Source organism: Coregonus lavaretus (assembly GCF_964263955.1).
Source record: "Coregonus lavaretus genome assembly, chromosome: 3".
Lineage (NCBI taxonomy): Eukaryota > Metazoa > Chordata > Actinopteri > Salmoniformes > Salmonidae > Coregonus > Coregonus lavaretus.
The window spans coordinates 16,797,370-16,869,458 of NC_139990.1; the positions used below are offsets into that span (position 1 = coordinate 16,797,370).

Sequence of the window (72,089 nt, forward strand, 5' to 3'; positions counted from 1 at the left end):
AGGCCAGGGACAAAGTTGTGGAGAAGTACAGATCAGGGTTGGGTTATAAAAAAATATCAGAAACATTGAACATCCCACGGAGCACCATTAAATCCATTATTAAAAAATGGAAAGAATATGGCACAACAAACCTGCCAAGAGAGGGCCGCCCACCAAAACTCACGGACCAGGCAAGGAGCTGCAAAGCTCCACAGCGGAGATTGGAGTATCTGTCCATAGGACCACTTTAAGCCGTATACTCCACAGAGCTGGGCTTTACAGAAGAGTGGCCAGAAAAAAGCCACTGCTTAAAGAAAAAAATAAGCAAACACGTTTGGTCTTCACCAAGAGGCATGTGGGAGACTCCCCAAACATATGGAAGAAGGTACTCTGGTCAGATGAGACAAAAATTGAGCTTTTTGGCCATCAAGGAAAACGCTATGTCTGGCGCAAACCCAACACCTCTCATCACCTCGAGAACACCATCCCCACAGTAAAGCATGGTGGTGGCAGCATCATGCTGTGGGGATGTTTTTCATCGGCATCGGCAGGGACTGGGAAACTGGTCAGAATTGAAGGAATGACGGATGGAGCTAAATACAGGGAAATTCTTGAAGGAAACCTGTTTCAGTCTTCCATAGAATTGAGACTGGGACGGAGGTTCACCTTCCAGCAGGACAATGACCCTAAGCATACTGCTAAAGCAACACTCGAGTGGTTTAAGGGGAAACATTTAAATGTCTTGGAATGACCTAGTCAAAGCCCAGACCTCAATCCAATTGAGAATCTTTGACTTAAAGATTGTACACCAGCGGAACCCATCCAACTTGAAGGAGCTGGAGGAGTTTTGCCTTGAAGAATGGGCAAAAATCCCAGTGGCTAGATGTGCCAAGCTTATAGAGACATACTCCAAGAGACTTGCAGCTGTAAATGCTGCAAAAGGTGGCTCTACAAAGTATTGACTTTGTGGGGGGGGGTGAATAGTTATGCACGCACAAGTTCTGTTTTTCTGTCTTATTTCTTGTTTGTTTCACCCCAAAAAATATTTTGCATCTTCAAAGTGGTAGGCATGTTGTGTAAATCAAATGGTACAAACCCCCCCAAAATCTATTTTATTTCCAGGTTGTAAGGCAACAAAATAGGAAAAATGCCAAGGGGGATGAATACTTTCGCAAGTCACTGTAAGTATATTCATCCATATCTTTTCTCAGTTCCAAGATTCAAAACATACATAAATGATATTGTCCAATTGTCGTTTCACTCCTTCACGTGATACTTCACTCTAGGACAGACAAAGAAGCACCTCTTTTAAGAGGGGAAAATCATTGTAGAAGAACAGTCAGTCAGTATAACAGTTCTCTTTCACAGTCCATGCCCATTTATTTGTTAGCCAGGGGTAATCCCTAGTCTCAGACAATGTGCGGACTAAAAGGGAGGACTGGTTGCGAAGGACTACAGATCAGACAGACAGTGAATGCTTTAATCATGGACATAGCTACTGGGAAAACAATAACAATGCTCAGTTATATACTTACTGTTATGTACAGTGTTTACATGATCTTCTCTACTTATAAATGCAATAGAAAGAAAGTCCAATGTTTTCAATTATGAAAGAAGGATCATGGAAGCCCCTTGAGTGTCCTGATATCATCAAATGTCTGCCGTGGTGGAGACCTGTGAGAGCCTGGGGTCGGAGTCGAGCTCGTAGCGGTATCCCTCCAACACCTCCGTGCACGCTTCCCGCATGTCATTGATCCTCTTCTTGATGCCCTGCCGGTTGAGGTAGAGGACCAAGAGGAAGACGAGTCCCACGAAGCCCAAGACGATCCCCAGGAACACGTAGGAAGTCTGGAGGGCCAGGTCCGCCCCCTCATTCACCCTGTGGCACCCTAGCGCCACCCTGTCCCCGCCCACGCCAGCCTGTCCAGCCACCCCAGCCGCCAGCCTCAGCAGAGAGATGTTCCTCATGTCTGGGGGGAAGGCACACACCAGGCCCTCTGCGTCCCCCACATGTCCGTGGGAGGAGTTGAGCCAGGCAGCGAAGGGCTCCATGCCACAGATACAGGTCCAGGGGTTCTCCCCTAGAAGGAGACTCGCCCCGGTAGGCAGCGAGTCCAGCTCAGCCAGGCCCTCCTCCTGGATGGTCCACAGAGCGTTGAGGGTCAGATCCAGCTGCTCCAGAGAGTCCAGCCCAGATAAGGTGCTGTTGTGGAGGGCCGCCAGGGAGTTGTTGGCCAGGATGAGCCTCCGCAGGCCACCCAGGTAGGAGAAGGCGTGAGAGGGCAGGTAGATCAGCCTGTTCCCTGACAGGTCCAGGGTCCGGAGCTCCCCCAGTGTGGACCAGCAAAGAGACGTAGCCAGGTCCATGACAGAGGAGTGGTTGTAGAGTGCTCGGCTGAGGTTGAGCTCCCTGAGGGTGTGGCCAGGGACAGTGAAGGCCTCTGGGTTGATGACAGCCAGCTGGTTGGAGCTCAGGTCCAGAGAACGGAGGGAACGCAGCCCGGAGAACGTCTGAGACTCTACCTCTGTTATCCTGCAAGGAGGGAGGGAAAGTGGGAGCAGAGGATGTATAGTCACTCATGGTCTATAATTACAGGAATAACACAATAGTAATCACATGGTTGATTCAAGATTACCCAACACAACAGGACACTACTCATCAAATGTTTCATGCTAAGAGGCATTCAAAAGTGTGAGAAAAAATATATAGACAAACTCTATGACGTGTTTGCTATAATAATACATTGATATTTCAAATCATGAGGAAAATATAAACTTGGGTCTACTAAAAGTAGTCTAAACTACAAAAAAAAAAATTTCGTTTGGCAATGTTTCTCTTACCTGTTGTTACTCAGTGACAGTGTCGTTAAATTGTCCAGCCCTTTGAACGATTCCGGTCCAATTCTGCTGATCTGATTTCCCGTTATAAACAGATTCCTCGTGTACCCTGGTATCCCGGACGGGACACTCCGCAAGTACTTGGAAACACACTTGACTGTGTGCGCGGCTTCTGAGCATTCGCAACGAAGAGGGCACGCGGATGCGCGCCCGGAGATCGAACAGAGCAGCACACAGAAAACCATCTGTAGAGCCAAATCCGGCATTTTAAAAAACAAATATGCTATGCGATACCAGAACAGTGATATAGTTTTTATACATTCAAAACAAAAACTCTCCTTTACAGAGCGACAGAGCGACACTCACGGAAATTGACTTGATTGCCATTTCAAACGAAGAACAAACTCGCCCCTCTTGCTTTCTTTTCTAAGCGCAACAAAAGTTATGCATATGCTTTAGGCTACAGAGCATTGACTGCGCACACTAGCTATATAGAAATATATGCATCCTACTGCCGATGAGAGTGAAACGTGGAGAGAGAGTCCTGTCGTACACTGGTCAGATTGTCCTCAGCATCTCCTTGACCCGTTCTGTTCTGTATTACAAGTCCTGGCTGGATGTTCAACTTCTTAGCATTTCTGAAGCCCACGTGTGACTGAGAGGCAGTGTCTGATTTCTATGACGGGGCTGTTTGATCCCTGCGGATGCAAGCGGGTCGAAGCTGCTCTCAAACAATGAAATTAAAGCACCATCGGGTCGTCGGCTACAATAAGCCAGGAGGGGCTTTCCAGCTTTCCACGCACCTTGTCCAGAGCCTTTCTGCCATCCCACTTTAACAAGAAGGTGCAATTGCTGCCCACAATTCTGGGGCGTTCCTGCATATGGGCATTCCCCTCCACTCATACAGGAGTAATACAGGCCTAGTGCACTAATTTGGTGGGGAAATAAAAACATTCAAAAAATACATATAGTTATATTAATTATTTTTAAATTGTGATTTATCAGGGGGTGCTGCAGCACCCCTACTTCCTGTGGCTATGTAGGTGTCTTTAATTCATTAATGCACAATCATGTTGGATGCCAGCCATGATAAAACCCCACAGAAGAAGGGGTGGGGGTGACAACAGTAGCTAGCTAGCCCCAGTAGACAGTGTCCTTCAACCCCACCTGATGGTCACTGTTTTCCTGCAGTTCTGTTAACAATGCCGAGGGCAGGTGTTCGGCAGGCGGGAGCGAAGGACACTCTGTGCTAGCTTAGCCAGCTTGTCCTAAGGAGGACTCCAGTACACAGCAGGCGGGAGGTGGGGCGATACCATGTGCTAGCTAGCAGACGAGCAAGCTAGCTAGCACGCGCTGTCGCTAACTATCAAGCTAGCTAGCACACGGTGTCGCTTACTATCAAGCTAGCTAGGACACGGTGTCGCTTACTATCAAGCTAGCTAGCACACAGTGTCGCTTACTATCAAGCTAGTTGGTTCAGTGTCTTCTTAGATTTAAAACATGGAGCTATTTTTGCAACCTATGACTTCAAATGATTAGTTTATTAGGCTATAGCTCACACAATCCTAATATTAGGTTATTATCGAATAATTATTAAATAAGTCATTATCTTCACGCTATTCGATAGACAGGTAGGCTAAAGATTCTACCCCTATGTTATAATAACTGGAAGCTCAAAATGGCCAGAATTAGGCATATACACTAAGATGATGAAGAACTGACACATTCCCAGATCCTTGTGGCATGACACTTGATTTGAACTATTGTGGGGGATTGAATAAGCACTCATGGGGTCCACATCAACAACGTTTAAAAGTTAAAATTCTTAATTAATTATATATTTTGAGCCATCAAGTTGAATACATCTCAATACTCGCCAAAGTCATTGACATTATAACAATGAAGAACACAGGCTATGTGTATAACTTTTTTATATTCCACAAGCGAAAAGTTAATGTATCCAAATCAATAAAGATGGATGCACATTCAAGAATTTGTAGATCAAAAGCTGTGCTACAGAAAATGCAGATAGAACGGTGTCAGGTAGACATGCCCTCCTCTCTCACTCTGTGATATTAGATCAACAATGCTTTTTAGAGGGAGGGGGAGCGGAGCCTCTAATGTCTGCCCACTCCTCCTCCCACAATGCTCTCTACAGAAAAAGAGAGAAAGAGCATCGAGGGTGTTTGCAGAATGATGACAAATGGCAATTGAATCCGAGGTTGTTCTTTTGATAGCCAAGTGTTAACTCTGAAAGATGCTACCAATGGTTGAAATTGAGCGTTTATTTTTGCAATTAGCCTTTTCTCCTTGACACAAGTTGGGCTAACTATAATTTTGAGCACATGTAGTAATACGCCTATGCTGTATGAGTAGACATAAGTAATATGATGTGATCTAATAGTAGCCTAATGTATGCACTATTTCTTCAGAAATGCTTCACAACAAATAGTTTACAATAATACATGTCTTTATTGGTATCATAGTTACATGTCATTTAAATACATTCATAGTTCACTCAGTCACTTACAGATTCGTTCATGGGAAAACGGAACTCCTAATATTCCGCAGCATAGTGACATTTCAAGGGATTAAAATAACAAAAGAAGGATATTGGTGTAAAGTTTAAAACTTTATATGATTATTGGCCTTCAGTCATAATAGCATCACAACTGTCTTTTGTTAGCAGACAATGTGTGAAACCACAAGTGTCCATCCATATTCCACCACCCAGCTCCTGGTTACAACCAGGGGGAAAGAACATCTAATATGAATTCAACTCCTCTGAAGAGTGTTACTGATTCTAGAATAGATTCTTGAACATAAAAGAATTTGAAAACAAAACAGTGAACTTAAAATAGGAGGGGTTCCATTGCACACAAAAACATGCATTCGTCTCCTCTGTTTTCCGTTAAAGGAAAGGAGCAAGGTTTCCGAATGGAATCAAGGCCACAATTTATATCCAATCTTGCTTCTAAATTTAAAAAAGACCAGTGCTTCAGTCAACCTCTAGAGTTATGAGAATGATAATCTATCATAGACATTGTCCAAGGATGCTAATACCCCCCAAAAAGGCCACCTAGCCTGGTCCCAGATCTGTCTGTTCTGGATAGACAACTACTATGGCCAATGGCATGCCAGCACAAATAGATCTGGGACCAGGCTAGATAGAGCCCATCTTCCAGAATTAAATCAATTCCACTTAAAGATGCACTCCAGGATCTTAAGCACAACAAATGAATAACATATAGTACAAATTGAATTTGTATCATATGACGTCATCCATTTCGTATATGTTACGTTTTTTTTAAAGGACGTAACATATCGTACAAAATGGATGATGTAGTACACAACTTGATGACGTAGTGCACAAAAAACTCTTGAGCACCATTTTCAAAACGACTGGCTAAAATTATACAAAAGTTCGAGAGTGCATCTTTAACTACAAGCCCCACTGTTTGTTCACATTAAGCAGAGCTATTCTCCTGCATCTCAGATGATGCTCATCACTCACCGACAATATCAGTCACCTTCTGCTGTTTAGTTTTAATCTACCTTTCTATTATATGGCACCTCCTACACTCATAGAAAAAAATAGCTATCTACTGTAGAACCTAAAAGTGTTCTTCAGCTGTCCCCATAAGATAACCCTTTGAAGAACCCTTTTTGGTTCCAGGTAGAATCCTGTTGGTAAAATGTAAATGTAAAATGTCCCAGGTAGAACCCCTTCGAGTTCCATGTAGGTCCCTTTCCACAGAGGGTTCTCCCTGGAACCAAAAAGGGTTCTCCTATGGGGACAGCTGAAGAACCCTTTTGGAACAATTTTTTCTAAGAGTGTAGACAATTCATATCAAGACTGGGAAACTGGGTCAACTGTGGATCATTTAAAGGTCTATTACAGTCTAGTGTATTATATACTGTACCTATACCATACATACAATCATGGACAATTTACATCATTTTAGAAAACCATTTGTGGTAATAAGTGGATATAAATGTATTGTTATTGGCAGTCATCTGCTATGATATGCAGTTATCAGCAATTCCCCAAAAAGCCACAGGATTCAAGAAAATAGTTTTATGTCCACAAAGACATGCAGCCAGCACATGCACAACCGCCCCTCATGCATCCACACACCCACCGCTTCCATTGACATACACACTCACTCATGCATTCAGGCACAAATTTGCTTAATTGCAGAACAGTGATGAGCTTTGATATAATATTGTATCCTATGGTATTGCATGTAGAAAAATAAAGATAATTAAGGAGGATAGTTAGTTCATTTACAATATAAATTAAAACAGGAAATTAAATATTTGAGATTATACAATCTTACTTAAGACAATTTCACTTGGTCTAATATTTACACATGAACATGAAAGGAAAAGAAAGATGAGAAAGAAGCCATAGTACCTCTAGGCATAGATACACCAAAGGAATGTAAAAACCCTGGAAAGAATTGGCATCTTGGCATAAAATCGCCAACAGCTACAGAAGTAGAGTAAAACTGCCTTGACTGTGAATGTCATGGAAAACAAAGAAGGATCTTTAAAAACCTCCTATACAAATATATCATTTTTTTGTACACACAATTTGGGGTTATTGCAGTAGTAGATCAACATCGATCACATTTGCTGGAATTTCAAAGAATGAAGTCCAACAAGAGAGAAAGAAGCAGGAATGTGAAAAGGGCTGCATGGAGATGCATTGACATTTCACAATGTCCTTCTAATCTCATCTGAGACAGCAGGAATGGCACTTTCTCTGGCACATGAGGAGAGGAGACTCCAGGATATTAAGCCAAAGACTTCTATGCTTTTCACACTGCCGTGCCAACCCGAACCAAGCTGTGCTGGCTCAGACGTTTTTATTTTCAGCACGGTTACACATTATGCTGGAGGTGTAACCAGGCCAGCTCAGTACATCGGTTCAGTCCAGCTCGGTAGTGCGACAAGGGTATGTGTGTGTTCAACCTGGAGGAGCCAGCAGGCTACCTGCTGCTTCTGGCAGCTCCATGGCTAAAGAGAGAAGGCTCAAGGCTCAGCGCTTTGTGGTTTCACCCCAAACAATGAGGGGATTTGAACCTGCCACCGCAGAAGGAAGCCATGGCAATGGATTTTGTGTGCCAACCATCATCTAGGATTAGCCAGTGTTTGAAAGTAGGCTACTACATACAAAATCAATATAGATGGTATGGTCTAAAAATGTAGTTTGATATAAATTGAGCCATTCATGTACATGCACGTTATCCACGAAGACCCATGATAGAAGACCATTGTTTTTCAGGAATGAACTATATGAATTCATTTCATTTTTTCAATAACCCAGGCAGAGCTAGGATTCAGAGGTACTTCTTTCTTCTAGGGCACATTTTGAGGTTGGAGTTTGAGTGTGGAAAGGATCAGAAAGCGGTGATCCCTCTCCTGTAGGGACCGGGAGAGTCTACATTTGGCACGCTCATGTCCTAGAACACAGAACACAAATGAACTCTGCAGCATTCCAGAACATCATGCATTCCATTCCCATCTGCAGGTGGAGTCCAGAGTTATGAGTCCAGGGTTCCACAGAGGTTACCATGGCCACTGTAGGAAGTATCCAAATAATCCAACACACTTAATGAGATTATCTGAAATCTATAATCCCGTTTTGAAAAAAGCCACCATTAAAATGGGTCTAAACATACAAATATCAATAGAGTTCTAAGAAAAATACAAATATTTGAATAGGATGCAGATAGAAGCAGTTAAATTACACTCAGATATCACACAAGATATGAGGCATCACTTGCTTATAGCAGAGTTTTGAGCGTTATTATCCTGGATACAGTCCAATGTAGTAAATAGATACAATTAATTGAAACAACAAACCACTCTTGGTGAATCACAGGTTATTAAAAGTTGCATTAATAGGAACTGTATCAAACCAAGCGTAAAATGCCAATGCAATAATACATTCCTTGAAAGGCATTAAAGTGAAATATAATGTTTTCTGTTCCAAACATCTAGATGAAGTATGGGAAGTACTGAGTCAGTGGATCATCATCATAGTCCCATGCCATTAGATGGATGGTGGGTGTTTGTTTCAGCATGGCTGAGAGAGAAAGGCATGGATGCTGCTGTCACTGTGGGAGACAAGACTACTACCCCTGAAAGAAAGAACAACCCCTGCCCCCTTCACCGCTACCATCGCTCCTCTAGTCTACAGAACCGGCAACATCCTCATCCTCCACATTCCTAGGTAATGGATGGTTACTTGGTCTATACCCCCATAGTAGGCCTTCATTGAAAATCAAAACATTTGAAAATTGCATAAAAATTCATGGAGTTGGGATGTTTGTGGGGGGCATTAAAACATTTATAAGTAAGCTACCGTCCATCAAGAACAATTACTCTCAACCCCAAAATAAACAAGAAACAAAAATTGCCATCCAATTGTATTCCTTCAGTAGGGGCACGCCACCAGTGAAAGCCAGGTTGTCTGGTCCTAGAAACAAACAGGCTTTGTGTTTAGTTGAGTGAAGGATGTTTTGGCCTTCATTCTCCTCTCATTGGTTGGTTTGTTGCTGGGGTGTCACAGTTGCATGTCTTTTTTCCTCTCTGTCCTCACAATCAGAGTAGAGTAGGTGTAGTGTGACACCTCCCACCTCAACAGTCACTTCCAACCTGCAGGGGGTTCCCATTCCCTCCCTTACTCCCTTCCTGTTTGTCCACCCCCCCCCCCCCCCCCCCCTCCCCCTCCTGCAGGGAGTCCATCCCCCTTCCCCCTCTGCTCTGGGCCCCCTGGCAACCCTGTAAACTGTGTCCTCCCACCTGGTTGGCTGGTCACTGCAGGTTAATTATCAGAGCCACAGTCAGGATGATACCCATCAACATGAGGAAGGGAAGCCAGGTCTTCAGGAACCCTGCACAGCTGGAAAGGGGAGACAGAGATGGAGGGGAAGAGAGAGGGGAGATGGACAGAGAGGGGGACGGAGAGAGAGAGAGAAAGAGGGGGGAGGGTAAAGAGAGTGGGCGATACAGATGGGGAGCAGAGAGAGCAGGAGGGAGAGCGCGAGAGAGAGGCATTGGCTTTCTGGAACAACAACAATAACACAAGACGTAAGCATCCATATGAGGTCTGAGGAGTGACTGAATGAAAATCAAATTCTTCACCTAATTTCCCCCATAGTCTTGACAGCACACACCTGAGATTGCACGCACGTAGTCAATTACACAGAGGCTCAAGTGGTTGCCATGACAACCTCTTAAGATCCAGCCAGGCCAGGGTCATGTGACGTGTCTGTCCAACCAACCAACCCACTCACATAGCTACGCTCCAATGTCCATACTAGGATAAGTACCACTCAGATTGCGTGCATACATGGGTTCACTCTAGGTAGTATGCTAGTGGGGAGACTCCTGCCCGCTACCACTCTCACATGAGGGGGCATGGGGACGAGCTGTCACATTCCTTCAACCACAACATCAGACTCAATCCTAATATCTCCACAGAATCATCAGGAGGCCCTCTGTCTGTCTGTCTGTCTGTCCCTCAGAGTGCTCCAGGATTCTCTGTATTCAGAGGAAATTCAATGACATATATATCAGCCCCTGGGACCCAGAGAGTACAGAGCGTACACACATCCAATATCCAGCCCTACCTCACATGGCCTTGTGGAGCATAAGTAAGATACAGTTCTGCCTCTAAAAAAGTTGTCACAGTGTGGTGAATCTTAACAACATCAATGCAAATGCAGTCTGGAGGAGTTTCTTTTGACCTTAACCATTTCTGCAGCTTTATCTCAGTACCTGACATGGTTGTCGTAGCTGAAGGAGAGCAGCCCGAAAGAGAGACAGACAGTCAGTATTTCAGTACCTGACGTGTTTTCCGTGGACTAGGGAGAGCAGACAGAGGTTGATCATGTTCCACGAGGTCTTGTTCTCGTAGCGCATCAGGTTTAGAGCCATGGCCACATGGGAGTGACAGTTGTCACAGCAGAGGTTGTGCTAAGGAGAGAGAGGTACAATCAACGTTTGTATGGTGCAGCACCCTTGTAACAGTTTAGGGCAGGGGTGTCAAACTCATTTTAGCTCAGGGGCCACATGGAGGAAAATCTATTCCCAAGTGGGCCGGACCGGAAAAATCATGGTATATATAACTTAAAAACAACAACTTCAGATTGTTTTCTTTGTTTTAATACGATCAACATACAACATAAAGCTGGAGCCTGAGGACAGTGTGTCCAAAATAGTACAAGCACAACATCACTATTTGTCACACCCTGGCTCTGGGACTCTATATGTTGAGCCAGGGTGTGTTCATTTCTATGTTGGCTAGAGTGACTCCCAATCAGAGGCAACGAGTGTCAGCTGTCGTTGGTTGTCTCTGATTGGGAGCCATATTTAAACTGTCTGTTTTCCCTTTGTGTTTGTGGGTTTTTGTTCCGTGTTGGTCATTGTTACCGTGGACTTCACGAGTCGTTTCTTGTTTTGTTTATTGTTGTCTATTATCACTAAAGATAATAAAGTTTAACCATGTTCGTTCATCACGCTGCGCCTTGGTCTATTCAATACGACGATCGTGACAGAAAAACCCACCAAGTAAGGACCAAGCAGCGTGTCCCGGGGCAGAACTTGGACTGGACATGGGAGGAAGCGCCGGGAGAGGCCCTGGCGAAAGAGGAGCAGCGGCGTCAGCAGTGTCAACGTCGGACAGGCGAGAGGCAACCCCAGAAAATTTTTAGGGGGGGGCACACGGCATGGACGACGGGGCTGACGGAGGCAGAAAAGGGGCGGATTCAGAAGGCCACCAGGTTACGGGTACACCGCCCTGTACGTCCTGTGCGGATGCCTCACACAGAGTGTGTGAGGGTAGGCATTCAGCCAGGACGGGTTGTGGCCGCTCTTCACTCCAGGTCTCCTATCCGTCTCCACAGCCCGGTTCGGCCTGTCCCTGCTCCACGCACCAAGCCTACGGGGTGCGTCGCCAGCCCAGTCCGGCCTGTCCCTGCTCCATGCACCAAGTCTACGGTGCGCGTCGCCAGCCCGGTCCGGCCTGTCCCTGCTCCATGCACCAAGTCTATGGTGCGCGTCGCCAGCCCGGCCCGGCCTGTTCCTGCCACTCGCACCAAGTCTACGGTGCGCGTCGCCAGCCCGGCCCGGCCTGTCCCTGCTCCACGCACCAAGTCTACGGTGCGCGTCGCCAGCCCGGCCCGGCCTGTTCCTGCCACTCGCACCAAGTCTACGGTGCGCGTCGCCAGCCCGGCCCGGCCTGTTCCTGCCACTCGCACCAAGTATACGGTGCGCGTCGCCAGCCCGGCCCGGCCTGTTCCTGCCACTCGCACCAAGTCTACGGTGCGCGTCGCCAGCCCGGCCCGGCCTGTTCCTGCCACTCGCACTAAGCCAGGGGTGCGAGACGTCAGCCTGGTAAGGCCCGTTCCTCCTCCTCGCACCAAGCCAGGGGTGCGAGTCGTCAGCCTGGTAAGGCCCGTTCCTCCTCCACGCACCAAGCCAGGGGTGCGAGTCGTCAGCCTGGTAAGGCCCGTTCCTCCTCCACGCGTCGTCAGCCTGGTAAGGCCCGTTCCTCCTCCACGCACTAAGCCCGGGGTGCGCGTCGTCAGTCCAGCACAACCCGTGCCTGGGCCACCGGTGCCTGGGAAGGTACCGGTCAACTGCTCCACTATGGAGCTGAAGCTAACCGCTCCTGCTAAGTCCAGTTCAGCTCCAGCCAGCGGGGCCAGACTGGACCAGGGGCGCTATGGGGGGTTTATTGGAGGGTGGGTGGCAAGGCCGGAGCCAGAACCGCCGCCGAGGAGGTATGCCCACCCAGCCCTCCCCTGTTTTGTTCAAGTTGAGGCGCGGTCGCAGTCCGCGCCTTTAGGGGGGGGTACTGTCACACCCTGGCTCTGGGACTCTATATGTTGAGCCAGGGTGTGTTCATTCTGTTGTGTTTATTTCTATGTTGGCTAGAGTGACTCCCAATCAGAGGCAACGAGTGTCAGCTGTCGTTGGTTGTCTCTGATTGGGAGCCATATTTAAACTGTCTGTTTTCCCTTTGTGTTTGTGGGTTTTTGTTCCGTGTTGGTCATTGTTACCGTGGACTTCACGAGTCGTTTCTTGTTTTGTTTATTGTTGTCTATTATCACTAAAGATAATAAAGTTTAACCATGTTCGTTCATCACGCTGCGCCTTGGTCTATTCAATACGACGATCGTGACACTATTAAGCACATCAACATAAAAACATATAAACATAAAGCTGGAGCCTGAGGACAGTGTCCAAAAGCACAACATCACTATTAATCATAAAACACCTCAAGTTATTTGAAAGTTCTGAGGACAAAGAACACACAAACACACAATGCCTCAGTGATTCACAGAAGTATATCACAGATCACAGAACTATATCAGGGTGTCATTTCTCAGGCAGAAATGTAGATAAAAATAATGAAATCCTGTTCCCCAAACAAGTGCAAGAACCACAGAGTCAAGAATAGGTTAAATATACAAATAAAATAAAATCAATTAAAAACAATAGCACATCAACATAAAAACATAAATCTGAAAGCGTCGCTCAAACTCCCATAACAGTCCCGTTATTTTATCTTTGAACCGCTTCATGTCTGCCACATGTTGGGTCGCGCACACATTTTTCAGACAGGGGAAGTGAGCTGCATCACCACCGGCAAGTTGCGTCTCCCACAATGACAGCTTCAACTTGAAAGAACGTATGCTGTCATAATACTGCGTGACAACTTTGTTGCGCCCTTGCAGCTGTTTGTTCAAGTTATTCAGGTGCTCTGTAACATCCACCATAAATGCAAGGTCCTGCATCCATTCTGCGGAATGAAATTCTAACACTGGTTTGCCCTTTTCTTCCATGAACTGTTCAATTTCTTCTCGTAAATCAAAGAAACGCCTCAGCACAGCACCTCGGCTTAACCATCTTACCTCAGTGTGGTATGGCAGGCCATAGATGTGGTCTTTCTCTCTGAGAAGGCTGTCAAACTGACGGTGATTCAGGCTTCTGGATCGGATGAAATTAACAGTTTGGATGACCACCTTCATGACGTTATCCATCTTTAATGACTTGCAACACAAAGCCTCCTGGTGCAAAATACAGTGAAAAGTCAAAAAATCACGTCCTCCATTTGCAGATTGCACTTTCTCTCTGAACTTTGTCACAACGCCTGCTTTTTTCCCGATCATTGAGGGCGCACCATCTGTAGCCAGGCTGACAGCGCGGGACCAGTCCACTCCGACCCTGTCCAGCGCGCCGACGAGTGCGATAAAAATATCAGCTGCTGTCGTTGTATCTGTCATCGGCACCAACTCCACGAACTCCTCGGTGACGGTCAATGTGTCATCAACTCCGCGGATGAAAATGGCCAGTTGTGCAACATCTGTAATGTCCGTGCTTTCATCAATTGCAACCGAAAACACAATAAATGACTTTACTTTTTGCTTCAACTGGCTGTCCAAATCCACTGAAAGATCGGAAATCCTGTCTGCAACTGTGTTTCTTGTCAGGCTGATATTTGCAAAAGCCTGCCGCTTTTCAGGGCACACAATCTCCGCTGCCTTCATCATGCATGTTTTTACAAATTCACCCTCACTAAATGGTTTTGAAGCCACTGCGATTTCATTAGCAATGAGGTAGCTAGCTTTCACTGCAGCGTCACTGATGTCTCGGCTGTGAGTAAACACAGACTGCTGTTTCTTCAGACCCGCCAACAGTTCATTCACCTTCTCTCATCTCCGCTGTCCTTGAAAGTTGTCATATTTGTCGGCATGAAGACTCACATAGTGGCGACGAAGGTTATATTCTTTCAGCACTGCAACATGCTCTGAACACACCAAACATACAGCTTTCCCATTCAATTCAGTGAATAAATAGGATGACAATTTTTCTTGGAACACTCTGCACTCTGCGTCCACTTTTCTCTTTTTTGACAGAGACATATTGGGGCAATGAGGGTGCCAAAGCACATAATGTTAAAAGTAGAAGCCGTAATAAATATCGCGGGCAAAACAAAGTAGCTCATTGGCTGCACGTGCTTGACCTACTTGCTCTGCCCCGGTATAAACAGTTTGCTTGCTTAACACAATTGCTATTGCGCCATCCAGTGGACGCAATTGGAACAGCAGTTTATTTTATTGAAAAATTGCAGCGCATTTTTATACTTTACAAAATTATTAATATTTTTTTTTTTTTTTTTTAATCATCTCGCGGGCCGGATTAAACCCGTTTGCGGGCCTGATCCGGCCCGCGGGCCGGACGTTTGACACCCCTGGTTTAGGGGTTCAGTACCTTGCTCAAAGGCACAACGGCAAGAGATATCATCTATGGTACACTATATATACAAAAGTATGTGGACAACCCTTCAAATTAGTTGATTTGGCTACTTCAACCACACCCGCTGCTGACAGGTGTTTAAAATCGAGCACACAGTGCAGCAATGTTCCAACATCTAGTGGAAAGCCTTCCCAGAAGAGTGGAGGCTGTTATAGCAGCAAAGGGGGGTCCACCTCCATATTAATGCCCATGATTTTGGAATGAGATGTTCAGCAAGCAGGTGTCCACATGCCTTTGGTCATGTAGTGTACCTAGAATCCCAATAGAACCCCCCGGTCAGAATTTGGATTCAAACCGATGACCTTCCAGTTGGAACCTTCCGCCCACAATTCCTTACCATTCTGTTTTTATACTCCTCTGAGGCGTCTTGCACTGCTGTGTCCCAGGCGTTGGAGCCACTAGCATACACCTTGGCTACGTCCAGCATCCAGTACCTTCAAATACACAGAGAATCTATCAGAAACTAAAGCAACTACTACTCTGTAGCCTGGTTGGTCCCAGATCGGTTTGTGCTGTCTTGAGTTGGGTATACAGCACAAATAGATCTGGGACCAAGCTAACTGCTCTGCACCAATATTCTCTCCCAGAATTGAATTTAAATAATGCACAAGTGCTTTAATTCAAGATACAGTGGGGTCCGAAATTATTCACACCCTTGATAAAGACGAGCAATAATGACTGTATAAAATAAATAATTAAAATACAAATGTACATTGTATGCTCAATTTTTTTTAAATTTATATTATTTTGTACCAATACAATTGCTCAGAGAAATAAATGTTGTTTAACAAGTAATACATTTTTTTCACACAAAAAAAGGTAGGGGTCAAAATGATTGACACCCCTAAAGATTCTTATAAATAAAGTAGTAAAAAGTTTAGAATGAATGATGTCCTGAATGAATCATGAATAACGATGATGAGTGAGCAAGTTATAGAGGGTCAAAGATCATAACCCCAAGACATGCTAACCTCTCACCATTACCAATAACATGTTTTGGGGTGTGTGATCTTTGACCCTCTGTAACTTGCTCACTCATCATTATTCACGATTAATCCCTACCTTTATGAGAAATTTTTTTTTACTTGTTAAACAAAATCTCTTTCTCTGAGCAATTGTACAAGCATAAAATAGTAGAATTTCACAGAATTCTTTATTTTATACAGTCATTATTGCTCATCTTTATCAAGGGTGTCAATCATTTAGGACCCCACTGTATGTTGAGAAAAGATGCTGAGGTTTTAATATCCCTCTACTGATTTTACCTTGAAGAGGACAATAAATATTTCAGTCATCGGTATAAGAATAAACACACCCCAGAACATTTCATTTACTTACTTTGTTGGTCTCCCAAAGGCCATGTTGTCTTCCTGCAATAAAACACAAAGAAAAATAACATGCAATATAAAAGACCACCCAGGAGGTGCTAGCGTGGCACTGGTGTGTGTGTGTGTGCGAGCGCGTTAAAGCGTCAGCATGCTTCAGTTTTGTTTTAGAGTTAATTTCATGCAATTCTATTCTACATTTTGCCATGCGGCGTAGAGAAAATGTTGCAGTTTTAAAGCAAGTTGGCTGCAATTCTACACATTTTGCCATGGGGCAGAGAGATGATTTTGTAATTTGACATAACTAATTTGCAACATTTTACTCATTTTGCCATGGGGTGGAGAGAAAAATTTGCAGTTTCACAGCTAATTTCCTACAATTCTACACATTTTGCCATAGGATGAAGAGAAATGTTAGCAGTTTTTAATATGGTATCTGAGTGAAAGTGACTAACAAAATCAATGGGGCCCCCGGTCGTAATTCGACCATGATTACACACATAAAATGCACATACATTTATACTGACTATACACACATCCACTCACATAGAATCATCATATACGCTGCTGCTACTCTGTTTATCATATATCCTGATGCCTAGTCACCTTACCTCTATACATATCTACCTCTATCTAGTGGCGCAGTGGTCTAAGGCACTGCATCGCAGTGCTAACTGTGCCACTAGAGATCCTGGTTCGAATCCAGGCTCTGTCGCAGCCGGCCGCGACCGGGAGACTCATGGGCGGCGCACAATTGGCCCAGCGTCGTCCAGGGTAGGGGAGGGAATGGCCGGCAGGGATGTAGCTCAGTTGATAGAGCATGGCGTTTGCAACGCCAGGGTTGTGGGTTCGATTCCCACGGGGGGCCAGTATAAAAAAAAAATATATGTATTCACTAACTGTAAGTCGCTCTGGATAAGAGCGTCTGCTAAATGACTTAAATGTAAATGTAAATGTCTATCGATCCAGTATCCCTGCACATTGTAAATATGGTACTGGAACTGACCCTGTATATACTATGCTTACTTACTTTATAGTGTTCTTCTTATTTTTATATCTCGTGTGTTTTGTTCTACCTTGTTATTTTTAGTATTACAGTACATTGTTATTGATGACTGCATTGTTGGGGTTAGAGCTTGCAAGAAAGCAGTGGCGACCTGTCATTTAGGGCAGGTGGTGCAAAGCCCCACCTGTTTTGAGCACCAACTTTTTAGCAAAAAAGTTTGTTTTGCATGTTATTTTATCATTAACACGTATCACATATTAGTTTGCAAACAATGTAATTTAAAAAAATATATATCATTGAGTTAATAAAGCCGCTTTCTTGAGTAAGGCAGCTCCAAAATGCAGGTATTTCAGTCTAGCTTTCTGTGGTGGTGGGGCAGCCAGCAGGAAAATACGGAGCGTAGGGGTTGGTAATGTTCTCTAGTTGCACCGTGATTGGCTCAGTGTTCTGTCACTCATGGGGACACTACGTCACCGCAAAATCTACGGGGAGAGCTTGAAAATTAAAGCCCTTTTGGGTGCTACCATAGATTTACATCAGAAGTGCCAATCCAAGAAGGCTCAAGGTCATTGGCCACAGATAAAATGTAAAATCATGTTATATCTACCGTTGCTTTGATTGGACTGATCATGTCCACATCATACTTTCAAAATCTTAGCTAGCAAGCTAGACAAGCAGTCATCATCATGAATCAAGTCGACAATCTACTGGCAAATCATTTTCAATCATTGTTATATGAAGAGAAATTAAAGATAAAACGTATCGATGCTCATCGGCCATTGGACATAAACATTACACAAATTCAACAATGAGTGGTTTGACAAGGTGCCGCTGATAGCCAGGTGTAGCGGTTGTAAGGATTCACACCATGGTGCTGAAAAGAAAACTCTGTATTGGGACAGCTTTATGTAAGACCTAACAATTTGTGGGCACCGTTTGTCACCGTTATAGTGCAATGAATGTATTGTTTCATGCTGTGTTGTGTTGTGTTGTGGCTTTGCTGGCATGCATCCCAATTTTTGTTGGGGGGGGGGGACTTTGCCCTAACAAGATTTACATGCTAAAATCGCCACTGCAAGAAAGGCATTTCATTGTACTTGTGCATGTGACATTAAAACTTGAAACTGAAACAATTCTAACTCTCAACAGTAAATTGAGACCCTGACTGAGTTTAGTTTAGTTTTTGGAAATTGATCCATGGGCCTACCAAAGTGCCCATCCCGGAGCTAGAACAAACATTATGCTAACATTTAGAAAAGCTCATGGTGGAGAAAGTGGTGGCAGAGGGGTTTCGTCTTTAGTTCTTACAGACCAGGTTAATCCTATGGTGTATATATAGTCTTTCTTATTCAATTTAGCAATCCCAAAAAATTGATTTTCTTTTTGGGGCCAACACAGGGTGCTTGTAGCAGTGTGCTAGTAGCAGTGTACTTGTAGGGGAGCTTCAGGGAGTTAACAGACCATATTGAACTTTTTATTGATCCCTGAGATGACTTCTATTTCCCTGACAAGTTCTTCCAGGAAGGCCAATGTAATAGTGAGCACACACACACACACTGCTATTTAGACTCTTCTTCTCTTGAAACCTAGTCCCCAGTCGAGTCCCAAGGCAGCGCCCGCAGTAATAAGTATGATTGATATATATATATCACTGCAAGGAGCAGCACTTGACATACGACTCAATATAAGGTTCTGCTTGCAGATCTAGTAATATAGATCTATAGTTCACTACCTCTACAGGCAGCTGAGAGGTATTTCAATGTGGTTTAAAACCAGCTCTTTGCCTGTTCGCAAATCTGTTTGTGCTGTCGTGGAAACTTTTATAACAATACTTCTAACAAGTATTACAGACAAAGCTCAACATCCTGGAACAGTGAAGGCCGGTTTCCCCCCAACCAAGATTAATCTACAGGAGTAGGCTTAATCTTGGTCTGGGAAATGAGCCCTAAATCAATGCCAGTGTGTGTAGTGTCTAGGCCTATCAGGAATTCAGCCAAATGATATGTGTTGCGTCAAAAGACAGGTATTCATATTCAAGGCATTCACATTTTCAACTTATTTCAAAGATAAAAAACCAGCAGGGGGCAAAAAAGTGTATGCATTGTGGAACCCATCATTAGCTTGTGTTTCCCTGGGGAACATATATACTGGTGCACCTTTGTGATAGCAGGTGGTGAAATGTTTGGTGAAAAAAGCATTTCACTGGAATTCCATCATGGAAGAGGAGACTCTCATTCAGCTCATTTAGGATTCTGGAGACTCAACCGGTAGGCACATGGACATTGTTGTGTAAAATTGTTGCCAGTTAGGTGTTTATTTGTGTTGAGAATTGAGACCAATTGTCTAATTTAGTATATATAGTATAATTTAGATAATGACTACATTGAGATTATATATTTAATTTGAAATGACCTTACTTGAAGTAATGTATATTTATTTTTGTGTTTTGCCTTTAAAGGTTATCAACCTAACTAACTAACTAACTGGAATTAAATAAAAGAAGTCAGAAGAAAATTGAGTTTTCCCTTGCGTCCTTCAGTCCTTAAAGAGGCCTTTTTAAAGTTTGGGCAAAGAGCTGCAGTGTGAACCATACACAATTTGACAATATGGGTCAATTTTCTTCTGCCGCTTGAGAGAAAGAACAGAAAAAGAGGGTAGTAAAAAAAAACAGAAGAGGAGAGGAAGAACAGAAGTACTCACAGAGACAAAGTAGGGTCCAGCAAAGTCCCGGATGATACCAGAAGAGGTGCAGATTCCCATGTGTCCAATGAACGGTAGCAGCCATCTGCAGGGATGCAACTTTGGTTTTAGAAGTGTGGGGGACATAACCTGGCAGGGGGTCTGGGGGTCCTCCCCCACAATTTTTTTGGGGGGATCTAAAGTTCATTTCCTGCATTTCTACACAATCCAATATGACGGCCCTTCTAGCCGATGGCCCTTCTAGCCGTCTTCATTTAGAACAACAATATTGTGTTGCACCTTTAACCACTAGCCTAACAAATTAACTCTTAAAGTTAATTTGGGCCCAGCCAGCCCGAGCCGCCTGCACACCCGACCCCCACCTGTCTAGTCAATAACTCAACTCTCTCCCAACACAATTTCCTTCCCACTTTTTTTTTTTTTTCAATGGAAAAGCTTGGAAATAAAAGTAAACAAAAACATACACATATACATTAACACACAGTAACAGTACATCCTCCATATAATTCATATCATAGGCCTAATAATACTGTAGAGCTCTTTTTACTTGCACACAATATAGCTGGGTCACCCTGTCCTGTCCCTAGGGGTCCACAGCCCTGCAGCACCCCAACACAATACACCCCAGTCAGCTTTAGGATCTTAGTGAAACATTATTTATTGGTTTCAGGTGTGTTAGGCCAAGACCAGAGTGACAACCCACAGGACGGCAGACCCCCAGGGCCAGGACTGAGTAGCCCAGCAACTAGGGATTGCCTAAATAGGTATCTCCCCTGACGTGGGCATGTTTTCAATACAGAATCCTTTTGTCGTACAGTATTCCATATAAGGCATCCAGACCTTATGAAAGTTGCCCAGTACACCGTTAAATCAAATCTAGGGATACATAACTTGACATTTCTGCCATCCATTGTGACATTGTTGGAGGACAACCAACCTTCCAATTAATAGCAATGCATTTCTTAGCCACTATAAATGTTTGGTTACACAGTTTCTTCTGATAACAGACTCCAGCATCAACATTTCCAAGCAAACAAAAATAAGGAGAAGGGAGAATCTGTAAACATGCTGAGATAAAATAACATACTCTTTGCCAGAAATTCAGCCAGCCTTCACAAGACCATAGCATGTGCAACTATGTTCCCTTTTGTGTTTTACACCTCCAGCAGAGGAATAACATTTCTGAGTGCATGTTATTCAGTTTCACTGGCATATAGTACATTCTATGGATGGTCTTAAACTGCAGTAATTAATGTCTGAGATTATATGAACATGACTGGGCATTCAAACATATCTGTATCCACTCATCATCATCAATAGCGTCTACCAGGTCTTCCTCACATTTTTGTTTGACATGTTTTGTGTCATCGGGAAAAGCCTCTATCAACCCTTGATACAGTTTAGACTTGAAGTTTGTCTGACTGCCTTAAAATAGTTTCAATCTTTGAAGCATCTGGGTTGTCCAGTGTTTGCTGCACAGAGAGAATAAAGTGTTGTATCTGCAAAAGTGCACCTCATCTACATCACAGACTGGGCTTTCCTGGCTGCCTGAACCTGCTGAGACCCCTGTCACCATCTGATCCTGCTCAGATGAGGTATGACAAAGAATACATTATATTAGGGCTGGGCGATATGGTCAAAATATCATATCATGGTATTCTTTTTTAAATGACGGTATGACGTAGGGATAACCCCATTTAGTCGACTGGTCGATTGTTTGGTCAATAGGCTGTTGGTCGAACAATCTTTTTTTAGTCGAGCACTGGCAGTGGACTAATCCATTGCGGAGGCTGCGGGGATGGCAAACCAGTATTACCAGTAGTACATTTACTGTTAATTCCCATAATTTATTATCTACAATGTTTGTTGGGTTACACAATCTCTGTTAATGCATTCAATATATTATTATTACAGTCTTACCGTTCTCATTGTAGGAGTGGACAGGTTGTTTGCAGAGCGCAACAACCTAGGCTACATTTGTGAGAAACAAGTTTTGGTTTATTTCGTTCCATTTACGAGTTGTCAATTTATTCATTGTCTTTTATTTGAAGTGCTCCTGTCAATCTTGAGTAAGGATATGATAATATTTCTGATTGTCTTAACTCACCATCACTGTGAAGCTTCTCAAAGTAATTTTTTCTTTGCCTCAAACTGCAAGTAAATTAAGTCTGTTTTTATATCCATTGAGAATGACAATAGTTCCTCACCATAGCTAATTAGAAAAAAAATCCAGCTCTCCCTTTTGATAACCACTCAGCATGAAAGGGGAAAAAAATGTAACGCTCTGTCATAAAATAGGCCTACCTGATTACTTCTTATCCCTTGCGCAAAGAGCATACAGCTGTGTCTGTCCGGAGCTCACTGGTGCAGGAAAAGCTGAGGGCCCAGAATATACAATGTTGCAAGTTTGCTAGCACAAGCTTTGGGTCAGACCAAGTTAATAGTTGATACAATGTTTCAAGTTCCTTGCAGACGGGCCATGGGTAGCCAATGTGATTTATAAGATATTTATTTTTATCAGGATATTTTCTACCTGCGGGCTGCAATTTTTTATTTGTTGTCTTTATGTAGGGCTATTTCTACATAGGCTATTGGCAATGGAATTTACTTTCCGATTTGTATCATTTTAATTTAAGATATACTTTTTATTAACCACATGACATTGATTTTGAGATATGAAGACTTTATTATAAAATAAATTAAACTGTTCCACAAAAATGTGCATATGAAAATCATAACTGGCACGCAGATCAGTAGAAATGGTATGACAACTTGGCACACCAAATGGAAAAGTTTGCCTACCACTGGTGTACCCTATTACCGGCAACTTCATGAGAGTAATGGCAGAATCTGCAAAGGTCAGCAGCAGCAGGCGGAGGTTTTTTTCTTCTGGTTAGGCTATATTGATCTCTGGCTCCCTCTTTAGTGATTTGTGTGTCTTAATTTTTTATCACAGTACTTAAAGCATCAGACAAGCTCACTAGCCTACATATAGTTGATTTTATTCAAACATAGGGTGTGTCTATGAACTGTTGGAATCATGGAAATATAATGATTATTCTAATTCTATAATTAGAATATAATAGTGGGCACTTTGAATACAGTGTTGTTTGACATGACAACGAATGAAAATGCCAGGGTAGGAACCAAAGTGTTGATAAGTGTTTCCTATGGGACCCTATAATCTTTGTCTACATTTAATGTTTTCTCTTTGCTACATCAAGTAGCTAACATATTCATGCTTCACGTATTCCTCTGATTTAGAAGATACGGTTGCACAAACAACATGCTGATTTAGGTGCTATCAGGCTGTATAGCTAGTTACGTTTGCTCTGACTCAGTACATTTATTAGCTAGCTAGCGATTAGCATTAGCGGCTAACACGATTTAGGTCCAACTTGCTAAGAAAAGACAAACTAGCTGTTTGCAGATGTAAGAAAAACTAACTAATAGAGTAATTATAGAACGCTAGTGGATTTATATTAAGCAGCAAAGTGAAAACAGCATCATTGTCATCAACGTTGTTGCATGTGCTGCATTGACCATGCAGACCTAACGCAAATGTCTCGTGGTCGAGGAACAACAAATGTGCTCCTTGAGTGACAGTGGGCGGGGCTAGGTCTGTGTGGGAAGCGGCATGGAGAGAGAGAGCAGAGAGAGATGACTCAAGTAGCAGAGTAAACTATAAAACTGGATGTTACACACGCCGTATCACATTTAGCAAACCAAACATTCAAATACTATTATAGAAGGTAAAGTCAAAACCCAAACCGGTCCGTGCATCAATACCGGTATATCGTAAAATACGGTATACCGCCCAGCCCTACATTATATTATCCAAGAATACAATCAATGGTTCAATTATTACAATTACCATTATTCCCAGATCCCCAACTGTAGTTTTAAGCTTAAGATGCTGTCCTGTAGCCACTGTAGGTCTACCCATCAACTCAAGATGGAACTTTGTATCATTCACTGATATTGTTAATACTGCACAATTTCACCTGAGCTCCGTAGACTGGTCTTCCCTGGCTGTCTGACCCTGCTGGGACACCTGTCCTCATCTGATCCTGCTAAGGATACAAAACATTTCCATACAAACAACAGCTGTTAGATAGTAATAATAGCCACCTCATCTCGCTATCTGACAGATAGCTAGAGGTTATAGCTGAACTGGCTGTGGTAGCTAGCTAGCTAGATAATTCACTCCCCTCAGTCGAGAGGGGATGAAATATTAGCTAACGTTACATGTCAGTTACACTACTAGCTCAGCACTGGGAATAAATGCTAGTTATTTTTTTCTGTGAAGTCAAACAGCAGTTACCTTGCCAGCTACATCAGTCAACTAAATAGTAGCCAGTTTCTCCTCTGCTTGCTTTTACAACTCAGAGAAAGAGCGTAACACATACACATTGACAGCAACTGCCTCTATTCAACTCTCCCGGCTTGTAAGCCAGCCTTTCAGAAGCTTTGCCTTCACACAGCCTGTCCGCCCGTGCGGTCCTAAATCCAGCCGGCTGAACCCTCCAAACAGCCTACCAACCTCTCTGAGGCGTCCGCATGCTCCTAAAGCACACCCATGCCGCATTTTGTATCAAAGTGCAATGGTAAAACTGGGCGGGACTAAAATGCAATTTCAGACTGTGTGAAAGTTGCACCCCTGGCCATCTGAATAATAAGAATACGATTTCAATAGACATTAAAGATCAAATAATAGCCTGCCCTTGACTGTCACAATAAAATAAATAAAAATAAAACATAAATAACTAATTGTTGAGTTATTTGGGATTTACACATCAATTTATTCACTGTGGATGACTTTCAAAGCAAAGGTTATCTTCAATTCCTACATGGGATATACAGTGCCTTTAGAAAGTATTCATAGCCCTTGACTTATTCCACATTTTGTTGTGTTACAGCCTGAATTCAAAATGGATTACATCAATGTATTTTCTCAACCATCCACACACAATATTTTTTTTTATTTATTTCACCTTTATTTAACCAGGTAAGCCAGTTGAGAACAGGTTCTCATTTACAACTGCGACCTGGCCAAGATAAAGCAAAGTAGTGCAATAAAAACAACACAGAGTTACATATGGGGTAAAAAAAACAAAGTCAGAAATACAACAGAAAATATATATACAGTGTGTGCAAATGTAGCAAGTTATGGAGGTAAGGCAATAAATAGGCTATAGTGCAGAATAATTACAATAGTATTAACACTGGAATGCTAGATGTGCAAGAGATGATGTGCAAATAGAGATACTGGGGTGCAAAAGAGCAAAATAAATAACAATATAGGGATGAGGTAGTTGGGTGGGCTAATTTCAGATGGGCTGTGTACAGGTGCAGTGATCGGTAAGGTGCTCTGACAACTGATGCTTAAAGTTATTGAGGGAGATAAGAGTCTCCAGCTTCAGAGATTTTTGCAATTCGTTCCAGTCATTGGCAGCAGAGAACTGGAAGGAATGGCGGCCAAAGGAGGTGTTGGCTTTGGGAATGACCAGTGAGATATACCTGCTGGAGCGCAGACTACGGGTGGGTGCTGCTATGGTGACCAATGAGCTAAGATAAGGCGGGGATTTGCCTAGCAGTGATTTATAGATGGCCTGGAGCCAGTGGGTTTGACGACGAACATGTAGTGAGGACCAGCCAACAAGAGCGTACAGGTCACAGTGGTGGGTAGTGTATGGGGCTTTGGAGACAAAACGGATGGCACTGTGATAGACTACATCCAATTTGCTGAGTAGAGTGTTGGAGGCTATTTTGTAAATGACATCGCCGAAGTCAAGGATCGGTAGGATAGTCAGTTTTACGAGGGCATGTTTGGCAGCATGAGTGAAGGAGGCTTTGTTGCGAAATAGGAAGCCGATTCTAGATTTAACTTTGGATTGGAGATTCTTTATGTGAGTCTGGAAGTTGAGTTTACAGTCTAACCAGACACCTAGATATTTGTAGTTGTCCACATACTCTAGGTCAGACCCGTCGAGAGTGGTGATTCTAGTCGGGTGGGCGGGTGCTAGCAGCGTTCGATTGAAAAGCATGCATTTAGTTTTACTAGTGTTTAAGAGCAGTTGAAGGCTACTGAAGGATTGTTGTATGGCATTGAAGCTCGTTTGGAGGTTTGTTAACACAGTGTCCAATGAAGGGCCAGATGTATACAAAATGGTGTCGTCTGCGTAGAGGTGGATCTGAGAGTCACCAGCAGCAAGAGCGACATCATTGATATACACGGAGAAAAGTGTCGGCCCAAGAATTGAACCCTGTGGCACCCCCATAGAGACTGCCATAGGTCCAGACAACAGGCCCTCCGATTTGACACACTGAACTCTATCTGAGAAGTAGTTGGTGAACCAGGCGAGGCAGTCATTTGAGAAACCAAGGCTATTTAGTCTGCCAATAAGAATGCGGTGGTTGACAGAGTCGAAAGCCTTGGCCAGGTCGATGAAGACGGCTGCACAGTACTGTCTATTATCAATCGTGGTTATAATATCGTTTAGGACCTTGAGCGTGGCTGAAGTGCACCCGTGACCAGCTCGGAAACCGGATTGCATAGCGGAGAAGGTACGGTGGTATTCGAAATGGTCGGTGATCTGTTTGTTAACTTGGCTTTCGAATACTTTCGAAAGGCAGGGCAGGATGGATATAGGTCTGTAGCAGTTTGGATCTAGAGTGTCACCCCCTTTGAAGAGGGGGATGACCGCGGCAGCTTTCCAATCTCTGGGGATCTCAGACGTTATGAAAGAGAGGTTGAACAGACTAGTAATAGGGGTTGCGACAATTTCGGCGGCTAGTTTTAGAAAGAAAGGGTCCAGATTGTCTAGCCCAGCTGATTTGTAGGGGTCCAGATTTTGCAGCGCTTTCAAAACATCAGCTGTCTGAATTTGTGTGAAGGAGAAGCGGGGGGGGGCATGGGCAAGTTGCAGCAGAGGGTGCAGAGTTGGTGGCCGGGTTAGTGGTAGCCAGATGGAAAGCATGGCCAGCTGTAGCAAAATGCTTGTTGAAATTCTCGATTATTGTAGATTTATCGGTGGTGATAGTGTTTCCTAGCCTCAGTGCAGTGGGCAGCTGGGAGGAAGTGCTCTTATTCTCCATGGACTTTACAGTGTCCCAAAACTTTTTGGAGTTAGTGCTACAGGATGCAAATTTCTGTTTGAAAAAGTTAGCCTTTGCTTTCCTGACTGCTTGTGTATATTGGTTCCTAACTTCCCTGAAAAGTTGCATATCGCGGGGGCTATTTGATGCTAATGCTGTACGCCACAGGATGTTTTTGTGCTGGTCAAGGGCAGTCAAGTCTGAGGAGAACCAGGGGCTATATCGGTTCTTAGTTCTGTATTTTTTGAATGGGGCATGTTTATTTAAGATTGAGAGGAAATTACTTTTAAGGAACAACCAGGCATCCTCTACTGACGGAATGAGATCTATATCCATCCAGGATACCTGGGCCAGGTCAATTAGGAAGGCCTCCTCGCTAAAGTGTTTTAGGGAGCGTTTGACAGTGATGAGGGGTGGTCGTTTGACCGCAGACCCGTTACGGACGCAGGCAATAAGGCAGTGATCGCTGAGATCCTGGTTGAAGACAGCTGAGGTGTATTTAGAGGGTATGTTAGTCAGGATGATATCTATGAGGGTACCCATGTTTAAGGATTTAGGGTTGTACCTGGTAGGTTCGTTGATAATTTGCGTGAGGTTGAGGGCATCTAGCTTGGATTGTAGGATGGCTGGGGTATTAAGCATATCCCAATTTAGGTCACCAAGCAGTACAAACTCAGAGGATAAATGGGGGGCAATCAATTCACATATGGCAAATATCAATACCGCATAATGACAAAGTGAAAACATGTTTTAACACATTTTTGCAAATGTATTGAAAATGAAATACAGAAATATCTAATTTATATAAGTATTCACACCCCTGAATCAATACATGTTACAATCACCTTTGGCAGCAATTACAACTGTGAGTCTTTCTGGGTAAGTCTCTAAGAACTTTGCACACCTGGATTCTACAATATTTGCCCATGATTCTTTTTTTTAAATTCTTCAAGCTCTGTCAAATTGGTTGTTGATCATTGCTAGACTACCATTTTCAAGTCTTGCCATAGGTTTTCAAGGAGTTTTAAGTCAAAACTGTAACTCGGCCACTCAGGAACATTAACTGTCTTCTTGGTAAGCAACTCCAGTGTAGATTTGGCCTTGTGTTTTAGGTTTTTGTCCTGCTGAAAGGTGAATTCATCTCCCAGTGTCTGGTAAAAAGCAGACCTAACCAGGTTTTCCTCTAGGATTTTGCCTGTGCTTAGCTCCATTTAGTTTATTTTTTTATCCTGAAAAACTCCCCAGTCCTTAATGATTAGAAGCATACCCATAACATGATGCAGTCTCCACTATGCTTGAAAATATGGAGAGTGGTGCCCCAAACATAACATGTTGTATTCAGGACAAAAAGTTAATTGCTTTGCCAAATTTTTTGCAGTATTACTTTAGTTGCTTGTTGCAAACAGGATGCATGTTTTGGAATATTTTTGTACTGGCTTCCTTCTTTTCACTCTGTCAATTAGGTTAGTATTGTGGAGTAACTACAATATTGTTGATCCATCCTAAGTTTTCTCCTATCACAGCCATTAAAACTCTGTCTTAAAGGTCACCATTGGCCTCATCGTGAAATCCTTGAACGGTTTCCTTCCTTCCTTCCGGCAACTGAGTTAGGAAAGACGCCTGTATCTTTATAGTGACTGATTGATACACCATCCAAAGTGTAATTAATAACTTCATCATGCTCAAAGAGATATTCACTGTCTGCTTTTTTTTATCTTTACCCATCTACCAATAGGTGCCCTTCTTAGCGAGGCATTGGAAAACCTCCCTGGTTTTTGTGGATTAAAATTCAATGCTCAACTCAGCGACCATACAGATAATTGTATGTGTAGGGTACAGAGATTAGGTAGTCATTCAAAAATAATGTTAAACACTATTACTGCACACAGAGTGAGTCCATGCAACTTATTGTGACTTGTTAAGCAAATGTTTAAACCTTAACATATTTAGGCTTGCCATAACAAAGGGGTTGAATACTTATTGACTCAAGACATTTCAGCTTTTCATTTGTAGTTAATTTGTAAAACATAATTCCACTTTGACATTATGGGGTATTGTGTGTAGGCCAGTGACCAAAACATCTTCATTTAATCAATTTTAAATTCAGGCTATAACACAACAAAATGTGGAAAAAGTCAAGGGGTGTGAATACTTTCTGATCAAATGAACAGACAGACAGGGCAGTGTATCGTTCTCTTACGCCTCGATCACACCGACAGCGTCATTGCGTTTTGATACACCAGAAGTACATTCATTTCCAATGGAACGCTGCGTTTGCCTTGCAGCATTGCGTTGCAGTTGCAGTGCATTCTGGGTGGTGCATACGTTGGGTTTATCCAACGTATGCATCAAATTGTATGCGTAGACTTGACAGAAATAGTAGCAAAAGGTGAATGTTATCCACAAAAAATGTGGGATTACAAAATGACAAAAGTTTGACTGCAGAATTTATTCCACAGCATTGATGCATGTATGAAAAAATAAATGGGAGAAAAAACAAGAGGGACAAAAATGTATGCACTCACTAACTAACTGTAAGTCACTCTGGATAAGAGTGTCTGCTAAATGACTATAATGTAATGTAATGCAATGACACTGTCGGTCTGATCGAGGAGTAACTGCATTGAGCTACAGCGATTGAGTTCCAAATGGCACCCTATTTCTTTATGTTGCACTAATTTTGACCAGGGCCCAAAGTAATGCACTACATAGGGAATAGGGTGCCATTTGGGACGCAAAAACAACATTCTTTGCTCATAAATCTGGCAGCCCACTAGAGCATTTCGCTGACTCATCTACATATAATTGATTTATACCAATGATACCCTTACAGTATGCATTCAAGAGATGCTCTTTTGCAATAGTGAAATGGCGCAGGAAAGAGGGGCACAACACTGAGGAGGCATCCTAGATAATGTCTGATCCAATAGAGTGCAGTGCAATGCAGTGGTGCCGACCTAAATACTAGGCAGAGAGAGATCTTATGTGGGGGGCGAGTGGGTTGTTGGGTAAAAAGCGGGTGCTGAGCACTGTCAGTGTGCCCCAAATACCACCCTATTCTCATTAGTGCACAAATTCTGACCAGAGCCAAAAGTAGTGCACTATAAAGGGAATAGGGTGCCATTAAGGACGCATCCTGTATCTGTCTCCTCCTTGATCCAAAATACACTCCCTACAACACAATCAGATTGAAATATAGCTAATAAAATACATTTCTGTTTTGAAACAGCCAAACCATAGAAATCAGCCCATTTTGTTTTGGTAGCCTGATAAAAACTTATAATGTGCAAAATGCCAACGACCTGTCTGTGAGGATGATGTCACTTTAAACTACTGTAACAGCTCGTGGCTTTGTTACTATGTAGCGAGTGGCCTCGCTGAAACTGATAGATTGCGTCAAGCTGCTTTGATATAACGCCAGCTGGTTGGATTAATCATTAGGATACATTGCAGCCATTTCGCTAAAGTTATTGTAACCAAGCTTGCATGTGTGCCTTTACGAAGCCAGCAAATGCTAATTAGCCCCTGGGCTACGCTGTCAAGTGTCCCTGACCGTATATGTCGAAAAAGAAAAGCCACCGTTTAAAATTTGACAAGCTTTGTCCTCGGAACATATCGGTATTTCTAACCGACTGTATGGGCTTAAAAACAGCTGATAAGCAAACTGATAGCAACTGGTTAGCCAGCTAGCAAACGTTAGCTACCGAGCTGTCACCAATAACTAGCCCACTATGATTATGAATCACGCACAAAACACGACAAAGCAGACATGCAAGTTTACTCCGGGAACTCACGATAGTACGGGGATAGGTGTCCACACGATACAGTAGGGGTAACGACTCGTATTGGGGTTTATTCTCTCAAAGGCTATGTGGTAATTCTTCATGGTGTCGATTTCGACATCCGCCATCACCAACTGTGAAAAATGAATTTCATTCGCCCCACTTCCTGGCAACCAACTTCTCCACAGATAGAACAATGAGATTGGCCATCTAGCAATTCTGGCAAATGCCAGATGGACCATCTTTTTGTTGGGTGGGCTGGTGCAAAAAAAGGAGCCAGTGGCCTGTTTAGATATATTTTTTTTAGGATTTTTGCGCAATTTCTCTGTTGTCATAATAATATATTTGAGCATTTGCCTGATCGGTGGACAACGGCCGCCGCACCCCACCAGATGGTCACCGCCAGGTTTCTGATAGGCTAAACTGAGGTTGCGCAAAAATGCACATTCAAAGTCAAACGCGCATCAGCGAAGAGACCCGCTCTGAATCTCTGTTGTCAGTCAGCCAAGGTCATGGATCGTAAAAGACGGAAAGGTGGTGCCGAAAAAGTTAGCGACTAAAAAAACGCTCATGAGGCCGACGCTGCTAAATGTGTGAAATGAATCAACTTATTTTCTAAAAGTTTTGGTTTTGCTGGTCCGAGTGCTGTGACTGTGTCTGTGCTGAGAAATTATACTAGGCTTAGCATCGACAGATCATCTGCTGCTGCAGAAGACAGTGCAGTTGAGGTAGGGAGAAAACAGAGAAAGACACTATGGACGTGGGTGATCATTTAGTTATTTGATTTTGAATTTTAGGACCCCTTTAGGTAACCCAAAAAAATTATATATAACAAATATTTGATTAAATATTGAATTTGGCTTTTTGGAACACAAAATGGGTTATGTATGGGTTACCTTCAGATGAGTCCCGTGACACTTGTGGGAGTAGTAGAGCAAAACAGAGAACCCCATCATGTTCGTGAGAGCCACCCCTTTCCACAGTGGGGTCATATAGCCCAAACGGTTCGGAAGCTACAGACAGAAGTTGGCACATTAGCATTATCGACTTCAGATGAGTCCAGTGACACTTATGGGCCAAACCGTTCAGACACCGCGTGCAGGAGAGAGAATGCTGAGTGCTCAGTCTCTAAAACCCAATTTTCTCTTTGTAATTATACAGAACAAAAAATGTAAACGGAACATGCAACAATTTCAAAGACTCTACTAATTTACAGTTCATATAAGGAAATCAGTCAATTGAAACAAATTCATTAGGCCCTAATCTATGGATTTCACATGACTGGAAATACAGATATGCATATGTTGGTCACAGATACAGAAAAGAAAAAGCAGGTAGAGGCGTGGATCAGAAAACCATTCAGTATCTGGTGTGACCACTATTTGCCTCATGCAGCGCAACACATCCCGAGTGGCGCAGCGGTCTAAGGCACTGCATCTCAGTGCTTGAGGCGTCACTACAGACCCCCTGGTTCGATTCCAGGCTGTATCACAACCGGCCGTGATTGGGAGTCCCATAGGGCGGCGAACAATTGGCCCAGCGTCGTCCGGGTTTGGCCGGTGTAGGCCGTCATTGTAAATATGAATTTGTTCTTAACTTACTTGCCTAGTTAAATAAAGGTAAAATAGTGTTAATCAGGCTGTTGATTGTGGCCTGTGGAATATTGTTCCACTCCTCTTAAATGGCTGTGCGAAGTTGCTGGATATTGGCAGGAACTGGAACACGTTGTCGTACACGTCGATCAAGCGCATCCCAAACATGCTCAATGGGTGACATGTCTGGTGAGTATGCAGGCCATGGAAGAACTGGGACATTTTCAGCTTCCAGGAATTGTGTATTATCATGCTGAAACATGAGGTAATGGCGGCGGATGAATGGCATGACAATGGCCCTCAGGATCTCGTTACGGTATCTCTGTGCATTCAAATTCAACGTGTGCGGGTGTGCATGTGGAGTTGACTTACAAAAATAAGCAGCCTCTTCAGTGTTCAGATAGGGAGTTTTCTCCATAGGGAAAAAAATCTCTCATCTCATTTGAAACCTTTACCTTATGTCAGATCCTGCAATATGTGAGACCCTGCAACCAAATCTCATTCAATGTCCATAAACAAACCCACTCATCAATGGATTTGCTGTCTTTTGTCTCAGTTGAGATATTGATTATGTGTTGGCCAATAAACAGGCACTTGGAGCTTTTAACATTTATAAGACAGTGACTGAGGTTTTTGGCAATCACAGTGAATCAATCAGTGCAGGTATCAGACACAAAACCCCTGTTACCCGACCCTTAGTCTTGTCCACCAGCCAGGGCTTGTTGGCAATTAACCTGGGGACGAGGTTTCCTAGCTGACACCTATAGGCATCACAAGGAAACCACCACCCCTACTGTATATATCACAACGTGAAATAGGGAAATAGACAGTACAAAGCAATCCTTAGAGACCACAGTATCATCACGGTTAGGTCCATGAAAGGTTCATTTCCTTCAGCTATTTGTTGTGTTTACACTGCAATTTAAAGAGGTCATATTGTTTAGGTTGTATAACAGCTGACATACGTTTTGTGATCATGCTGTCAATACAGACCGGCTCAATGGTTTTGAACATCATCAATAATGAGGAATATTGACTGATAAGGTCCCAAAGGTTTTGTTATGAATTTGTTTGCATGGATGGTCATTTCAGGAATATGAATATATAGAGCAATAAAGCTAGATGGCCTTGGAAGTGAAGGTTAAGGTATAGACTATTTCCATCTGAGAAGTAGATACACAATGGATGGCCATTACCTTGACTCTGACTCAAACATATTAGCTGACATTGTTGTTATTGATTGATTACCACCATAAATAAATCAGTGACATGGTTTTCAAAATAAGAAATAAGATGCCAACACATGAAAAAAAGACAAGATGAGTGTAAGAAATGAAAACAATGTAAAAAAAAGAAAGAGGGGGGGCTGATCAAATGTATTGGATATATTTGATCATTTCCACAGGCTGCTCTATTTTACAACACGTGACAGAAAAGCACAACCCTGCAGAAGATGCTGGAGATATTGATGCTCAATAAAAGGTCAGTACATTCTTCACATCTGGATCATACATTTATATAACATTGTATAGAGTCAAAGCTCCATTGTGATCTCAAAACAAAGAAAATGAAGAGATACAGATACGTGGGCTCTGCTCTCCTTACAATTCTGTATGTCAACTACATCAATGTGAAAGGAAACAGTGCCACACAGTGGATATATTTGAAATGATTTCACGTTTACAAATAGTTAGGCACAAAATACATCTAGCTATCTATACTGAGGAATGATTTTCCACGTCCAGGTTAAGTCAACTACTGGACTAAAAAGCTCAATCTGAATCTGTGAACCTGTTCCTAAAAGTTATTTAACTTTAGAATCAGTAGGGTAGACTAGCTTTTGTGTCTGACCAGATGCAATTTCATTCTTTAGGTGTTTCGGATATTTTAATGCAATTTTAAATACAAGGCTGAACAACAACTGAAAAAGCCCCAAGCAATTATGCGCACCAGAAAAGCTTGAATGTCGGCTAACAGTAATCTACACCTGTTTGTTTTCTAGGTTGCTGACAGCTGACCATTAACAAATAACTTGAAAGCAGAGGATCAGTAATGGAGGGTTAATTCAAGTAAACTCAGTTTACCAAACTTTATATTTTATTAATAGGGTTTACTCACCTGTTACCTTTTTAAAGGGATAGTTCACACAAATTACAAAATGACATATTGGTCAAGGCTATCGTGTTCAAAACATCTTTCAGTGACTTTGTTGAGTTTTACAATCAATTTTAGATACTTGTGGATGATTTGCTGATCACCGGACCTTATGATAACTCAGCTATACAGCTGATGCCTCCTGGACTGTTCCTTTTTACGGTACCGCATCCTGTTTATGTTTAGCCTCAGCCCAAACTGTCGTCATTACCAGCTGTTGTCTTAGCTCTCTCTGTCACGATCGTTATATGGAGTAGACCAAGGCGCAGCGTGATGAACGAGCATATTTATTTATATAATGAATGCACGAAGAAAACGTGACGTCCTACGGTAAACACAACCCAAACGGAACAAGATCCCACAAACACGAATGGAAAACAGACTGTTTAAATATGGTTCCCAATCAGAGACAACCAGCCACAGCTGACACTCGTTGCCTCTGATTGAGAACCACACTGGCCAACATAGAAATAGAACACATAGACCTACAACACAGAACTAGAATACATAGAATCTACACACCCTGGCTCAACATATAGAGTCCCCAGAGCCAGGGTGTGACACTCTCAAATTACACCGTGATTGCTTTATGCCTCTCTCCCATCTCAATATGGTTAGCTTATTGTTGTTTCGGTTATTTCTAATTGTACTATTTCACTGTAGATCCCCCAGCCCAGCTAAACCTGCCTTAGATACCTCCTTTGTCCCACCCCCCATACACGTGGAGACCGACTCAATTGGTGCCTCCAGTGATGCTATCTCTTTCATTGTTACCCAACGCTTAGGTTTACCTCCACTTTACTCATATCCTTCCATATCGTTGTCTGTACATAATGCCCTGAATCTTTTCTACAACGCCCGGAAATCTGCCCCCTTTATTCTATGTACCCAACGCACTAGAAGACCAGTTCTTAAAGCCTTTAGCCGTATCCTTATTCTAGTCCTCCTCTGTTCCTCCGGTGATGTAGAGGCTAACCCAGGCCCTGCAGCCCTCAGTATCACTCCTACTCCCCAGGCGCTATCATTTGCTGACTTCTGTAATCGCAAAAGCCTTGGTTTCCTGCATGTAAATATCAGAAGTCTACTTCCTAAGTTTGAGTTATTCACTGCGTTAGCACACTCCGCCAACTCTGATGTTCTAGCAGTGTCTGAATCCTGGCTTAGGAAGGCCACCAAAAATTCTGAAATTTCCATCCCCAACTATAACATTTTCTGTCTAGATAGAACTGCCAAAGGGGGTGGAGTTGCAATCTACTGTAGAGATAGCCTGCAGAGCTCTATCATACTATCCAGGTCTGTGCCCAAACAGTTTGAGCTTCTACTTCTAAAAATCCACCTTTCCAGAAATAAGTCTCTCACTGTTGCTGCTTGCTACAGACCCCCCTCAGCCCCCAGCTGTGCCCTGGACACCATATGTGAATTGATTGCCCCCCATTTATCCTCAGAGTTCGTACTGCTTGGTGACCTAAATTGGGATATGCTTAATACCCCGGCCATCCTACAATCCAAACTAGATGCCCTCAATCTCACGCAAATTATCAACGAACCTACCAGGTACAACCCTAAATCCGTAACCATGGGTACCCTCATAGATATCATCCTGACTAACTTACCCTCTATATACACCTCCGCTGTCTTCAACCAGGATCTCAGCGATCACTGCCTCATTGCCTGTGTCCGTAACGGGTCCGCGGTCAAACGACCACCCCTCATCACTGTCAAACGCTCCCTAAAACACTTTAGCGAGCAGGCCTTCCTAATTGACCTGGCCCAGGTATCCTGGATGGATATAGATCTCATTCCGTCAGTAGAGGATGCCTGGTTGTTCTTTAAAAGTAATTTCCTCTCAATCTTAAATAAACATGCCCCATTCAAAAAATACAGAACTAAGAACAGATATAGCCCCTGGTTCTCCTCAGACTTGACTGCCCTTGACCAGCACAAAAACATCCTGTGGCGTACTGCATTAGCATCAAATAGCCCCCGCGATATGCAACTTTTCAGGGAAGTTAGGAACCAATATACACAAGCAGTCAGGAAAGCAAAGGCTAACTTTTTCAAACAGAAATTTGCATCCTGTAGCACTAACTCCAAAAAGTTTTGGGACACTGTAAAGTCCATGGAGAATAAGAGCACTTCCTCCCAGCTGCCCACTGCACTGAGGCTAGGAAACACTATCACCACCGATAAATCTACAATAATCGAGAATTTCAACAAGCATTTTGCTACAGCTGGCCATGCTTTCCACCTGGCTACCAGTACCCCGGCCACCAACTCTGCACCCTCCGCTGCAACTTGCCCATGCCCCCCCCGCTTCTCCTTCACACAAATTCAGACAGCTGATGTTCTGAAAGAGCTGCAAAATCTGGACCCCTACAAATCAGCTGGGCTAGACAATCTGGACCCTTTCTTTCTAAAACTAGCCGCCGAAATTGTCGCAACCCCTATTACTAGTCTGTTCAACCTCTCTTTCGTAACGTCTGAGATCCCCAGAGATTGGAAAGCTGCCGCGGTCATCCCCCTCTTCAAAGGGGGTGACACTCTAGATCCAAACTGTTACAGACCTATATCCATCCTGCCCTGCCTTTCGAAAGTATTTGAAAGCCAAGTTAACAAACAGATCACTGACCATTTCGAATCCCACCGTACCTTCTCTGCTATGCAATCCGGTTTCCGAGCTGGTCATGGGTGCACTTCAGCCACACTCAAGGTCCTAAACGATATTATAACCGCGATCGATAATAGACAGTACTGTGCAGCCGTCTTCATCGACCTGGCCAAGGCTTTCGACTCTGTCAACCACCGCATTCTTATTGGCAGACTAAATAGCCTTGGTTTCTCAAATGACTGCCTCGCCTGGTTCACCAACTACTTCTCAGATAGAGTTCAGTGTGTCAAATCGGAGGGCCTGTTGTCTGGACCTATGGCAGTCTCTATGGGGGTGACACAGGGTTCAATTCTTGGGCCGACTCTTTTCTCCGTGTATATCAATGATGTCGCTCTTGCTGCTGGTGACTCTCAGATCCACCTCTACGCAGACGACACCATTTTGTATACATCTGGCCCTTCATTGGACACTGTGTTAACAAACCTCCAAACGAGCTTCAATGCCATACAACACTCCTTCAGTAGCCTCCAACTGCTCTTAAACACTAGTAAAACTAAATGCATGCTCTTCAATCGAACGCTGCTGGCACCCGCCCACCCGACTAGAATCACCACTCTCGACGGGTCTGACCTAGAGTATGTGGACAACTACAAATACCTAGGTGTCTGGTTAGACTGTAAACTCTCCTTCCAGACTCACATTAAGAATCTCCAATCCAAAGTTAAATCTAGAATCGGCTTCCTATTTCGCAACAAAGCCTCCTTCACTCATGCTGCCAAACATGCCCTCGTAAAACTGACTATCCTACCGATCCTTGACTTCGGCGATGTCATTTACAAAATAGCCTCCAACACTCTACTCAGCAAATTGGATGTAGTCTATCACAGTGCCATCCGTTTTGTCTCCAAAGCCCCATACACTACCCACCACTGTGACCTGTACGCTCTTGTTGGCTGGTCCTCACTACATGTTCGTTGTCAAACCCACTGGCTCCAGGCCATCTATAAATCACTGCTAGGCAAATCCCCGCCTTATCTTAGCTCATTGGTCACCATAGCAGCACCCACCCGTAGTCTGCGCTCCAGCAGGTATATCTCACTGGTCATTCCCAAAGCCAACACCTCCTTTGGCCGCCATTCCTTCCAGTTCTCTGCTGCCAATGACTGGAACAAATTGCAAAAATCGCTGAAGCTGGAGACTCTTATCTCCCTCACTAACTTTAAGCATCAGTTGTCAGAGCACCTTACCGATCACTGCACCTGTACACAGCCCATCTGAAATTAGCCCACCCAACTACCTCATCCCTATATTGTTATTTATTTTGCTCTTTTGCACCCCAGTATCTCTATTTGCACATAATCTCTTGCACATCTACCATTCCAGTGTTAATACTAATTGTAATTATTTTGCACTATAGCCTATTTATTGCCTTACCTCCATAACTTGCTACATTTGCACACACTGTATATATATTTTCTGTTGTATTTTTTTTTACCTTATGTTTTTTTACCCCATATGTAACTCTGTGTTCTTGTTTTTATCGCACTACTATGCTTTATCTTGGCCAGGTCGCAGTTGTAAATGAGAACTTGTTCTCAACTGGCTTACCTGGTTAAATAAAGGTGAAATAAATATAAATAAATAAATAAATAAATGTTGGACATGATTTACAAAAAATGCTAATATCAGTCCAATGACTTGAATAGGATTTGTGGCACAAATGATTAATGTTAGTATGTGGAAACAGTGACTGGGAAACTAAACCAAAGAATGGATTGCTGTCATACCTTGTCCATAGACTGCTTACAGGGTAAGGAAACCAATGTGTCATTTTGGAATTTGTGTGAACTATCCCTTTAATGCTATTTTGCATTTCGTAGTTTACCCACCTATTCTGCTAGATGAGTGTTGTATGGTATACCCACCTACTTACCCACAGAGTTTAGGGTTCACCCACCTATGTTTTTACCACTACATCCCTCAAGGGATACTTCGGTATATTCTGGACACCATGAAGCAAAATAGTAAACCCGGGAACCCTAGGGAAAAAGGAAAACCCAAGCAAATTCTAAGAACTAGCTTGGAGCTGCCAAGAACACCCCTTTTATCCTTTATCATAGATCAAAAATAGCTGAAGTGGGTCTTTCAGCAGAAGAGGAGAATGCCCCCCCCCCCCCTCGCCACACACCGTTAGTAGGGTACTGCCAATGGGATACTGCCCAAATGGGCACTGTCAACATATTATATAATTGTCTGCACCATTTGAAGGGAGCTTCCAAGCTACAAAGCAGACCTTTGTTGATTATCTGAAGCGGTTCATTCTTAGTTTGGTACATTATATATGCTCTGGCAAACATCCCTGGCATGGTTTCCAATCTGGTTTAATAGGCAGGCAATACTGAGTAACCAAATTGCAGACACAAATAGCATAGGGCAGTTTTTAAAAACCTGATTGTGTAGCCTACATCAACTGCTTTTGCTGATAATGCAGAATATGAAATATTTTAAATTAAACCCATAGACATACTGTATAACCCCGCAAACATGTAAATAATGCTGTCAATGCTATGCCATTGACATAGCCTCTCCCTGTTTGAAACAGGTTAAACACACAGGCGGGAAAGTTTTCTAAAGGAGATTGAGATTGTGCAATGTTTCGTTCCATGACACCACGTTCCGGACACATCCACGCGAAAGAATGTTCCTAATGCCGCCCACGTTCCGGATATGTTTGTTGTTGTATTTGCAGTGTTTTATACTATTGGACTTAAATTACATTTTACATGATTTAGACTCCACGTATAAGCTTTATAGCAGGCTAAAATATAGCATACTATATATTTAGTCCCTCAGTATTCATCCCTCGAAACCAACAGGTTATAGGCTACTGTATCAACCTATTGAAACAATTTCACCGTCATTGTCTCCCGAGTGGCGCAGTGGTCTAAGGCACTGCATCGCAGTGCTAGCTGTGCCACTAGAGATCCTGGTTCGAATCCAGGCTCTGTCGTAGCCGGCCGCGACCGGGAGACCCCATGGGGCGGCGCACAATTGGCCCAGGGTAGGGGAGGGAATGGCCGGCAGGGATGTAGCTCAGTTGATAGAGCATGGCGTTTGCAACGCCAGGGTTGTGGGTTCGATTCCCACAGGGGGTATGAAAAATAATAATGTATGCACTAACTGTAAGTCGCTCTGGATAAGAGCGTCTGCTAAATGACTAAAATGTAAATGTGAAACAACAGAGCGAAATCTAAACTTGACTAGAAACAGTTACACGGTGACTTGTCCTAAAGGCATGAGGGACAGTTCGCAGTCGTTCAGACGTCCACGCCAAAGTTTCCTGTTGCCAAGGTATATACCACATTTCTTCTCTCTCTCGCTCCTTTACTGGTAACGACCGCCTACTTACTTGCCATTGGACACCTCGTGTTCACATAGGACACGCATCTGTTGCATTTCAGTATCTGAGTGGTTGACAAGGCTGTCACCGGTCGGGGAGGCGTGACCGACCGATGACTGTCGGAGGGGGAAATAGACGGAGACAGTCGGACGATCATCACATCTGAAGGTGAAAGATCCCGCGGAAGGTCTTGCTGCGCTGCGTGTCCCGGACTCGTCTGATGTAGGCTAATAAAGTAAGCCTACAGTAGTAGCCTTGAAGAGGAAGAAGTAGACCCACATGCATTGGTATTTTCTCCCTCATCTTGTGCAATGTTCTCAAACTTTTTACTTATCACGTGAAACAGTGTACGCAAGAAAGAGCACAAATTATTTTAGTATAGCCTATACCAAATTAAATTGAATGCATGTCAACATGTTAAATTATAGTATTTGATGGGCGTGAAATAGGTTTTTCTGATTTGTGGAAGAGAGCAATGTCAGAAAGGAATTTCTCACTGATTGCTCTGCCTGCCTCTCTCAGCAGCCTTTGTCACTAAAACATGGGAGAGGCTGAGATTTATACTGTAGGTTTATGTGAGGTATTGATTGCGTTATTATTGGGTGTCAACGATATTTAGTCAATGGGTGCCACAGTGTAAATTCCTCAGTCACATTAGCCATAGGCAAACACTTGACAGGGTTGACAATAGGAAATAGGTATTGCTGAAATTACATTAACTTGACTGAATATGCGTTGTTATCATGTAAGGATCTCGTTTTGAAGGTGTTGCAACTACATTTATTTTAATAAGCAACTCTGTTTTATCAGATGTGGGCATGTGGTCAATAAAAGTTTAAAGTTACTGTGTAAACATGTCTGATAGTGCTTTCTGGTTGGATAACATACTTATGCTGTCTGCTTCTGAAAATGCATTCTTTCACCAGTTCAGGAAATGAAAATTTGATTACTTGATAAAAACGTGCTTGCATCGTATGATCAGAAGAACATAAAGAGAGGGAGGAGAGAACAATGTTTGAGTTTTCACCCTAAGGAAGGAGAGTGTATAATGAATTCAAACTGCATTAGAAATACATTTCAAGTGTGACTTTATCTGTTTCAATGTATACATTTTAATCAGATTTGTGTGTTTAGTTATTAGACTCCCATTACATTTACATTACATTTACATTTTATTCATTTAGCACACTCTTATCCAGAGTGATTTACAGGAGCAATTAGGGTAAAGTTTATACACCACACTGCTTAGAAAGATATCCTTATCTTTTCTCTGTTCATCTTCAAGGTTGAAGTGTTCATGTCCCCCCCATAGCATCGCTCCTCTCCCTCCTATTACTGTTTAGAGTACAAACTACAGAGATAAATAATGTATCAGACACTGAGCATTAGAAGCCCAGGGCAAGGTCCATAGACAGTATAGTAGCCTAATCTGCTAGGTTAACTGCAGATTAAGGCTAACTACTGTTAATACATTGTCAGCTCTGCTGCAGGAGTCAGAACAGGTCTGGTGTAATCTGGCCTCCTGTCCCTGGGGCCTTGGTGACCTAGCCAGGTAGGGCAAGCATAAAGGGTGTCCTCTGTTTCCCTGGTTAAACCAGACTGAACGTGCACTCACCAGTCTAGTCCTCTCTACTGAGGTGGCAGGATTTTACAGAGGAACTGTGAAGGAGAGACGTTCACTTGGACTAGAGACTTATTTTTAAGTAATTTGACTGCTGAAGCAAGTAGTGTGATGTATTTGTATTTCTTTTCATATCCATTTCATTCAACATTAAACGTTTTCATAGCCTTCGCTGATTGTCAACTGCACACACCCCAAATTCTAATTGTCTTGTTAATCGTTCCGGTTGTAATATAAGCTTGTGTTTGCGGAGTCCTCCAACAAAGGTGATGTTTTTATTGCCAATAGTTTTACTTGCTCCGCAGTTTTAAAATAAATTAAGTAATTTTAAACCTCTTTTTATTCTTAGTTATTGTTTTTAAGCCTTTTAAGTGTTAGAATGCTAAATGCCTTTCTAATGGTGTTACTCTCCTTCTCTTTCAATTGCCAGTCTCCTGGAGCTATCCAGCCAGCAACAACAACAGTCCCACCGTCCATCAGACCATCCTTCATGGCAACAATCGTCATGGAGAGGATTGGGCGTCTGTTCATCAACCTTCAGCAGCTAAGGGCGGTGCCCCAGATGCTGACAGAGGCCGCCCCCTCCATGCCCGGCACGCTACGGGACACCGAAGTTCCCGGGTTCTTCAGAGAGCACTACATCCAAGCTGGCTACCGACCGCTCCACCAGGGCTGGAGGTACTGTAACATGATGTACTGCAATACCCATAATGCTATGTACAACATCCGGTTTTATCATAGTAAAGACGTCTCTGAAGCTAACATAATGGTGTCAATCTCTGAAGCTAACATAATAGTGTTCCGTCTCCTTATCAATACAGGTACTACTTCCTGTCGCTGTTCCAGTGTCACAACGAGACCATCAACGTGTGGACCCACCTGCTGGGGTCTCTCCTTGTCCTGGTCAGGTTCCTCCAGCTGGCTGAGATGGTAGACTTTATCCATGATGCCCACGCCTGGCCCCTCCTCATCCTCCTCCTGTCCTCCCTGGCCTACATGGCCTGCAGCACTGTAGCCCACCTCCTGGCCGCCAAATCAGAGTTCTACCACTACTGCTTCTTCTTCCTGGATTACGTAGGAGTGGCTCAGTATCAGTACGGCAGCGCCGTGGCTCACTTCTACTATGCTGTGGAACCAGACTACCACCGGTGGGTCTCCTCGGTCTTCATGCCCACTGCCACCTTCCTCTGCTGCCTGTCCTGCCTGGGCTGCTGCTATGGGAAGTATCGCAACCACAGCCTGCGGGTCTGGGTCCGGAAGGTGGGGCAGGTGGTTCCCTCGGCTATGGCCTATGCCTGGGATACTAGCCCGGTGTTCCACCGCCTCCTCCTCTGGCCCACGTCGCACAGTGATGACATCACTGCCCCGGCCAGTGGCGTAGTCGGCGACCCTGCTATATCCTTCCATGGGGGCCAGGTAGCCTTCTTCCTGTCCAGTGCGTTCTTCTTCACCAACCCACTCCCAGAGCGTCTGTTCCCAGGCCACTGTGACTTCCTGGGGCAGGGCCACCAGCTGTTCCACGTCTTCCTGGTGATCTGTACTCTCTGTCAGATCCAGGCCTCTCACCTGGACTACCTGGGCCGACGGCCACTCTACACACCGCTACATGGAGAGGGAGGAGCAGCAGCCACTATCTATCTGGTGCAGTATGGAGCCACGCTGGTGGCCTGTGTCTGCATAGCAGTCTTCATGGCGAGGAAAGTAAAACGGTTGCTTGACTGCAAAGACAAGTCCAAATGAACTGGCTAGGAGACTGTGTAAGAGGGTAGGAGAGTTATAATCACTTCCCAGTGGGCAAAACTGGTTGAAATGGGTTAATGTTATTACAGCCAGAAACTTTTGCCCAGTTTTGCCCGCTGGGTTGGTACCAAAGTGATCAATGTGGCCTTGGACGACTCGACACACACTGCCTTCCTTGCGTGCTGGAGTATGTTTCTGACATGTCAATCTATATTATAATATTATGTTTCTCTACAGCACCTGTGTCCTTGAGAGTGCTGTTTACCTTTTACATAATGGGAGTTGAGGAAGCCTATCACTAGCCTGGTCCCAGATCTGTTTGTGCTGTGACCATAAGTGTTGGCAAGACAGCACAAACAGATCTGGAACCAGACTAGCCTATCACTGAACAAAGCCTCAACGAAGAGAATAAGAATGTTGATAACTTTTATAGTACTTTCTATATTTGCTAGGCTTGCTCACTGTAATCTTAGAATATATTTGCTTAGTTGTTCTCTGTTCTGGAAAAGTCCTGACTTTGTGTTGACTGAGTTTTGAAAGCAGCTACTGTCACATATTGAACAAATTTTATTGACATGGTGGTGTCAAATTATGTATGTAATGTACATGATCGTACAGTACATGCCTAGTTTACGATCTGTAAATAGCTGATGAGTTTATGTTCCATTGCTACCTTTTCCTTTTGAGTGACCATGAGGGAAAAATGTGTTCCCTCTCTTACCCTTGCGTACCACTGCCAGGACACACTCTTCACTCAGTGCTGTGATGTAAGCCAGAGTAGAGATATGCTCTGATTGGCTCTCTTTGGGAGATCACCATGGTGACCTGTAATAAAACATCAGTTCAGCCAATGGGATTGAATAAAGGTGTGAGGACAACTCCCTTTTTACATTGCAACACACATAGCCAATCCCAACTGGTTCCCTACGCCTTCCGCTTTGCCATATTAAACACTTTTATGTTTGCAGATCTGAAGGGTGATAGGTAATAAAAGTGTAGTGGTGGAGCTTCCACCATATTGCTTCCACCTTACAGACCTGCAATCGCAGGGATATGGCCAAGGGGAAGGGCTAGGAAGTGTATTGGGACCGGCTTTGTTCATGTTTACCCTTTGTCCATTACTCTCTGATTGTGCCATAGGGTGGTATCAGTGGAGGCTGCTGAGGGGAGGAAGGCTCATAATAATGGATGGAGCGAATGGAATGGCATCAAACACATGGAAACCATGTGTTTGATGTATTTGATACCATTCCACTGATTCCGCTCCAGCCATTACCACGAGCCCGTCCTCCCAATTAAAGTGCCACCAACCTCCTGTAAGTGGTATAGTTACCCCCTGACTGATGCAAAAAAATACCTTCACACCAATGCAGTGTTATTATGACATGTCAGGAATCGTAACAATTTGCAGGGCATTCACATTTCAAAACTTTGTTAACTTTATGGCATTTGTAGAACAGTAATAAAAACTACTTGAAGCCCACACCCTTTTCCTTTCATTATTACTGCAACCTCAAACTTCCCTCCGCCAATGAAATATTAAAGACATGCTCAGGTACTTTGGCGACTAGTATTTTTTCAACCTCCCACTTTGTGCTGGATGTGTCAATGTGTAGTTGATAAATGCATAATCTATGAGCAGAATTACTGTCTAACCTCAATTAGCCACGAAATCCCTAGTTTGAAAGCGACTGTTTTCTGGAAGCTATGTGGCCCCATTTTCCCCCACGTGGGCCAGCCCCCTAGCAATTTGAGTTTCAGCCAATGAGCTCCAGCCCCTCGCCATTTGAGTGACAGCTTGCAAGATTCACACACGGTAGAGTGAGAGAGAGAACAATGACGTGGTGCACATATCTGCACATTTGTGATGTAGTACGCAATTTTCTGAGACTTTTGGCTTGTGAGCGCTTCTTTCAGAACTACTGGCTAAAAAGTATACAAAAGTACAGGAGAATCTCTTTAAAGGTGCAATCAGCAGCTACATACAATTTTGGGACATATCAATTAATTATATGTACCCATTGATTCTTGAAGAATATAACTTTATAAATACCTCATGAGTTTAGCAGGGTTGGGGTCAATTACATTAAAATTCCAGTCAATTCAGGAAGTACAATGACATTCCAATTCTCTGGGAATTTGGTTTACTTTCTGAGTTGACTGGAATTTAAATGGAATTGACACCAACCCTGGAGTTTAGTTAAACAGTTGTTCCCCATCAGAACCCAAAATATAAGTTTGTTTTACTCCAATGTTTGTAAACAAAGTAAATGTAAACAAACACTGTAAAGCCTCAAAACATGGTTAGAACTATCATTTTGATTTCATGGATGGTCAGTCCTTGCATCCGTAGAATTTTAGACTGGTTACATTTCTCCAGCCCCATCCCTCTGCCTTTTACCGAAACAGTGGCGGAGAGTACATTTTGTTATTGTTTCAACTACTGATTGGCCCTTGTCACGATCGTCATAATGATTGGACCAAGGCGCAGCGTGATATGCGTACATCTCTTTAATAGTGTACTAGCAACACGATACAAAATACAAAACAACAAAACGAAACGTGAAGTCCTCGGTCATGAACACAAACCAACATGGAACAAGATCCCACCAAACACAAGTGCACAACAGGCTGCCTAAATATGGTTCCCAATCAGAGACAACAAGCAACAGCTGATTCTCGTTGCCTCTGATTGAGAACCACCCCGGCCAACCTAGAAAACACATGAACTAGAAACTGAACATAGAACACAAAACATAGACCCTACACACCCTGGCTCAACATATAAGAGTCCCCAGAGCCAGGGCGTGACAGTACCCCCCCCCCCCCCCCAAAGGCGCGGACTGCGACCGCGCCAACATAAACCCAACAGGGGAGGGGCCGGGTGGGCATTCCACCTCGGAGGCGGATCCGGGCCGGACTGGGCTGGCGACGCGCACCATAGGCTTGGTGCGAGGGGCAGGAACAGGCCGGGCCGGGCTGGTGACGCGCATCACAGGCTTGGTGCGAGGGGCAGGAACAGGCCGGACCGTACTGGGAACACACACCACTGGCCTTGTGTGGGGATCAGGAACGGGCCGGACCAGACTGGTAACACACCTCAGTACCTCTCGCCGTGCCTCTACACTCTCCTTCCCTCTACTGACTAATGGCCCCCGTAACCTGGTGGCCTTCTCTCCTCGTCCACAAACTCGCCCTTTATCTGCCTCCAGCAGCCCCGTCGTCCATGCCGTGTGCCCCCCCAAAAAAATGTCTTGGGGGTGCCTCTCGCCTGTCCGACGACGGCTCGGTTGGCGCCGCTTCTCCTCTCCTGCCTGGGTCTCCCCCTTCATCGCCCTCCGGTAACGGACTGCCTCCTCCTCCGTGATCTGCCCCCAACCGAGGAGGACATCCACTAACGTTACCTCCGGCGTTTGCTCCTGGACACGCTGCTTGGTCCTGTATTGGTGGGATCTTCTGTCACGATCGTCATAATGATTGGACCAAGGCGCAGCGTGATATGCATACATCTCTTTAATAGTGTACTAGCAACACGATACAAAATACAAAACAACAAAACGAAACGTGAAGTCCTCGGTCATGAACACAAATCAACACGGAACAAGATCCCACCAAACACAAGTGCACAACAGGCTGCCTAAGTATGGTTCCCAATCAGAGACAACAAGCAACAGCTGATTCTCGTTGCCTCTGATTGAGAACCACCCCGGCCAACCTAGAAAACACATGAACTAGAAACTGAACATAGAACACAAAACATAGACCCTACACACCCTGGCTCAACATATAAGAGTCCCCAGAGCCAGGGCGTGACAGCCCTTTTATGAAGGATGTAACTATTACATTTCTGTCACAGTATATTGTGTCATTTCTGTCTCCAAGCGTTTCACGATGTTCAGCAGTGTTGAAATCTAGGGGACCGCTGCCACCTTGTGGACAGAGAAATATTTTAATTTGAAGCACAATAATATGTATCGGTATGCCACGAATCCATGTGAATAGCTCACATATCCATCCATTGTCTCCATATTGTATAGTGTATATAGATAGTTGATTTGTTTCCTATTACATCACTAGAACTAATGTAACATTTGAAGCCTACTTTAGTAACCCTAGGATTTGGTTTGATTGATATAACATTGACACATTACAGCCTACTGTTCTATGTCCCATCAGAGTGCTGAAATGATCACTGTAATTGTCCTCTGATTGTGCTCTTCATTAATGACAGATTGACACTGATCCACAGTGGTATAGGCTGACAATCCCATATCAGAATTTACCAAAGGGCGTTAAGTGTGCAAATTAAAATATTGACACCAGTATACCAAAAGTATCTTAGGTTTAGTATCTGTATACTTGTGTCAGCCTCTCTGTCCACAATGAGATCTGTTTGTCCGAGCACAGTTTCACCTCTCCTTATTCTTTGACTTTGACATTGAGATCACATAGCTTCCCTTCAATGAACACAGGCATTTCCCTCCCAGTCCCAGCCTGAACTAGACACTGATCAATAAATGGTGTCGAATTATGATTGACCAGCCTTGCCAGGACACTGTCTGGGGGTCTGATTCCAGTCTTGGGCCTCTTCCTGGTTTGTTCAGTGCCTTTAGCCACTGCCCCCAGCCAAGCCACCCAGCTCTGCTCCTCTTTATCCCATGTAGGAAAAACCTGAATCAGCAGACAAAGCTGGACCTAACCCTAGACTTGCACTTTGTCCACATTCTCCTGCTGCCTGGCTCCCAATGGAAGGGAACAGGCCCGTTTCCCTCTGCTGCTCTGCCAGTGATGAATGTCTACATAACCATGCCAAGCTCAACTAGTTTCATTAGCATTCTGTTCACAATTACATCAGTTACACTGAGACCAAGTAGTCTTGATTCAGATTTACAAATAACTGTTATTTACTTTCAGTTCCAATGGTGGTCTTGCCATATATTCCATTATTGCACCCGAGGCTATGCCATTGACTTGGACAGTGTTCATCACAAGAACGACATTATTGCCTTCTATAAATAGCCTAGGTGGGGTTGGATCATTGATGCTTAGTGACAGTCAGTGAAACAGGGACTATGAGGAGGATTTGTAATCAAGGCACATTGGCTCAGTTGATTGTTGACCAAGGGAAGTGAAATCCATCTAATTTGTGCTATAATTAACTATGTGATGGATGTTCAGAAACAGCTAATGGAAAATAATGTTTGGTAACTGTCTGGACTGTTAACCCCTTCATGTTCATGTAGTTTCAAACATAAGAGGGGGACCCCTCTTTACAAATACAAAAGTATTTATGATTGCATATGGGTAATTATTTTATTCTAGGCCAAGAACAGACTAGCTATAATTTACATCACAGTCCCATCAAATAGCCAACTAGTAGAACTTCAATCTACACACAGGAATAAAGGGTTGCACTGGCCCTTTAAACCACACAGCGACCAGAGGCTTTTTAGTCGCAGGAGGGAGATGCGATTGATTGTAGGCTACGGCAAGAGAGCAGTTCGCGGTACGTCTGACCAACACACAAAGGGATATCGAGAATCGCAACTATGGGCGTGAAATTATATTATACCACCGTTACTGCATCCAGAGAGGTGAGATGAAACGGAGATTCATTGATACATTGTATTCTTGCAGGTGGATACATTTCTAATAGAGACCATTTATGGACCAGTCTGAAAGACACACCCAACGAAATCCCTGTCAACGATCCATCTCAGGATCTGATCAGCATACAATGCGAATTAAATAAAGATTGCAATTGTTTTGATATGTGGAATTATTGATAATTCAGTCCACCATACAATAGCAAGGTTTTGAAGAACGAGTTTATTTGGAGATTAACAAAACGCACCAGGAAATGCAGAATCAGCCCGAAAATGGGGACGGAAGTCATATTGTTCTGCTTTTCTGTTTTATTTCCTTTATCTGTCTGCGTTTAGCGGTAGATCTCACGGGCCTATTAGAATAATGAGGACATGTCAATTGCATAGTTTTCGCACCTGATATAATAGGTTCCTTGTCAACGATGGCTATCGTATACCTACCTACCTGTACGGTGGATGTGAACTATTTCTGCTGTCTAAAAGCATTGTAAACAGACAGCGTTTCATTCAATGGAATTAGTAAAACTGATACAAATGTTGCAGCGTACTTCCCAAGAGTTTGCATTCGCTCGCGCGTGGACACAATGTATGCAAAGTATCGCAGTGAAACATCTGGTGTCAATTACAGGGTGATTCGTTTTTCGGTGGGCTCTGCATTGTACTGCCCATTTAGCCAAATTAGCCATCGGGTCATATGATTCAGGATGTTTTTTTTATTGAAGACTTTAAACGTTGAATGTTTAGCCATAGGCTATGTAATTTCACCTCTACTAAAAAGCAAGGGATTCGGTTTGCCCTTAGCTTTCCTGTTTTCTAATGGACATTTTTTAATCGGCTTTCAGTAGTGCGTGGTGGTGTGCCTTCCTGCCTTGCCCATTGAATACCAGGCTGCAGTTGGTGGGTGACCTAGGCATGGTTACACAAAGCAAACATCCCCTCCCAACTTCCTCAATCCGGCCCAACAAGATAGCGTTGCACAAGTAATAATCAACTATACATTAGATAAGCCCTCTAGCTTTTAAAGGCAAAGTAGACTACTTAGATCTACTAGGCCTTTTTTTGTCTCTGCCAGGATAATCATAGAAGTGCTACCCATCTATCTCCCTTTTTAACCGCAGACTGTAACAAAACAAAACAGATCTGACTGTTTGGAGCCTGGTACTACTAGTAAAGCTTGCAACCTTTTCACACTATCGTACCAACCCAAAACGTACTGTGCTGGCTCTTTTCAGCACTATGTGGAATATATAATCAGGCCATTGCAGTACCGCTAGGCTCAGTTCAGCCAGGTTCGGCTCAGTAGTGTGAAAAGGGTAATGGATCCCTGACCCTGAACTGACCCTTTCCTCGCCCCCCTCCAGGTGAAGTCTCAGCAGGCGGAGGTGATGAGGATCCTGGAGAGTAAGAGCATCCAGTACGAGCTGATTGACATCTCAGTGGGCGGGGAGGTCAGGGACGAGATGAGAAGCAAGGCAGGGAACCCCACAGCTGTCCCGCCACAGATCTTCAATGAGGACCAGTACTGTGGGGTAAGGAAGGGAGAATGAGGATTTGTGAGATCTGACCGTGTTTGTGTGTTTGTCTAACGGTATGAAGATGGTGAGTTTATTTAAAGGTGTTTACTTAAAGATGGCATAAACCTGTTATGAGCCCTTTTCTAATATCTTATACTCTGTTTGGTCTCTTTCCTCCAGAACTATGAGATGTTTTCGGACGCAGTGGAGGAGGACAAAGTGGAACAGTTTCTGAAGATGGCGTGATGAGGAAGAGTCGTGTGTCATCGTCCCCCACCACACCCCCCAAGGGAGGCCCGTTGACTACCCCTCTGCCCCGCTGGTGGTGCCCGCCCTCCTTTGTCTCAATGCAATGATGAATGCCAAATACAACCAACCAACCAATGAAAAGGCGCACCCCTCCCCCCCTGCCCACCCCCCCCTGCTGGACTCTTACCTAACCACTGTTAATATGATTGTTTATGTTTTATACGGCACTTATTATACTCCCTCTGTTTCCTTCGTCACTGTTTCCCTGTGTGGTCTTCCTGGTCAGGATCTACGTTCAAATACTTTTAAATCATTTCAAATACTTAAGTGGTGCTTTTATTTAAGCTTCACTGTTGCAATTGAGCCAATAAAAAAGGGCAAACCCTACCCACCTGGCACTCCATGCAGACTAAAGCAAATGCTCAAATATTTGAAAGATTTTTAATAATATTTGAACACAGGTCTGCTTGGTCTGACGTGTTCATGTCATTAATCAGTCTTAGTCTGGTCTGTGGGATCAGTGGCGCTGCCTAATCTAGATGTGTGGTAATTCGGTCAGGTAATCTGGGCTGCCACCACATGTGATTAATGTAGATCCACTAATCCAGAGGCTAACATTCACCAGGAATCTATGTTCATGATCGTTCCCTTGCCCAAGGGGAGAAATGCACTGAAATGCCCTTTTTATTCCCTATATTGTAGACTACTTTTGGCCACAGTCCTGGTCAAATGTAATGCACAATGGCTGCGTTTACACAGGCAGCCCAATTCAGATTTTTTTTTTTAAACAAATTGGTCTTTTGACCAGTCACAGATCTTTTTCAGAGCTGATTTGTCAAAAGACCAATTAAAGAATTGGGCTGCCTGTCTAAATGCAGCCTCTGTAGGGAATAGGGGTCATTTCAGACCCACAGAAAACTTGGTTATTAGCGGTTAGTCTTATTAACAGTGTTTGTCTTTTTTTCTTACCTGGCCTTCTTGACTCACATGTTGTTCATATCGACAGACAGAAGCCATTTTGAAATATAATTGGGCCTGTAGACAGCAATGTGCATAGGAGAATGTAGCATGGAGAATGTGGAAGCCAAAAATCACAGAACCTTAAAGAAATGTGAATTGTGGTAGAGACAGAATAAGTTAATTGGATTCTACTTTGGTCCAAAACATTTAAATGCTTAGCAGGCTAATGTTATCAAAGGTCCATGCTGGAAAGGTGAGTCCACTGTGGAGCGTTACAGAAGATGGTAAAAACAGACAGACAGCATTCCATAGTGTTGAACTTGGTGCCAATAAATGTCTGTGAGAATGTGTTTTACAGATGGATACAGTCACCTTTGACCTCAATATAGTCTTATTTTACTCTGTTACTGCATTCCAGACAGCTGCATTTTTTTGAGACCACTAACATTTGCTGGGAATGGCCTTATCCTCAATCATTGGTCTTACATAGACATTAAATATACATTTTATAGGACATTGTTGCAAAACTACATAACACGGTTACTGGTACTACAGCTGTACATCCTTACTATAAAAGATTGAGGATTATAACCCCCTGAATTTATAAGCCCCCATGACTGTTTTGGACCTTCATTCCTGATCTAGCTGTGATAATGTCCATCTCAATCTCGATCCAGCTTGACGATGCAGTAAACTACTATGCACTTAACTCTGCTTCATATTCCAACTGTTGTACTGACTCTTGGCTACTGAGTGGAAAAATAAATTGTTTCAGATTGAACAGACTCAATCTCAGCCTTAGATAAAACTGGTTCATCACATCAGAAAGTTGAAAGCCTCACTTTTCGTGCTTCAAGTGTCTGCTACTCTGCTTTCTTCCAACTGGTTTCCCTTCCATGGGATGTTGTGAAAAACGTTTTATGTGTAGAGTCCCACATCTTTTTCATCCTATTTTATATATATTTTAAATTTGTATTTGAAAAATATTGCCCCCAGTGTAATCCCTGTACTTGAGCTTACCTATCATTATAACCCCTGGTTCCACATAGGAACCTTGATTTTCATCTATCTCAGGTGAAGTCTGGCAACGCGACACCACGCATAGTATATCTGGGTATGTAGGTGTGGGACTTCTACTTCGTAATGGCAGCCTTAACGGAATGTTTGTGCACTGTTTTGTCATTTGATAGTGGTAGATGTCTTATTGGTCAATGATGTGTAGCTATTCACTATCAACTATATGTTCAACATTCCATGTCTCTCTCTTCGAGCTCCTGCTTTGCTTTTGGACCAAAGTCCCTTTGGCCAAAATAAAGAAAAAATAAAATATATGGAATGAGATGTCTTCCAAGAAGATTGTGAAAAAGGGTCAAATAAAATGGAATTATGTCTAACAGGTCTATTTGTGTCATGCTGAATTACAAGTCTGATGGTTTAAAAAGTGAATCAAGTGACTCAGTTCAAGTTGATTCATTTGGTCTTTAGTGTGTCATGAACATATTCTTTATTGTACAATAGTATTACAAATACAATTGCAAAGCTCTCAAAACAGAGAAAAACAGTACATATACAGTATATTAATCCGATACTATATTGATTCAGGGGTATTGTTCTTCCAGCTCTCTTCTATCTTCATTAAGACATAGCCTTTCCATTTGCAGTTCTCTCCATCTCATTGAGGAATGTTACAGGGCCTTGTACGTCCTGCTGCTGCGCACTCTACACGGTGCCAGTCTGTAATTGACAAGTACTCATCTGCCCAACAAAACTCCACCCCCAATGAAATGGAGACAGAATATTTTGATTCTTGGTGGATAGTGAGCACAAAGAAAGGTGTATCGATGTGCCATGCTGTGCAGGTTTTTCATTGAGAGTTTACAGATAAAAACCTCAACACATACAGTATAGAATACTAGCTTCTTATTGGTTCCAAACCTTCATTCAGGTTTTGCCCATGACCAAAAACATGACATCCATGTAATAAAATGCATGATGACTGAGCAACACGTGAGGTAGGTGTACAAAAGGCAATATCACTCGTTTTGCACTACTCTTTATCAACACATACATCTCACAGGGGGAAGAGCAAGAAACCACTGAATTTGTTCACACGATCAAAGTTGTTTTCTCACGTGTGTTGTGATCAGTGGCAATTTTAGCATGTAAATCTTGGTGGGGCAAACAAAAAATGTATGCATGCCAGCAACACCACACAAAAAAATACATTTATTGCACTATAACGGTGACAAACGGTGTCTACAAACTGTTGGGGCCTACAAAAAGCTGTCGTAACAGCAGAGCTTTCTTTTCAGCACCATGCAGTGAATCCTTACCACCGCTACACCTGGCTTTCAGCGGAGCCTTGTCCGGCAGCGAAACAGTTCATTCAGCCTAATTTACTGCCTTTAAAAAAAACATAGCTGATATGTCTGACTTGCTTAAACAAATGTGGTTTCTACTGACAATTGAGATGTACAAACTATGGCATAAGGGGACGACGAGCGGATTAGAGGCAATCCGTAATTTCGATTAAGACATTAATGAGCGAGCTAGGATGAACGTAGTCAATATAACTATTTGTTCAGCACTTTTGAAATGTACTGCGACAGAATTCAGAACATGGGCCGTTCTTACAGTATTCTCCCTGTACACCAAGTCAGAACCGTAGGATAAATAAAGGGGGCATATAAGCAGACAATGAAAGCTCTTACAATATTTGATTATTACATTTCTCTAAAACAGGCTATAGGCTACAGTGAGGGAAAAAAGTATTTGATCCCCTGCTGATTTTGTACGCTTGCCCAATGACAAAGAAATTATCAGTCTATAATTTTAATGGTAGGTTTATTTGAACAGTGAGAGACAGAATAACAACAACAAAATCCAGAAAAACGCATGTCAAAAATGTTATAAATTGATTTGCATTTTAATGAGGGAAATAAGTATTTGACCCCCTCTCAATCAGAAAGATTTCTGGCTCCCAGGTATCTTTTATACAGGTAACGAGCTGAGATTAGGAGCACACTCTTAAAGGGAGTGCTCGTAATCTCAGCTTGTTACCCGTATAAAAGTCACCTGTCCACAGAAGCAATCAATCAATCAGATTCCAAACTCTCCACCATGGCCAAGACCAAAGAGCTCTCCAAGGATGTTAGGGACAAGATTGTAGACCTACACAAGGCTGGAATGGGCTACAAGACCATCGCCAAGCAGCTTGGTGAGAAGGTGACAACAGTTGGTGCGATTATTCGCAAATGGAAGAAACACAAAAGAACTGTCAGTCTCCCTCGGCCTGGGGCTCCATGCAAGATCTCACCTCGTGGAGTTGCAATGATCATGAGAACAGTGAGGAATCAGGCCAGAACTACACAGGAGGATCTTGTCAATAATCTCAAGACAGATGGGACCATAGTCACCAAGAAAACAATTGGTAACACACTACGCCGTGAAGGACTGAAATCCTGCAACGCCCGCAAGGTCCCCCTGCTCAAGAAAGCACATATACAGGGCTGTCTGAAGTTTGCCAATGAACATCTGAATGATTCAGAGGAGAACTGGGTGAAAGTGTTGTGGTCAGATCAGACCAAAATGGAGCTCTTTGGCATCAACTCAACTCGCCGTGTTTGGAGAAGGAGGAATGCTGCCTATGACCCCAAGAACACCATCCCCACCGTCAAACATGGAGGTGGAAACATTATTCTTTGGGGGTGTTTTTCTGCTAAGGGGACAGGACAACTTCACAGCATCAAAGGGACGATGGACGGGGCCATGTACCGTCAAATCTTGGGTGAGAACCTCCTTCCCTCAGCCAGGGCATTGAAAATGGGTCATGGATTTGTATTCCAGCATGACAATGACCCAAAAAACACGGCCAAGGCAACAAAGGAGTGGCTCAAGAAGAAGCACATTAAGGTCCTGGAGTGGCCTAGCCAGTCTCCAGACCTTAATCCCATAGAACATCTGTGGAGGGATCTGAAGGTTTGAGTTGCCAAACGTCAGCCTCGAAACCTTAATGACTTGGAGAAGATCTGCAAAGAGGAGTGGAACAAAATCCCTCCTGAGATGTGTGCAAACCTGGTGGCCAACTACAAGAAACGTCTGACCTCTGTGATTGCCAACAGGGGTTTTGCCACCAAGTACTAAGTCATGTTTTGCAGAGGGGTCAAATTCCTATTTCCCTCATTAAAATGCAAACAGCTTACTACACTACATACACTTAGTGTTACTTTCTTAGCTACAGTATACATATCTCTCTGGCATATTACATTTATGCAGCAGCATACAATACATTTTTGGACTCACCTTGTTGTGCTGTGCTCATTTGAACATGAAGGTGGCACGGCGGTCCTTCTTGCGGGCAAACTTTGTCATCAAAGTCTGGCATTCTCTGGATTCATGGTGCTTTCAAGACAACTGGGAACTCTGAAAAAAATAAGGTTGAATCATGACGTCAGCGATCTTCATGTCGGAGCTCTAGAAAGAGGCCTGAGTTCCGACTTGGAATTCCGAGTTGGATGACCGTTCAAAACGTATTTTCCCAGTCGGAGCTCGTTTCTTTCAGAGTTCCCAGTTGTCTTGAACTCACTGAAGTCTGAGATTTCCCAGTTCCGAGTTTCCAGTTGTTTTGAACGCGGCATAAATCATGCTGGATTGACAGTATGGCCAATGTATTCAAGTTTTTCTGGCCCATGGTGTTGAATGTTTATCCTTTTAAGCTTGGAAAAGAGACCCTTAAACCCAGACTTGGACCACACACCCACTCCACTAAATAGCAGGCTAGTGATTGCTTTGCAACGCTTGCAGTTAGCCATTGATTCCTTCCAAACCACTCATTGTTGAATTTGCGATTTCCAACTTGTGTAATGTTAATGTCCAATGGCCGATTTGCACCGATACATTTTATCTAAAATGTATCTTCATATGACAAGGATTGAAAAGTATAAGTATTTGCCAGTAGATTGTCGACATGATTCATGATGATGACCGCTTGTCTAGCTTGCTAGCTAAGATTTTGAAAGTATGATGTTGACATAATCAGTCCAATCAAAGCTACGGTAGATATAACGTGATTTTACGTCATTTTATCTGTGACCAATGACCTTGAGCCTTCTTGGATGGGCACTTCTAATGTAGCTCTATGTCAGCACCCAAGGGGCTTGAATTTTCGAGCTCTCCCCGTAGATTTTGCGGCGACGTAGTGTCCCCATGAGTGACAGAACACTGAGCCAATCACGGCACAACTAAAGAACATTATCAACCCCTACACTACGGATTTCCTGCTGGCTGCCCCACCACCACAGAAAGCACTGAGCTAGGCTGAAACACCTGCATTTTGGAGTTGCCTTACTCAAGAAAGCAAAAAAGAGACCATGTTTGTATGCGGCTTTATTAACTCAATGTTATTTTTTGTTTTACATTGTTTGCAAACTGATATGTGACGTATTAATGCCAAAATAACATGCAAAACAGGCAACAACTGCCCCACCTGACCTGAATGACGGGTCGCCACTGGTTGTGATGGGGACACAGGTGTGACATGAGAATAAAGGAAGTAAGAAAACCATTACACTCCTGGCTGCTTGTCATCGTTCAGTGTACAGGGCCTGATATTGACACATGATCGGGCACAGGAAGTTAATAAAGAATGCCCACTCAGCGTTTTCTGTTCAAGCTGTGCTCTATGTTGATGGGAACAGAGCCATGTGTATACAGCATGGGTCTGGATGGGAACTGGCTGTAAACTGGCTGTAAACCTTATTTGATGCTGCACGTGTCTCCATCTATCGTGGTGGAATAACAACAGTAATAAGATTTATCCATGTTTGTGAAAGTGTTCATTTATATATACTATTTATTTATCTACTATTTATATATTAATTATGCCACTTGGTAGGTCAAATAAGATTAAGATTTATACTGAACAAAAATGTAAATGCAACAATTTCAAAGATTTTACTGAGTTACAGTTCATATAACGGAAATAAGTCAATTTAAATACATTCATTAGGCCCTAATCTATGGATTTCACATGACTGGGCAGGGGTGGGCCTGGGAGGGCATAGACCCACAAAAGGGCTTTATTAGACAGAAATTATCCTGCAGGTGAAGAAGCTGGATGTGGAGGTCCTGGGCTGGCGTAGTTACACGTGGTCTGTGGTTGTGAGGTCGGTTGGACGTACTGCCAAATTCTCTAAAACGACGTTGGAGGTTGCTTATGGTAGAGAAATTAACATTGAATTCTCTGGCAACAGCTCTGGTGGACATTCCTGCAGTCAGCATGCCAATTGCACACTCCCTCAAAACTTTAGACATCTGTAGCATTGTGTTGTGTGACAAAACGGCACATTTTAAAGTGGCCTTTTATTGTCCCCAGCACAAGATGCACCTGTGTAATGATCATGCTGTTTAATCAGCTTATTGATATGCCACACCTGTCAGGTGGATGGATTATCTTGGCAAAGGAGAAATGCTCACTCATAGGGATGTAAACAAATTAGTGCACAAAAGTTGAGAAATAAGCTTTTTGTGCATATGGAACATTTCTCGGATGTTTTATTTCAGCTCATAAATTACATGTTGCATTTATAGTTTTGTTCTGTGTATTATCACCAGGTATAAGTCAATAAAGAACAACTTATTTAGAAACTGAGTGGAATTTACCTCATCATGACATGCAGCGAATAAAATTCACTGCTGTTAAATTTGGTTCACACACAAGCACTTCTTAAATTTTTTTATTGGTTTCAAGTAGCCCCCCCCAAAAAAGTATTTGTTTTATGAGAACAAAAACAAACAGTTGAGTAAGTCTTTAGTACGAATCTCATCAAGGTATTTAGAAATAATACTCTTCCAAATTCAAGGGTAAATCTTACAGCCTGGCTTTAAAGTATTGAATATGTGCTGACATATTTTATAGTGTGATAATGATAAAAATACCAGATATCCAACTAAGAATATACATGTAATTATTCTGTCTGTTAATAATAAATTGTTGGATTTTACATTCTTGTGTGATTGTGTGCTTCTTCCATGATTTTTGTTTTAATGAAAAAATAACTCCCTATCTAGGGGCTGGTTTATGTTTATAGATTTTTTTCATGATTCTTTGAATTGTAACACTATCCCTCACACCATCTTGCTAAATATGTAACAAACTTAGAGATTCTCCGGTACTTTTTAGCCAGTAGTTCTGAAAGTAGCGCTCACAAGCCAAAAGTGGTCCCCAGAAATTGCGTACTTCATCACATACAGAAAATCACATTGTAGGATTTTTAATGAATTTATTTGCAAATTATGGTGGAAAATAAGTATTTGGTCAACAACAAAAGTTTCTCAATACTTTGTTATATACCCTTTGTTGGCAATGACACAGGTCAAACGTTTTCTGTAAGTCTTCACAAGGTTTTCACACACTGTTGCTGGTATTTTGGCCCATTCCTCCATGCAGATCTCCTCTAGAGCAGTGATGTTTTGGGGCTGTCGCTGGGCAACACGGACTTTCAACTCCCTCCAAAGATTTTCTATGGGGTTGAGATCTGGAGACTGGCTAGGTCACTCCAGGACCTTGAAATGCTTCTTACGAAGCCACTCCTTCGTTGCCCGGGCGGTGTGTTTGGGATCATTGTCATGCTGAAAGACCCAGCCACGTTTCATCTTCAATGCCCTTGCTGATGGAAGGAGGTTTTCACTCAAAATCTCACGATACATGGCCCCATTCATTCTTTCGTTTACACGGATCAGTCGTCCTGGTCCCTTTGCAGAAAAACTGCCCCAAAGCATGATGTTTCCACCCCTATGCTTCACAGTAGGTATGGTGTTCTTTGGATGCAACTCAGCATTCTTTGTCCTCCAAACACGACGAGTTGAGTTTTTACCAAAAAGTTCTATTATGGTTTCATCTGACCATATGACATTCTCCCAATCCTCTTCTGGATCATCCAAATGCACTCTAGCAAACTTCAGACGGGCCTGGACATGTACTGGCTTAAGCAGGGGGACACGTTTCACACTGCAGGATTTGAGTCCCTGGCGGCATAGTGTGTTACTGATGGTAGGCTTTGTTACTTTGGTCCCAGCTCTCTGCAGGTCATTCACTAGGTCCCCCCGTGTGGTTCTGGGATTTTTGCTCACCGTTCTTGTGATTATTTTGACCCCACGGGGTGAGATCTTGCGTGGAGCCCCAGATCGAGGGAGATTATCAGTGGTCTTGTATGTCTTCCATTTCCTAATAATTGCTCCCACAGTTGATTTCTTCAAACCAAGCTGCTTACCTATTGCAGATTCAGTCTTCCCAGCCTGGTGCAGGTCTACACTTTTGTTTCTGGTGTCCTTTGACAGCTCTTTGGTCTTGGCCATAGTGGAGTTTGGAGTGTGACTGTTTGAGGTTGTGGACAGGTGTCTTTTATACTGATAACAAGTTCAAACAGGTGCCATTAATACAGGTAACGAGTGGAGGACAGAGGAGCCTCTTAAAGAAGAAGTTACAGGTCTGTGAGAGCCAGAAATCTTGCTTGTTTGTAGGTGACCAAATACTTATTTTCCACCATAATTTGCAAATAAATTCATTAAAAATCCTACAATGTGATTTTCTGGATTTCTTTCCTCAATTTGTCTGTCATAGTTGACGTGTAACTATGATGAAAATTACAGGCCTCTCTCATCTTTTTAAGTGGGAGAACTTGCACAATTGGTGGCTGACTAAATCCTTTTTTCCCCACTGTATGTGCAGATACTGTATGTGCACCATGTCATTGCTCGCTCTCTTGCTCTGCTGTGTGCACCATGTCATTGTTCTCTCTTGCTCTGCTGTGTGCATGATCTGCTTCTTGCTAGCTGTCACTCAAATGGTGAGAGGCTGAAGCTTATTGGTTGAACTCGAAAAATAGTTGCTTTCAAACTAGTGATTTTGTGGCTAATTGAGGTAAAACAGTACTTCTGCTCATAGATGATGCATGCATGAACTACACATTGACAAATCCAGCCCAAAACGGGAGGTTGAAAAAATACTTAGTAGTCGCCAAAGTTCCAGAAGTATGTCTTTAACAACCACCACATTTGGCAACTGACATTTAAGCATGGTGTTGGAATACTTCATTATTTGTACAAACGTATTTAAGAAGATATGATTGTGCAGCGTCTTTTTGGCTTCACAGTTTCTTCATGTCCAGGCTGATCGGGGTCTGCTACGAATCTATGAGAGGAAAACAAGTGCTTTAACAATTAATAAACATCCTGGTTCAGTACCTCGTCCTGGTAGCCCTGCTGGGCCATCCTCTGAGTCTCCAGCCTCAGAACCTCTCTCTCTTCCTTCTCCTGCAGCCGCTGCTCCACCTGCAAAGTAGAGAAAACAGTGAGTCAACGCAGGTTGTTCACAGCTGTTCATACAGCCACAGAAAACACTGCTACTCCTACTGCTCTTTCCTCGTCTGACCACGTGTTCTCGCATACCCCGAGACCATCTGGTCAGCGCGGCAGTGGCACAGGAATCCTCATCTCTCCCAAGTGGACATTCTCTCTTTTTCCCCTGACCCATCTGTCTATCTCCTCATTTGAATTCCATGCTGTCACAGTCACTAGCCCATTCAAGCTTAACATCCTTGTCATTTATCGCCCTCCAGGTTCCCTTGGAGAGTTCATCAATGGGCTTGACGCCTTGATAAGTTCCTTTCCTGAGGATGGCTCACCCCTCACAGTTCTGGGTGACTTTAACCTCCCTATGTCTGCCTTTGACTCATTTCTCTCTGCCTCCTGCTTCCCCCCCCCCTTTCCTCTTTTGACCTCACCCTCTCACCGTCCCCCCCTACTCACAAGGCAGGCAATACGCTTGGCCTCATCTTTACTAGATGCCGTTCTTCTACTAATCTCACTGCAACTCCCCTCCAAGTCTCCGACCACTACTTTGTATCCTTTTCTCTCTCGCTCTCCTCCAACACTACTCACTCTGCCCCTACTCAGATGGTAATGTGCCGTCGCAACCTTCGCTCTCTCTCTCCCGCTACTCTCTCCTCTTCCATCCTATCATCTCTTCCCTCTGCTCAATCCTTCTCCCTCCGATCTCCTGATTCTGCCTCCTCAACCCTCCTCTCCTCCCTTTCTGCATCGTTTGACTCTCTATGTCCCCAATCCTCCCGGCCGGCTCGGTCCTCCCCTCCTGCTCCGTGGCTTGACGACTCATTGCGAGCTCACAGAAGAGGGCTCCGGGCAGCCGAGCGGAACTGGAGGAAAACTAGACTCCCTGCGGACCTGTCATCTTTTCACTCCCTCCTCTCTACATTCTCTTCCTCTGTTTCCGCTGCTAAAGCCACTTTCTACCACTCTAAATTTCAAGCCTCTGCCTCTAACCCTAGGAAGCTCTTTGCCACCTTCTCCTCCCTGCTGAATCCTCCTCACCCTCCCTCTCTGTGGATGACTTTGTCAACCATTTTGAAAAGAAGGTTGACGACATCCGATCCTCATTTATTAACTCAAATGACACCGCTGGTCCTGCTCACACTGCCCTACCCTATGCTTTGACTTCTTTCTCCCCTCTCTCTCCAGATGAAATCTTGCGACTTGTGACGGCCGGCCGCCCAACAACCTGCCCGCTTGACCCTATCCCCTCCTCTCCTCTCCAGACCATTTCCGGAGACCTTCTCCCTTACCTCACCTCGCTCATCAACTCAACCTTGACCACTGGCCATGTCCCTTCCGTCTTCAAGAGAGCGAGAGTTGCACCCCTCCTCAAAAAACCTACACTCGATCCCTCCGATGTCAACAACTACAGACCAGTATCCCTTCTTTCTTTTCTCTCCAAAACTCTTGAGCGTGCCGTCTCTAGCCAACTCTCCTGCTATCTTTCTCAGAATGACCTTCTTGATCCAAACCAGTCAGGTTTCAAGACTGGTCATTCAACTGAGACTGCTCTTCTCTGTGTCACGGAGGCTCTCCGCACTGCTAAAGCTAACTCTCTCTCCTCTGCTCTTATCCTTCTAGACCTATCTGCTGCCTTTGATACTGTGAACCATCAGATCCTCCTCTCCACCCTCTCCGAGTTGGGCATCTCTGGCGCTGCTCACTCTTGGATTGCGTCCTACCTGACAGGTCGCTCCTACCAGGTGGCGTGGCGAGAATCTGTCTCTGCACCATGTGCTCTCACCACTGGTGTCCCCCAGGGCTCAGTTCTAGGCCCTCTCCTATTCTCTCTATACACCAAGTCACTTGGCTCTGTCATATCCTCACATGGTCTCTCCTATCATTGCTACGCAGACGACACACAAATAATCTTCTCCTTTCCCCCTTCTGATAACCAAGTGGCGAATCGCATCTCTGCATGTCTGGCAGACATATCAGTGTGGATGCCGGATCACCACCTCAAGCTGAACCTTGGCAAGACAGAGCTGCTCTTCCTCCCGGGGAAGGACTGCCCGCTCCATGATCTCGCCATCACGGTTGACAACTCCATTGTGTCCTCCTCCCAGAGTGCAAAGAACCTTGGCGTGACCCTGGACAACACCCTGTCGTCTCCGCTAACATCAAAGTGGTGACCCGATCCTGCAGGTTCATGCTCTACAACATTCGCAGAGTACGACCCTACCTTACACAGAAAGCGCACAGGTCCTAATCCAGGCACTTGTCATCTCCCGTCTGGATTACTGCAACTCGCTGTTGGCTGGGCTTCCTGCCTGTGCCATTAAACCCCTACAACTTATCCAGAATGCCGCAGCCCGTCTGGTGTTTGACCTTCCCAAGTTCTCTCATGTCACCCCGCTCCTCCACACACTCCACTGGCTTCCAGTTGAGACTCGCATCTACTACAAGACCATGGTACCTGCCTACGGAGCTGTGAGGGGAACGGCACCTCCTTACCTTCAGGCTCTGATCAGACCCTACACCCAAACGAGGGCACTACGTTCATCCACCTCTGGCCTGCTAGCTCCCCTACCTCTACGGAAGCACAGTTCCCGCTCAGCCCAGTCAAAGCTATTCGCTGCTCTGGCACCCCAATGGTGGAACAAGCTCCCCCACCACGCTAGGACAGCGGAGTCACTGACCACCTTCCGGAGACACTTGAAACTCTACCTCTTTAATGAATACCTGGAATAGTATAAATTAATCCTTCTTCCCCCACCCCCATAAAAAAAGTAATTAAAAAAGGTGGTTGTCCCACTGGCTATCATAAGTTGAATGCACCAATTTGTAAGTCGCTCTGGATAAGAGCGTCTGCTAAATGATGTAAAATGTCAATGTAAATGAGTTTGAAGGCCCCGGCCCACCTGTGTGTTGATCTCCTGCATAAGAGCTGTCCTGTGGCCCTCTTTGTCCTCCCTGTCCTGGTGTCTGGTCTGCCGCTCCAGCTGCTCAAGCTTCCTCAGGGACTCTTCCTGAGCCTGACGGTTCTCCTGCATTTTGAGCTTAAGCTGCTGCAGTCTCACTGCCAGAACCTTCCGGAGTAAAGGAGAGAGCTCAGATTATCTAGTATTTTGCCTTTAGGACCTAAGATTGGCACTCCTTGGTGTGTTGTCCATGCCCCCCCATCCCCTCAGGCCCACTAGCTCTCCTCTCCTTCTCCCACTCCGCCCCCCGCTTCTCCCAAATTTGCTGGCTCCTCCCTGACAGGACAAGACAGAACATGACTCACAGGGCAGTCAATTAACTTTGCAACACAAATGCAGATGTCATACCTGTAGGCCTGAATCAACTTTCAATTCCAAATGACTAAACGTTTACCAATAAATTATTTTCACATTGACTGCCTGCCTGAGTGATATCTCCAATCATATCTCTCTGTCTGGCACACTCAAACATCACAGAACAGGGGTGTATTCTCAAGGAACTAAACTGAACCAAACACAAGGAAACAGAATGAAACGGGGAGGGATCTACCTGAATTTGCCCAATGGAAACTAGATTTTGTTGCAAAATGTTTGCACAACAGTTTGTACTGAACGACACGTTTCCCCAAATCACTCTGTTCTTCAGGGGTAAATTCATTACAGAAACTGTTGACAATTTAAGAATCAAACGGAGGCAAACAGAGCAAAATTTGAGTTTTTATTGGACAAATTCTTGTAGGTCCGTCCCTATTACACTTGATTCCATTTAAGAAAGGTTTTGCAACAGAATTGGCGGAATGAATACGCCCTAGCCTTTGAGGTATGTTTGCTCCAGTTTGGTGGATGTGGCCTGATCAATATGGGTGTGACCATTTGAAATCGAAAACTTAAAACTTGTCAGCACACACAATCGCCCTCTAAGCCACCATAATCAGGCTATTATTTAACTGGTCGTTCAGTACAGTTTCCGTTTATCTAAACACCGCTCTGTTGTACTGAACGCACCCCTACCCTCCTGGGGGAAAGCTATTTAGACTGGCCTACCTGGAAGGAGCTAGGCCCATTAACTAGCCTTGGAGGCTCCTTTCGGGATTCCTACCTACCCGGGAGGCTGTTGTTCAGACTGACCTGCCTGGGAGGTGCATTAGTTTGTTAACATATGCCAAAGAGACTTAGTCATGCATGCATACATGTTTTACGTATGGGTGGTCCCGGGAATCGAACCCACTATCCTGGAGTCGCAAGCGCCATGCTCTACAAACTGAGCGACAGAGGATTGTAATTCAGGCTGTAATTCAGAACTCCATCTTCCTGTTTTCCTGTGATACAGCTATTTAGACGGACCTGCTATTTAGACGGACCTGCTATTTAGACGGACCTGCTATTTAGACTGACCTGCCTGGGATGGGAGTAGCTAGAGGCTGATATGGAAACCTATGTTACTGGCATGGCCTGTGAGGCAGTTGTTCAATTACAGTGTCCAACATATACATTTGACAGTGAAGCCATCATAGAAACTTCCATGTTAAACATATTCAGTTTAAATACACATGGTTGCTGTACACGGATTAACTTAAAATATTCACTTATCTGGCTTTATTGCAAAAATTCATCTGCAGCTGCATGGAAGAAAGCTGCTAGCTAACGATAGCTGGATTGCTAACAGGAGAGCTAGATCTTTGCTGGCTGGCTATCAGGAATTCTATGCCAACTACAACTTACTTAGTTAAGTATAGCTTGCTTTTCTCTGTATTTCACTTTTATAACTACTGGTCTACAAAAAGTATATCTTCATTTTTGCACTTACTGTAGTCTTGCACAAGAAGATTTTGCAGCAGGAACGCGCAAAGGAGCGGCGAAGGCAAGAAGGCTGCTGCAAGTTCTTCTTCTACTTTACATTTGTTTGGCAGATCGCAACCAACTGATAATGTGCATGCACTGCCAACTACTATACTGGAGTGTGAGGCCGGCCATGGCCTACCTACACACCTGTTATTCTATTACCTAGTTACATTTACATTTTAGTCATTTAGCAAACGCTCTTATCCAGAGCGACTTACAGTTAGTATCCCTGGCGTTGCAAGCGCCATGCTCTACCAACTGAGCTATTTCTAATAAAATAAAATAAAGCCCTACATACCTCACTAACCCCCGTCCAACCTCTCTAACCCTATTAAACAAACTCTCCCTATCTAAACGATACAGTTCACTCAATATAATGACACATGCCCAGTTTCCTCTATTACACATTCCAGTATCATGTTTTCTTAAATCAAATCAAATCAAATGTTATTTGACACTTGCACCGAATACAACAGGTGTAGACCTAACCATGAAATGCTTACTTACAAACCCTTAACAAACAATGCAGTTCAAGAAATAGAGGGGGCGGTCAATGTAAATAGTACAGGTGGCCATTTGATTAATTGTTCAGCAGTTTTTGACAACTTTGACAAAGTAACTGTCCAGTGAAAATCTCACTACATTTCAAGTTCACATTCTGTTAACTTTGGGTTAACGTTGGGTGTCCAAATAATGTTCTTGACTCGCCCTATAAGTATTTATGGCCAAAGCATAAATAAAATAAAAAAACTCCACCTCAAACTTGTATCTCAAACAGACCGTTTAAAATGCTTGCTTTTCCTCATAGAACAAAATGTAATGTTGGCTCGTTGGTCTACTCGCATGAATAGTTTTAATGACTGGTATACCCCCACACCATTCTGTTAATGACGTTTGTATGCCCACACCATTCAAACCCAGAAAAGCAGTTTTTCAACATACTTAATTAACACTTTTTGGAAGGAACTCTATTTCCCTCATATCGTAATTAATTATAGGTCATATTTAATAGAAATCCAGAAACAATGGATAGTTACTCTAACAGTAAACATTCATATCAGCTGTCCGCCTTCCTCTGGGTTTTACACAAAGAAGAATGAAGGAGGATTTTATATATTTCAAAATGGTCTCTTATGGGTTCAGGGACCTATCACAATGTGAATACAACACAAAACGTGATGTAACAGTATGAAAATGAAAATGTATGCACTCACTAACGGTAAGTCGCTCTGGATAAGAGCGTCCGCTAAATGACTAAAATGTAAAATGTAATTGGTAAATGAGTTGCAGAAATCGGACCAATAGGAGGTGGTTTTGAAGTGTATGAAACTCTTCATTTATTCAGTCTTCAAGGAGAACGATCTGTAAAACCGAAACGAAATCTAAACGCAGAAACGCGGTGGGTTTACGTTTAACATAAAATAAGCACCTGTATCATTTTACTGTGCTCCAAGAGTTGCTGAATTTCATATTTAAAAAAAATAACATAAAACATATTTTTGCCATTCAATGTAATATCCGGGTGAATGTTTTTCATGTTGCCAATGGTGCTACCATATCAAAATTCCTGGTTGCACAGCAAAATATTTGGGAGCATGAGAGCCCACAGTACCAGTAGTGGACATAGGAGGGCAGTGATGCACGCTATTCATAGTATTTGTCAATGTGACTGATATAGAAGAAGAGTTCATTCGGGAAGCTGTCTGTTTTTAGCAAAGAGAATTGGACTGTCAAACGTTTCTGTCACAATATCTATCAAGGTAACATCAATGAAACGCATACATTATGGAAATTCTTGGCATGTTTTGGTAAATAAATGATGCAGTTTGTAGCTGAGGTGTCAGCAAGCCTGACGATAGTTTAGCAACCAGGTATTATACCAACATTAGCTAACTAGAGCCTGTCAGTGTAGCTAGCTAGGTAAATGAGTCATTCTGTAAACATTGATGGCTGAAATAATTCAATTCCTGAATATAAATGGGGACTGTAGAATGAAAGTAAACTGGAAATGTATGACTTCCTAACTGACATTTTTTAAGTTGAGTGTCTTTTACTGTAACAAAGGTATCTTAGCCATGTGGGTAGCTAGCTAGGTTGGCTAGAGCTGCTAGCACAGTGTACTAATATATTTGTTGCTAGCTAGCTAGATCCTTTATACTCCAGCTTGAAACTTGCGCATGGTGGGTGGGTGTGTGGGTGTTGTTGTTGCTGTTGCGAATGGACAACACGTCACGCACGCGATGTATGTAGTTTGCAATTTGTGTGGGTGCAGGCTTTTGCTACAACCAAGCAGTAACACCTGTTTATTGTCCGAATGCTTTTGAATCAAGTGTGCTACTAGTTCTGGCAGTGATTTCGAACCTTGACTGTGGAATGTGTGGATGAAATTTAGCTAGATGTTGAGGAATTAAGATCAAACTGTAGCCGACCCAGGACTCGAACCCCGGTCCAGCGACTGTCAAGCCAACACCTTAACTGCTTTGAACCTCTTGAAGAGGTCGCTAGGTATTGGTTTAAGGTCGCTACATTACCCCCTTCAGGAGAGCGTGTCCACACTCTTCTCTATACCAAGTCCCTCCTGTGTACAAACCTCTCCGATGGCCATCCCACTTTGTAGCAAATTCAGTGGGTAGCCCCGACCCGGACTCGAACCCAGGTCCAGCGACTGTCAAGCCACACCTTAACTGCTACGCCAAGAGGTCTGAACCTGTTGACGATGTCGCTAGGTGTTAAGGTCGCTACAATATGTTTCTGTCTCTTTCCTCCTGCTCCTCAGAGCCCATGAGAAGGAGATGAGTGTCCCAGACTACATGCAGTGTGCTGAGGACCATCAGACGGTCCTGGTGGTGGTCCAACCTGTGGGCGTCGTCCCTGAGGATCAGTTCTTCAGGATCTACAAACGCATCGCCTCTGTGGCCCAGGTCAGCATCCATGTGTACTAGCTATGAGTGTGTCCCAAATGGCACCCTATTCCAGGGCCCGCTCTGGTCAAAAGTAGTGCACTATATAGGGTATAGGGTGGCATTTGAGACACAGGCTGGGCATGTGTCTTATTATTTATTGAAATATGTAACCCCAGGCCACCTTGTAGTTATTTGTTTTTGATGTAAATGTTTTACCATTGGATGCTGATTGTCAAATGATCCCTATTTTGTTGTGTGTTTTGTCTTTTCATGCTATTGAAAAAAAGGTGTCCATCCGGGACTCCCAGCGGAACCTCTATATCCGTTACCGCCACCACTACCTCCCAGAGAACAACGAGTGGGGAGACTTCCAGACACACCGCAAGGTTTGTTGCTTTTATTTTTCCTATTTGTTGCCTTTCGTAATGTGTCTTTGGGTTTCAGAAATGCGCTTAGTTTTTTGTTATGTGTCCTGCACAGCAGCCTTCCGCAAACCTCTCCTTGGGGATTCGCAGCTGTTCCATGTATTTGAACTAGAGTTAGCATACCTGATTCAACTCATCACCTAATCATCAAGCCCTTGACTACTTCAATTAGGTGTGCTAGTTTAGGGCTACAACAAAACTGTGAAACGTCTAAGAAGCACAGCTGTACAGTATGCGTGTCTTTTTGTCCTGTGCATGAATTTCCCCTCAGGAATAATAAAGTCCTGTCTGTCTAGGTGGTGGGCCTCATTTCCGTGACGACCTGTGGTTCGGCTAAAGAGTGGCCCCAGACCTTGGACCGTTTCCATGGCCAGAAGGAGGTGTTCGGAGCCACGCTGTACGACTCGCGGCTCCTGGTGTTCGGGCTGCAGGGGGAGATAGCAGAGCAGCAGAGGACGGATGTTGCCTTCTACTCTAGCTATGATGACTGTCCCGATGTGGAGAAAAGGGTGGAGGACTTTGTGGAGTCCATCTTCATCGTGCTAGAGTCCAAGAGGCTGGATAGAGCCACAGACAAGTCTGGGGATAAGATACCACTGCTCTGTGTTCCCTTTGAGAAGAAAGACTTTGTGGGGCTGGACACTGATAGCAGGTGAGTTGTCTTTTCTTCTGCACTCTATTTGGCTTTTAAAGGTCTGGTATCATCCACATGTTTTGCTGTGTATATAATTTGGAACCAACAAGATAGTTGGTTATTAAACAATTTCCATGAGCCTGAACTGTGACTTCTGAATTGATCAACAGTCTATTAGTTTAACAATTGATAAAATGCCTGAATACTATATTTGCCAAGTGTAGCCTAATGGTTGTTAGATGGTTGTTTCATGATTGTTACAAGGTGATGGTAATTACACTAACAACATTGTTGTGCTAATGTTTGTTATATGGTGATTGAAAAAGCCTGACCTCAGTGTTTCTCTGATGTCCATTGTCAAGATATCCTTGTCGTTACATTAATGTTGCTAAGGACAGTCAACCTTGAGTGTTTATTTCCCCTTTTAAAAATCTGTTTATATTTTTGCTTCTTTCCTTTTTTCTTTGTTTATCTTGGTTACTTTATTTGTCTTTCCCATTTTTTTCTTTCATACTGTCCTGTGAGTTTATTGTTGGGTGTGAAAAGGTGAGCTGCTGTTAGACATTGCTTTAGTTAAGTCCATCCCAGTTCCATCAGCTTAAGCCCCACCCCTAAACGAGACACTCTGCCCAGGCCCTGCCCCCTACCTCAGTGCTCTTGTGCATGGGTTCAAAGCTTAGATCCAAACTCATCATTCCTCTCAACTTTGTATGAAATAAAATCATAACAAGTTCTGAAGGAGCTGATAGTTTGGACATGCAGAATACATGAAACTATCAGTGACTGAGGCTTGTGAAGGTTGGTTCACTTAAACAGTGAGGCTATCCTATCTATTCTATTATGTGCTTGTAAAGGTTTGTCCAGCCTTTCAGGAACTTGAGGATTGGGAAGGTTGTCACCTGACCCGAGTTTGACTGGGTGAAATAAGGTCTGTACTCTAATTCTTTACACATTCTATGACATGGATCTCATATCTTCTACTATATTCTGCTACTACACCTTAACATGGATCTCGTATAGCCGTGATTAATGGAGGGATGCATCACCTTTAGCTAGGCTTATTATTGCTCCTACTTATGAAAGCATGACTTTCAATATGGTATCCATGTCCTTCTAAGCAGACCGTACATAAGGTATTGCTCATCATTTTATTTCAAACTTTTTTTCATCCGAAAAGTTTAGGCACAACTCATTATACTGAATCTGAACAAAATGAGCAATTGTACCATGAATTCACTAATAGCATGGAAATCAACCCCATTTAGCCCCATTGACACAGCATCATGCTTTCTAGGTAAAAAAAATACTTGGTGGGTTTGACCCTTGACCTTCCCAGTATCTCAGGCTCCAGTAAAGAGTTAGACAGACAGAGGTCTTGCACACGTCTTGAACTGGCCCCATTTTCTTTTGTTAGAATTACAAACTGTGATGTTGTCTGCCTCCTCTTCAATCCTGGTGTGTTTAAT

General features: G+C 43.5%; 4 protein-coding genes and 1 pseudogene across 6 annotated transcripts in view; 3 read left to right on the forward strand and 2 right to left on the reverse strand.

The window, feature by feature from the left end:
- Positions 1-1,629: 1,629 nt before the first annotated feature.
- LOC311108768 (trophoblast glycoprotein-like) lies at positions 1,630-3,083 on the reverse strand (the record flags this gene model as incomplete). Its single annotated transcript, XM_084151512.1, has 2 exons — positions 1,630-2,512; positions 2,821-3,083. 2 exons carry the CDS (start codon positions 3,081-3,083, stop codon positions 1,630-1,632), a joined length of 1,146 nt encoding a protein of 381 aa, XP_084007638.1.
- A 6,509-nt stretch (positions 3,084-9,592) lies between these two features.
- Positions 9,593-31,218, reverse strand: LOC311119925 (transmembrane protein 222-like; annotated as a pseudogene). The gene is made up of 6 exons (XR_014615250.1): positions 31,077-31,218; positions 20,185-20,269; positions 16,492-16,523; positions 15,491-15,587; positions 10,676-10,806; positions 9,593-9,730 (listed from the first exon to the last, which is right to left on the reverse strand). The product of XR_014615250.1 is annotated as a transmembrane protein 222-like (transcript).
- A 9,718-nt stretch (positions 31,219-40,936) lies between these two features.
- On the forward strand, positions 40,937-45,736 carry LOC311114683 (membrane progestin receptor alpha-B-like). 2 transcript variants are annotated; one of them, XM_084157223.1, is made up of 3 exons: positions 40,937-41,053; positions 42,870-43,117; positions 43,261-45,661. In XM_084157223.1, exons 2-3 carry the CDS (start codon positions 42,930-42,932, stop codon positions 44,177-44,179), a joined length of 1,107 nt encoding a protein of 368 aa, XP_084013349.1. In that variant the 5' UTR covers positions 40,937-41,053; positions 42,870-42,929; the 3' UTR covers positions 44,180-45,661. The 2 variants fall into 2 exon arrangements, with proteins under 2 accessions (XP_084013349.1, XP_084013348.1); XM_084157222.1 differs by having other exon boundaries at positions 40,962-41,105; positions 43,261-45,736.
- Positions 45,737-49,664: 3,928 nt separating this feature from the next.
- Positions 49,665-53,339, forward strand: LOC311116646 (SH3 domain-binding glutamic acid-rich-like protein 3). Its single transcript, XM_084157437.1, has 3 exons — positions 49,665-49,773; positions 51,147-51,314; positions 51,480-53,339. Exons 1-3 carry the CDS (start codon positions 49,729-49,731, stop codon positions 51,543-51,545), a joined length of 279 nt encoding a protein of 92 aa, XP_084013563.1. The 5' UTR covers positions 49,665-49,728; the 3' UTR covers positions 51,546-53,339.
- Positions 53,340-69,441: 16,102 nt separating this feature from the next.
- Positions 69,442-72,089, forward strand: part of trappc9 (trafficking protein particle complex subunit 9) — a 321,620-nt gene continuing 318,972 nt past the window's right edge. Inside the window, exons 1-3 of the mRNA XM_084158560.1 lie at positions 69,442-69,582; positions 69,852-69,950; positions 70,286-70,641. Coding sequence (XP_084014686.1) covers positions 69,454-69,582; positions 69,852-69,950; positions 70,286-70,641 — 584 coding nt within the window. The 5' untranslated portion in view covers positions 69,442-69,453. The remainder of the gene's footprint in view (positions 69,583-69,851; positions 69,951-70,285; positions 70,642-72,089) is intronic.

Bases quoted from the DNA above. Each gene is read 5' to 3' on its own strand.
- LOC311114683 (XM_084157223.1), top strand. From the start codon at position 42,930: ATGGCAACAATCGTCATGGAGAGGATTGGGCGTCTGTTCATCAACCTT. The intron at 43,118-43,260 runs GTACTGTAACAT...TTATCAATACAG, and splicing joins CCGCTCCACCAGGGCTGGAG to GTACTACTTCCTGTCGCTGT.
- LOC311116646 (XM_084157437.1), top strand. From the start codon at position 49,729: ATGGGCGTGAAATTATATTATACCACCGTTACTGCATCCAGAGAG. The intron at 49,774-51,146 runs GTGAGATGAAAC...GCCCCCCTCCAG, and splicing joins CCGTTACTGCATCCAGAGAG to GTGAAGTCTCAGCAGGCGGA. The intron at 51,315-51,479 runs GTAAGGAAGGGA...TCTTTCCTCCAG, and splicing joins ATGAGGACCAGTACTGTGGG to AACTATGAGATGTTTTCGGA.